This window comes from Phocoena phocoena, chromosome 1, assembly GCF_963924675.1.
Source record: "Phocoena phocoena chromosome 1, mPhoPho1.1, whole genome shotgun sequence".
Classification (NCBI taxonomy): Eukaryota; Metazoa; Chordata; class Mammalia; order Artiodactyla; family Phocoenidae; genus Phocoena; species Phocoena phocoena.
In genome coordinates this window covers 155727893-155799981 of record NC_089219.1, presented here as the reverse complement: position 1 = coordinate 155799981, position 72089 = coordinate 155727893, and the positions used below count along the sequence as shown (strand labels likewise).

General features: G+C 42.3%; 2 protein-coding genes across 2 annotated transcripts; both read left to right on the top strand.

Annotated features, from left to right (window-relative positions):
- The first annotated feature begins 18856 nt into the window (after positions 1–18856).
- LOC136118268 (UDP-N-acetylglucosamine--peptide N-acetylglucosaminyltransferase 110 kDa subunit-like) lies at positions 18857–57459 on the top strand. Its single transcript, XM_065871553.1, is given in 4 exon segments — positions 18857–18961; positions 22056–22687; positions 49585–49670; positions 54458–57459. Coding segments are annotated over 4 exon segments (3825 nt in total).
- Positions 57460–64235: 6776 nt separating this feature from the next.
- Positions 64236–65168, top strand: LOC136118261 (sex comb on midleg-like protein 1). The gene has a single exon (XM_065871540.1). The coding sequence runs from the start codon at positions 64236–64238 to the stop codon at positions 65166–65168; it is 933 nt and encodes a 310-aa protein (XP_065727612.1).
- The last annotated feature ends 6921 nt before the right edge of the window (positions 65169–72089 follow it).

Genomic DNA, 72089 nt, shown 5'->3' with positions numbered 1-72089 from the left:
CCCATTAACTAGTTATACATGTACATATGATACGTGGATTCATTGTACCTACGAGGTGTGTTCTCTTTGGGAAGTACAAAGCTCTTAGAGACATAGGTTGTTCATTTTTTGGTTTTCCCACAAATACTGTGACCCTTTGAGCAGGAAGGTCTATATTTTACTAACATCTAGAACCAGCAGTTAACACGGTGTCTAAGATGTAGTCAATAAATATGAAATAGATAAATGAACACATTTTTATGTAAGGGCCAGGTTATGGACAAATAGAAATTTTTCATTTTCAGTCACAAAGCAACAACAGACATAAAAATGATACAGACAACAACTGCTACGGTCATTCAAAGAAGGCATAGAATAGATAGAAGGATCTCCTCTGTGGCACAGGGAACTATAATCACTATTTTGTAATAACATCTGTATGGGGCACCTGCTCCACACCAGGCCCTATGACAGGTGCTTACATACTTTCTCTCTCCCCCATCCTATTGGGAAAGTACCTCTGCTATAGATTTAACATTTGCCTCCCCCATTAATAACTTTTTAAAACATTATTCACATTGCATCAAAGGGATGCTTTGATGCATTGCTGAGGTCCTCTCAGCAAAGCTCATGGGAATTTGGTATATGAGGATCCACAATAGCGATCCATTTCATCGGTGTCAATCTTTCTGGACAGTTTGGGTGGAAAGGACAATTCCTGAAGGTGCGATACCTTCACCGCATGTACTAGCATTGGGTCTTGCTTGTGTGTGTGTCACCGACTTCAGCCTTGCTGTAGCAATAATAGCTAAGATACTGTAGAGCTGAGAGGCTATTTAAGTATTCATAGATATATACATAAGATAAAAGCACCTAACGATTTTCTACCTATTGCTTACTTTCCACAGCGGTGTACACACCACACTTTAGGAAACAGTAATGTAGTCCAATTTGTCTTCTCATTTGAAGATGAGAAATGAAGGTCTGGAGACCTTTCATTGCTCAAGGTCATTCGAGTGTTTAAGGGCAGGGTGCTGGGCTTCCTGACTTCCAGGGAACCTAAATTTTCTCTGAAATTATACTGCCCCTTAATCTCTTAGCAGTACATAAAACAAATATTGGTGACCTCGTGACATGCCAGCCCTTGGGTGAAATGGAGATCTGTGACTGGTTGTCAAACTTTTGAGAAATGGGAGTCTAGAAAAAACAACCCAAAACAGTCATGCAAAGACTCACTGGGCTGGAAGGTGAGCCCGTGGTCATCTAGCTCAGTGCTGGGCTGAACCCTGGATCGTCCAAGGAGGCTCTTGGAGGCCTCTCTGCAGGCCAAGTAGTCAAGGCATAAGGGGGAATCAGGCATGTTTGCTTCTGTGTCTTCATGTTATTTTCATGTAAGATAGCACTGAAAACTTCAAAAGTAACACTGGAAATGTGCTGTGCTTGTCCGTTTTCATCTTATAGGTAATGACATGAAGGCTCAAAGGGGGATCATGTTTTTCTAGTTGATAACAGACAACATTCCTCATCCAGCATTCCTATAGCTTAAAAAAGCAATAGAGGCAAGTGGGTCCATGAACGTGGGTTTTGTGGTCACGCAGATTTGAACTTGCATCCCAGCAGGGCTTGAATGGAGTTTTTCTCTCCAAATTAGGCAAACTGCTTCTCCAAGGCTCATGGAGTGGTCAGTGTTGTTATAGGGGAGTGAGGTAAAAGCATTTTCTTTACCATATCCTGCACCAGACATGTTATCTGAAAGGAAGGAAGGAAAAATGGGAGGGATATATGGAGAAAGAGGGAGGAAACTAAGATGGCAGAGAACATTCCTAAAAGTCCTCCATGTTACTTCTGCTGTGCTTCCACACGCTCCTTGGGACCTCGCTTGCCAACAGAAATGTTGATTAAGCACTCTGGTTCTTATGTACTTTCTGCATTGGGAACACTCATAGTTAGATTTCAGGGCTCTGAACTCCCCAAACTGGGGAACTTGTCATTAAAAGGTCCTTTTAAAAAGCACAAGTGCCCCAAAGTTTAATGGCATTAGATTTTGGCAATGATTTCTTGAATATGACACCGAAGGCACAGGCAACAAAAGGAAAATAGAGAAATTGGACTTCATGAAAAATTTTAAAACTCTGTGCATCAAGACCCTATCAACAGAGGAAAAGGGCAATCACAGAATGAGAGGGGATGTTTGGAAATCATATATCTGATAAGGGATTAATATCTAGAGTGTACAGAGAACTCCTAAAACTCAACCACAAAGCAAACAACCTGGCTAAAAAATGGGCAAAGGACTTGATTAGACATTTCTGCTAAGAAGATACATAAATGGCCCATAAACACATCAAAAGATGCTCAGCATCAGCGATTATTAGGAGAATACAAGTCAAGACTACAGTGAGACACCACCTTACACACGTTAGGGTGGCTACTATGAAAACAAAAAATAACAAGGGTTGATAAGGATGTAGCAAATTGGAACCCTGTGCACTACTGGTGAGAATGTAAAATGGTACGGCCATTGTGCAAAATATCATGGTGGTTCCTCAAAATTAAAAGTAGGATTACCATATGGTCCAGTTCCACTTCTGGGTATATACCCAACATAACTGAAAGCAGGTTTTCCAAGATACTTTGTATACCTATGTTCATAGCAGCATTGTTCACAATAACTAAACTGTGGAAGCAACCCAACTGCCCACTGACAGATGAATAGATAAGCAAAACGGGGTGTATACACAACAGAATATTATTCAGCCTTAAAGAGGAAGTTCTGACACAGGCTACAACATGGATGAATCTGGAGGACATGATGCTAACCTACCAGTCACAGAAAGACAAATGCTCTCGATTCCACTTGTATGAGGCACCTAGAGTGGTCAAGTTCGTACAGACAGAAAGTGGAATGGTGGGTGCCAGGGGCTGGGGGTAGCGTTTGCTGGAGGGCAGAGAGTTCCAGTTTCTCCAGAAGAAAAGAGTTCTGGAGTTTGGCTGCCGCACAACGTGAATGTCCTGAACGTGTCTAAACTCTACACTCATAAGTGATACGATGATACAATTTTATGTGCATTTCACTACAATTAAAAACCAAACATGGACTTCCCTGGTGGCGCAGTGGTTAAGAATCCGCCTGCCAATGCAGGAGACACGGTTTCGAGCCCTGGTCCGGGAAGATCCCACATGCCGCGGAACAACAAAGCCCGTACGCCACAACTACTGAGCCTGCACTCTAGAGCCTGCGAGTCACAGCTACTGAAGGCCGTGTGCCACAACTACTGAAGTGCATGCACCTAGAGCCCGTGCTCCGCAACAAGAGAAGCCACCACAGTGAGAAGCCCACACACCGCAACGAGGAGTAGCCCCCGTTCGCCGCAACTAGAGAAAGCCCGCGCACAGCAACGAAGACCCAACGCAGCCAAAAATAAATTATTAATTAATAAGAAAATTAATTTTAAAATCTATTAAAAAAATAAAACAAACAGAAGTGGCCCTCAGAGACACAGTAAATATTTTTGTCATTCACAGTTTAGAGCTGCCTCATTGTCAGGGTGTTAGTCTTCAGTCAACTAGCTGAGAACTGATACGGAGGGGATGGGAACTTCCATGAAAGAGCTTCTGAAGCTAAGTAGCCTGGTCCATTTCCTAATTTCTTCAACGAATATCTGAGTGCTTGCTGGAGCCAGTCACTGTACTTGGTCCTCGAGATAGACAGCTGTGAAAACATTATACAGAGAGCCTTGCAACCTGGGAGTGAGAGGTGGGGTAGGGAAGGACCCGCAAATGAAAGCATGGACGTTTTTAGCATGTTACCAGATGATGCAGGTTATGGGAACAATAAAGCATCAAAGGGAAAGAGGGCTACCCTAATTAGAAGGGGCCATGTGGACAGACCGGAGAGAGCAGCCCCTGTAGATACGGAGAGAAAGAACATTCTAGGCAGAGAGAATAGTAAGTGCAGGAGGCTATGGGGAGGGAGCTGCTAGGAACAGCCAGGGACAGCGTGCCAGTGTGTCTGGAAGGGCTTGAGGGAAGGGAAAGGACGGTGTGTGTGTGTGTGTGTGTGTGTGTGTGTGTGTGTGCGTGCACGCATGCGTGCGTGTGTGTGTGTGTGTGAGGGAGAGACAGAGACAGAGACAGAGGGTGGGGATGGGGAGGGGGAGAGAGGGAGAAGACTTGCTTTTATTCGAATCCAGATGGGAGCCTCTGAAGGGTTTTGAGCTCCAAGCAACACGATCTGACTTGGGACTTACCAGGATCGCCGTGACCACTGTACCTAGAACGGATTGAATGGGAGGGGGCAAAGCAGAAAAACGCATTTGAAAGCGGTGCACAGAAGGGGTGAGCAGGGCTGGTGGGACCTGAGGGGAGAGGTTTTCTGTCTCTTGCAGGGTGCCAGCTAGGGTTTAGTCTGGGTGTGGCCGCCCCGCTCCCCGTCTGCAGCACTCTGCCCTCCTCACCTCCTGTAAACGGAGGCTAAGTGCATCCTTGAGGCTCGCCCAGAGAGTTGATGGCCTGCCTGGGACAGTCCTGAGGCACAGCCCCTTGGCTGCCACCAGCTCCAGGGATGCTCCTGTCCTGAGCATTAACCTCCCTCAGGGGGAGTCGTCATTCTCCAGGGAGGAAATGGGTATCTCACTGCTGCGGGATCTTAACTCCGGTAAAGCTGCAGGACAAATGACTTCCCTGAACATGCTTCATGCAGGAAAGAATGGGTAATCTCAGAGAAGGGAATAAAACGTCTCAAAACTCCGAACCAGGGGATTGCAGAGAAGCTCGCTGTCTTCTCTCTTGGGTGCCTGTGTGTGAATCTGGGAAGGAGAGGGCGGGCACCGACTTGGGTCTCGGTTCGCCCCCGCGGACCATTCTTCCAGGGCAAGTTTTTCTTAGCGTCACTCAATTTCCTGAAGTGGGAGAATGAATACCCAGTGTAGAAAAGGGGGAAGAAAAGCGTGTTAGTTAGCATGAAATATGATCATCTGATGACTTGTCCATTATGTATTTGAGGAAGCGGAGATTCTGAAGACCTTCACCTACTCAAGGAGAGGAAATTGCCTCTGTCTACACCAGGACCTCTTACTTTTGCCGCTGGTGACATTTTGTGTCCGATAATTCTTTGATGTGGGCTGTCCTGGGCATTGTGGGATACTCCTACAGTATCCCTGGCCTCTGCCCAGCGGACGCCAGCAGTCCTTCCCCAGCTGTGACAGCAGAAATGGCTCCTGAACTTGTCAACTGTCCGGGGGGCGGGGAGCTAGGGGGAGGGGGGCAGAGTTGCTCTGGGTTGAGAGCCCCTGACCCAGGCTCAGCAGGCACATGGGTGAAGTCAGGACTGTGTATGTCATGTCCTCTCTGGCTAACAATAATCTATGGAGTTAAAACTAATAGTGGCTTCTGCTTGGTCACTGGGACAGCAGAGCATTCGCTGTTCTGCCTTGAGAGAACAAATTTCCTGTGTTTTAACTTACAAGGCCCTTGTGATGGCTGAATTCTGGGCACCCCAACTAATAAGCGTGCCTATAAGGCAAAGAAACCAAAACCAACGTCCTCCCTGATTGCCAGGGAGGGGCCATGTTTTCTTTCCCCTCCCTCTCCTGGATCCATGCAGTAATTAGTCAAAATAAAATGAATATTAGCTTATGCTTAATTGCCTTTACAGCGTACTCGCCAGCACTGATGCAGTAGTGCTAAAGCAATGTTTTTAAATAAAATTTTTTTTAATTTATTTTTATTTTTGGCTACCTTAGGTCTTTGTTGCTGCGCATGGGCTTTCTCTAGTTGTGGTGAGCAGGGGCTACTCTTCGTTGCGGTTCACGGGCTTCTCACTGGGTGACTTCTCTTGTTGCAGAGCATTTGCTTTAGGCGCGTGGGCTTCAGTAGTTGTGGCACGCAGGCTCCGTAATTGTGGCACACGGGCTTAGTTGCTCCACGGCATGTGGGATCTTCCCGGACCAGGGCTTGAACCCGTGTTCCCTGCACTGGCAGGAGGATTCTTAACCACTGCACCATAAGGGAAGTCCCTAAACCAATTATTTTTTTAACTTTATGGCTTTAAATAATCCTTGGCTCTGAAATTCCCTGTACCCCTCAGCTATGTAACCACAGGCCCCTCTGCCCTAAATCCTTTTCTTACACTTTGTAGCTTTTTAAGCAACGCCCCTCTTTAGGAAGACATAATCCCTTCTCTGTAGAAAACATGAAAGACCTGAACAAATCAAGATTTCTCCATGGAGAATTCAGCTAGTCCTGTGCTTAGCTCTGAACAAGGAAATCCATCTCTACACCAAGCACGCCATTGCCCAGACTAATGCCTGACTTGAATAACAAGCAAATTATTGTGCTTTTAATTGTACCCTGCTGGGTCACAAAGCACGTGTGAGAGAGGAATGTGCCCAGCTTCTCCAGGAGAAACAGGTCAGGCCTCTAATCCTCCTTTTCTGTCACCTTCCCCTCCCCCTTTCCAATCCTTTCTCTTCTCAGCAGAGCAGAGGGACAAAAAAGAGACAGCTAAATTATGTTTAAAATGGAAGAGTCTAAAAGAAGAAAAACGGCGGTCAGTACTGACTTGGGAGAGGATGCATTATCTATCCACAGCCTCTGCAGTGTGGGCCATTTGAGGACAATCAGTGTTCTCACTGGATTGCTGGAGGGTGATATCTGCGAGCCTAAACCAGGCTTTCTCAGCCTCAGCACGACTGCTGGGTGGGGTTGGATGCTTCTTTGCTGTGGGCCTGTCCTGCGATGGAAGGACTTTTAGCCTCCCCTAAGCTGTGACCATCCAAAGTGTCCCAAGACACTTTCAAATGTCTCCTGGGTGCAAAATTGCCCCTGGTTGAGAACCACGGCCCCAAGCCCTTCCATATTGGGATGTACTTGCTCTCTCTCCCAATCTCTCCCCCCCCTCCCCAGTACACAAAACCCAAGAAAATCATGGTTCCTGTGTTAAAACTGGGGAGATCAACGTGCTCTTCATGTAGGTAGAATGAGCGGAAAGGAAAAAGACACTGACTTGTGTGTAGACAGCGGACAGAGTAGGAACCCCCTCAACGCCAAGAGTGAAAAGAGTCTTAGGATGTGGGTGTGTTTGTGGCTCCCTCTGGGAAGTGGCAATGCCCCTGGTTGAACAAGCCAACTTTCGGACGCCTCTACCCTGTGCACTTTGGAATCGGGCTTGCTGTGGGCGAGATGAGGAGTGATGGCGAGGCTGCAGAGATGAAGGCGCCTCTGAAGGTGCTGTCTCCTCCCACACATACTTGGGACAGGGGAGAACTACCCAGCTTCACAGAGATACCCATTGCTCAGACAATGACGATCCTGTCTTGGACCTAAACATCGGGATGAAAGAGGGCTACTGACAAGACAGACGTTGTGCAAGCATGGGGTTGCACTTTCATTACAGACATTGAGGCAAACATTTCACTCCTGGTGACATAATGAGACCTCCCCTATTTTTAGGAATTTACAAGAAGCATTATTGCTTGTCCTTACCGGCCAGAAGGAAAGGCGGGAGAACGAGCACAGTGCAGGGAGCCCCCATATCCACTAGATGGCGGTGTACATCTTCCTCAGAAGCCAGGCGGGCAGCGCTCCGGGCAGCTCCTTGGCCTCAGCAAGACAAGGGCCACTCTTCTTTTGGGAGACAGGCGTCTCCTGTCATTGTGGGCACAAACAGCCCCAAACAATTGCACTGACCACACAGCTCTAAGCCACGTTCCAGGGCACTGCCGTCTGTTCAGGAGTGAATGCTGGGAAAATGAACCACGCTGCTAATTTGCTTGATTGGGGGAAAAATAAGATCTCAAGTGACACTGGGTGTAATTTATTTTTCAAACAAGAATAGGGGCAAAGACATTTCATCCCCCCCCACGCCAACTGCTACCATAAATGAAAGGAATCACCTAATTAGTCCTAAATTACTAACTGGCAGGGTAAAGTTCTGCTGGAAGTCAAGCTGAAGTGGGGAGTCTGGAGAAAGGGAAGTGATTTCTGCAGGGGAGGAGGGGAGGGGTAGGGCGGGGTGGGAGGGGCGGGAGGCGAGGGGAAGGCCTGAAGCCCATTGTGAGGTCCTGCGCCCCTGTGGTCTGGGGGCCGTGCTGGCCCTGACCCTGGGGGAAAAAGAGGCTCAGTGATGTCTTCAGGCCGTTTATTTTGTGCAGGAGAATAACTTTATAAACTGAAGTAAAAAGAACCTGTTGGAGAAAACCTATCCGAGAGTTTCTCTGAAAATGCTACAGATGGAGATGAACTGGCTTGGGAAGGAGAGCACAGCCCTGTGGCGCCTGACCACCCCGCTGCTGGTGGACCCCCCAGGAAGGTTCTGTCACGGAAACGACAGGCAGATCTGAAACCAAGTTGGGCCTTACATCATTAAGAAATCCCCCAAAGGAATGGAATAAAGGCCTCCTTTCACACTTTGGGTTTTGCATGTGTCCTGAGGAAGCGCCTCTTCCCCAGCTGAGACAGCGCGCTGTCCCCGCGACCCAGTGAGCGGCCCTCGTCCTGCGGGGAAAGCAAAACAGCAGCGGGGTGGGTGAGCGCCCAGAGCTGCCCCTCTCGCAATTGATTTGTTCAGGGGTGACTCCTTGCGTTCTAGTTAGATGTGACTTTAATCGAAGTGCTTTCCTAAGGCGATATATCACATCTGTGAACGGTCAGTTTGCACAGCTGCTGCTCTTTTAGGGAAACGCACAGGCTCGGGAGGCGGAGGGGCCGGCGCGGGCTCCCCTCTTTCCCACGGACCGGCCCGCGTGGCCCTCGCCCACCAGAAACATGTGCGCCGCGTCCTCAGAGGCCGCCGCTTCGGTGCTCGGGCTCCTCTGCTGTTTCTGCCTGCTGAACAGCCATCTCCTCTCTCCTGGGAGGGGCAGCTGGTTTCCTTTTGGGGCGCTCCCCTTCTCCCCGTCTCAGCTCCTGCAGCGGAAACGAGGCTGCCCCTCTCTCCCTGCACGCTGTGGGCTGGGTGTGCAACCCGGCTCCGGCCACAGTCCCCCACCGTCTCCGCCGACCCCGCTCAGCGCCCACCACAGCCGGCAAAGCCCACGGGGGGGGGGGGGCAGTTAAAGCTGAACCGCAGATGAAAACCACGACTTTTTAGGGTGTCTTCAACATTGCATGCAACATACTTCTACTAAAAAAATTACTGTTTATCTGAAGTTCAGCTTTAACGAGGCGGGCATCCTGTATTTTGTCTGGCAGCCTTCTTGGTTCAAAAGAAAATGTTTGTCCAGAGCAGGTCAAATTGGAATCAGCCTGGGACTTTTAACTGGAGCTTTGGGGAAAAAATACTTAAAAGGTATCTGTTGGGACTGCTAGGCTGGTAGGATTCATGCTTGCAACCGCTGGGAGCCAGCTTTGTTATCATGCGGGGAGAGCTGCTTGAACTAGAAGCCAGCACCACAGAGAGCAGACCTGTTTCATTTGAACAGGTGGATCCAGCTGTTCTTGAAGTTGGCCCGGTGGGTGGTAGAGGTCAGGGTGCTGATGGCCAGGAGGGATAATAATTTCCTACCCCTCAAATCTGGGAAGTGAAAACAGCAGGGCTGAATGTGCCCACGGGGCATGGCTTCTGTTCAACTGGAAGAGTGGTGAATGGCTATTGGGTGACAAAAACAGCCGTTCTACTATATTCTTACTTTGTTTGCTAATTGTTTTGCTGCATGTAAACTCTTTGTTGCATTAGCTCTAGTTCATGACATCATGGCTGGAGACAGGGTCTGATAGACTTACATGTGGAATTGGAGACTTAAATTTCAAATCTGCCTCTGCCTGGTTGAGTGGCTTTAGGGTCCTCGTAACCTCTACAAAGTTGAGTTTCTGGGTCTGAAACCTAAGGACAGAGGTTATCGTAAACCATTGGGGCTGCTATAACAAAATACCAGAGCCTGGGTAGCTTATGAACAACAGAAATTTATTTCTCATAGTTCTGGAGGTTGGAAGTCTAAGGTCTGGGTGCGAGCAGATTCACAGTCCGGTGAGAATCCTCTTCCTGGGTCACAGTTGGCATGTTTTCTCTGTAACCTCCCATGGCAGAAAGGTTGAGGGACCTCTGCGGGGTCTCTTCTATGAGGGCACTAATTTTGTTCATGAGGGCTCTACCCTTATGACCTTATCACCTCCCAAATGCCATACCTCCTGATACCATCACTTTGGGGTTTAGGATTTCAACATATGTATTTTGCGGGAGGCAAATGTTAAATCTATAGCAGAGGTACTTTCCCCATAGGATGGGGGAGAGGGAAAGTATTTAAGCACCTGTCATAGGGCCTGGTGTGGAGCAGGTGCCCCATACAGATGGTTATTACAAAATAGTGAGTATAGTTCCCTGTGCCACAGAGGAGATCCTTCTATCTATTCTATGCCTTCTTTGAATGACCGTAGCAGTTGTTGTCTGTATCATTTTTATGTCTGTTGTTGCTTTGTGACTGAAAATGAAAAATTTCTATTTGTCCATGTTCTGGCCCTTACATAAAAATGTGTTCATTTATCTATTTCATATTTATTGACTACATCTTAGACACCGTGTAAACTGCTGGTTCTAGATGTTAGTATAATATAGACCTTCCTGCTCAAAGGGTCACAGTATTTGTGGGAAAACCAAAAAATGAACAACCTATGTCTCTAAGAGCTTTGTACTTCCCAAAGAGAACACACCTCGTAGGTACAATGAATCCACGTATCATACGTAAATGTATAACTAGTTAATGGGATTATACACCTGAGATAACTGCTTTTCGCTTCTGAGGAAATGATGATTATATTTCACCTGGAGCTCAATACCACTCTGAGAATGAGGGCTTAACCCCCGACTGGACTCACTGCACCGCTTTCCTACATAAAAATACACAAGTCTGTACATATGCTCTAGAAAAAGGCTTATCTGGCATGAATTTCAGATAGCAAGAAGAAAACTTCAAGAGGTTCAGAGAAGCATCCAGAAGCTCAGATGACTGTCTGGCACTAATACAACTTGCTTGACAGGAAAATAGAGCTGTAAATCTCACAAAATTAGATAATCTTTTAAGAATTTCAAAACCTCCTGCTATTAATTGGAAATCCTAGAAGAATAGCTTCTTTTAAAATGTACTGATAATATGCTTTACAGCTTAATATTCAGAAGCCTATGTGTTGCCTAAGTGAGCTTCAGAAATGGAGGAAATTTGCGGTTTACCTCCACTTACTTTGGAACTGCTGGTTCCAAACATCTACTTCTATGCACAGTCATCTTATCATCTGTAAAATGGAGGCAACTCTAAGACAACAGAGTTACAGAGATGTTGCACAGCTCCATGTGTCATTGTCTTCATTTGTTTCAGAATACCAATAACATCTAAGCTACTACTGAAAGAGTGCTATATTATTTGGGGTCATCTAGTGCAGCTCTGTCAAAGTAAAGAAAAGGGACCTAGAATGACTATAATTTTCCCAAGAGGACACAATTATTTTATGGTAAATCTGGGACAAGAACCCTGATCTCTTTGATCCCATTCCATTGTTCTTTCATTGGGTTCAGAACAACCCAGAGAAATAAAGTGAAATAAAACTCCTGTGTGCTTGTGTCACTGGTACAGCACATGGCAAGATTGGAATTGGAGCACTACATATTAAGAGGTATCTGAGAAATTCTTCAAACTAATTGAGATATATACCAGGTACATAGAAAACAGTATGTTTTATGAAGATGATTCTGTGCAATGAAAAGAACTGGTAACACACACTGGAAGGTGAATTCTCGTTTTCTGGCACCTTGAAAACTCCACCTCAACATACACTTTAAAATAAACATTTGAACTGAGTCATATTTAATTCTGCATGCTCTTGTAAGTCAGCAAAATATTCCATATATCATTTAAGTTGTCACTCACTTTTTAACTTGACTTTCAATTTCTAAAAGTCTTTCCAAACATAAAACAGAGGTGGGAAAATGGTATATGGGAAGCTGCAGAGATGAAATAAGCTTATTTCACTAGGCATAAAGATGAATATCCAAACAACTGCTTCATGGCTGAAAGTGTCCAAATCTACTGTCTTCATTTTGTAGTCAAGCCTTCCGGAAAAATATGCTAATGGTTTCCTTATTACCCAAATGCCCCATATCAGTTTCAGTAGGTATCATTATATATTATGGAAATTTTTCTCAGTGACAGTGAAAGACATCCTGGCTGAACATCCCCCTGACCGTGACACAGAGATGATGGTCTCAAGCTATCTTGAAGGTATTGGAGCCCACACTATCCGTTACTAATATTAATGGAGGATAAAACTTCATATTCTGTTTGCTCTATATTTGTTCAATCACTTCTTCCCTTCATTAAACTGGACGGCCCATAATTGAGTCTGTAGTGTGTCTATCATTGGAAACTGAACAAATTTTTGTTGGTTTTATTAATATCATACGTTTCTCGGGAGGGTCTATTCAATAACTAAGTCTAGTTTCACAGTTACAAATAAATTAGGATGTAACTTTGAATAAATTAAGCTCATCATAAGGGAAGGATACTCATAGTTGCTACCACCCCTTCCTTAAGGGGCTTTCGTAAAGCACTAAGTAAAGTAACAGAGGTGTATATGTACACATATATTTTCAATGATATTTGTACAGACTTAAAAAGAACTCTACAGAATGCATTATAAAAACCTTAATGCTGTGTGTCCCTAGTTCCCAGCTCTCTCATTAAAACTACTTAAATGAACACAATCTTATCAGTTAGGATAGCTATCTGAGTACTCCAAATACTGCTTCTTGCAGTACCCTGTCCCAACCATTTGCCATCCTCTTCCCATTAGTCCTCAAGTCAGAAGCCCCGCAGATCTGTTCATTAATTTATGAATACATTTCTTCATCCAGCCAGGAAAATTGATTGACCCCTTACCAAATTTCAGGCACTATTCTTCAGTATGATTTATAGGCATGTTCAAGAAATACAGCAGTGATTAACACAGATGAATATAGTCTCTCTTGAGCTGAGGGGGGAGACAAAAGTAAATAAGCAAATATAAAATCATAAGTATAGGGCTCTCCTGGTGGCGCAGTGGTTGAGAGTCCGCCTGCCGATGCAGGGGACACGGGTTCGTGCCCCAGTCCGGGAAGATGCCACATGCCGCGGAGCAGCTGGGCCCGTGAGCCATGGCCGCTGAGCCTGCGCGTCCGGAGCCTGTGCTCCACGTCGGGAGAGGCCACAACAGTGAGAGGCCCGCATACCGCCAAAAAAAAAAAAAAAAAAACTATGAAAATAAAACCTATGGATGGAGACCTACATGAACGATGGAAGGGTATAATAATGGCCAGAGTACATTACTGTGGCAGAAGCAGCAGCCCTTAAGGAGGACAACTTTATAAATTACAAGTTCGATTTAAATAGACAGGGAATTGGAGGTGGAGACATTATTTTCTGCAGAAGATGATGGACAGGGGAGAACAAAGAAAATAAACCTGAGATTGTTAACAAGATACAATGCTAAGCATATAAGTTAGGACTGAGTCCTTCACTTTCATTTTTATTAATGAGTGGGTGAGTATAGATTACTGACTACACAGAACCAAGCCTGGGAACACATTTTATATTTATGATCTTTGTGCCTAAAACTAGATTCTCCTGCAACTTAATATGACACTAGGACAATGACTGGCCAAGTTTTAGATTAATCACTCTTACACAACGATTTTTCATTCATATAATCTCAAACAAATACTGCGTCACCAATTAAGTTCCAGATCCTATGCACTCTGCCTGAAGATATAAATATCTTGCAAGCCCAGCGTCACTTTCCTCTTTCTCTGGTAACAAATCACACTTTCTATTATGACAGTGGCCCCAGTTATCGGCCCAGGAATAAACACTTGACTCAGGAAGAGCCAATTAAAGCCCTCCTTTAGAGTTGATCGAGAGCTTTAAGGTTAGAGTATTTCAATCTTACGAAATTTTTGTAAAACAAAATTATTTCAAAATCTACTGATTATTCTTTAAGTTCTAGAAACTGCATTCTGTGACTAAGAGGACAATTTATTTGCTGTCGTTTCTGCTCTGCCCACTTTATGTTTCTGTTATTGTGAGATAAAGGCAGTGGGGAATGGCAAACCAATTCTGATTCATTCAACACATGAGTGCTTCTTAGGTACGAAACACCATTCTGAACATTGTCCGAGGTAAAAAGATAAATAATACCTAGCCCCTTATAATACCTAGCCCCTTACCCTCAAGGATCTTCCAGCTTAGCAAGGGAAATAAAACATGCACACAGGTGACTGCAACAAAAAGAAGATAATGATTGCTGCCAGATGTTTGGGGAGAGTGAGTAGAGCAAAGAGAGAACACAGAATAAGGCAACATTCAACAGCCAGCCAAGAACTATTTGTTGAGCAATTGCAAGCTGTGACCTGGAAATGGAAGAGGAGAACATAGATCTTCACATGGGCAGGTGAAAAATCAAGTGTTATTACTTGTAACACAGCTCTTCAAATATAGTTTTTGGCACCAAGTGCCCACTAGATAGCCTTAAATTAAAAACTAAATAAGGATACAGTCTCTATCACATATAGCCTGAGGTACTGATGCCTAAATACTAGGATCACAGTATTTGTGTTCCCAAGGATGCCTTTCTATTGCTTTGCTTCTTTCCCCCTTTCCAAATTAGCTAATGCTGCCTTACCAGGATATCTATTTCACTTGTTCCAGCCTTTTTGATCCAATGTATTGAATAGCAGAATAGGTGAGTTACAAGAGGCTATTTTGACTTCAAACAACAGAAATAAAATACTATATAATTGAAAAAAAAGAGGCAATCTTTCAGGCACATGTGGATCCAGGAGTTCACATGTTTTAACCAGGTCCCTTTCTCTCTTCCCCACCCCTTCTTCTCTCTGCCTTTTCTCCTCTCTGGTATCTCTCATTATGGGATTCAAATATTTCCCTGTTTATGTGGGAGCTTCTGGCACAGCTGCGGGCTTATACGCTCGCAGCTCCAGGGCTGGCTGGAAGGGGCGGGCGCATCACAGCATAATGTTGCACAAGATGTGCACTTATATAGCAGGGCATCACATCTATGAGTGATGGATGATCACATTGTATACAGGGGTAGCTTCGCATAGTTTTTACATCACTTTTCTTGAAGATGGCAGTAAAATGGTATGTTTTTACAAAATCAAATAGTGTAACATTGTCCAAAAGATATACATAAAGCATTTAGAGGAAGGAGGCTCCATTTTCTTTTAACTCTGGCACGGATTGTCTATTGGACAGTGGTAACCCTATGTCATCAACCTCGTTACTCCAGCAGAAGTCCAGGGATTATTCCTGCATAACTCTTGTTAGCCTCTATTCCCTTCCTTGAACACTGTAGCCAGAAGGTTTTTTTCCTCCTCAAACCTTAAGTATTGAAACCTGGAGGAGGGGCATGTCTGAAAAGAAAATGATGGACTGGACTCTCCCTAGAAGGAAGATAAATGGGTGGTCAACAAGAAAAAAAATAAAATCCTCTGTACCAGGAAATGTTTGAAGTGTTGCTTGGGTATCAAAAAACGGGTGCCCTACACATAATGCAACAAAGGATATTGGTCTAAAAAGAACACCGTGGCCAAAGGTGCATGGCCTATTTCAACAGAGGATTTGAAAGTTAAAAGTTAACCTGTAAAACATTCAATTCAATTTCATCATTTTACAGATGGGCAAAGTAAAACTCAGGCACAGGAACAGAAGTGCCAAGGTCATACAGGCGGTTGGTGGAAGAGACAACCAACTTCCCAACTTCTGACTTTTTAGGTGTGTGTGTGGGGGTTGTTTTGTTTATGTGCAAGGATATTTTTCTTTAGTACACTAACATTACAACAGAAAGTATAGTCTTGTTTTGGTTTTCTCTGCGCCCTCAATTCTGTATAAGACAGTTTCGCTGCACTCCAACAGAAAGGCTCAGCAAGAGTAGAGACCACCATAAGCAGTACACGTGGGCACCAAGGGCAGATATATTGCCCTTCCTTGTGTAGGAACTAGGGCCACTTGTTGCTTTAATGGGCCAAGTTTGGGCTGGACCTGCAGGAGGGGACACCTTTGAAAAACAGCTTCCTAACTGCACTACAACCTGCTCTGGCATCCTGATTCCACTCCCCAAACCCCCCAAATCTTCAGCCAGAAAAAAAAAGAAAAAAGAATGGATCACTGGATCGATGGGGAGATTTCTGTCTGCTCCTCCTACTGTCACCTCTTTCTTGCTATTTCCTGCCCGAGGAAACCTGACATCAGCCCCAAAGCATCTCTGGAAATGGGTAGGAGGGAGCCTTACACCTGTCAGCGCCAGAGAAGAAAGTGCGCTCTGCAGAGTTCTCAGTTGTTCCATCTCTTGCGATGAAAGGAAGAAAAGGAGCGAATCCGCCACAGATTTACTGGAGACCAGGGTTGCTTCATCGGGCTCCGGCCACAGTAACCCCTGAAGACCAAAGATGCATTTCCATTCCCAGCATTTCTTGTTGGCGTTTTTCCCCACAGGCTAGCCCAGTGCCTGGCCCCGGAGAAGTCTCTGCGTAAAGGTTCTTTAGGTCATAAATCAGGCTCCTGTGTGTATGTGTGTGTTTCTTAGGAAAAACTGGCACAGACGAATTAGCAGTAGAGACTGGGGTCTCCCTACTACCCTTCATGCTTGGCGGCATCACCTTCGACTACCTCGCATTCTCCCGGCGCTGACAGCCCCGGCTCCGGACCTCAGGGTTGGAAGCAGTCAGCCCCAGCTAGAACCGCCCTGTCCGGGGCTGATGCCACCCTGTGCCTAGAATGTGCGTGTGGGTGCAGGCGGGCGAGCGAGCGGCTTCTACAGTGAGACCGAAACAGGAGCTCAGCCTTCGCCTGCGACCTGCAATCCTCAGATTCCCTGGGGACCTCGAAACTCCCAATCGGAGGTACTCCCCCACACACAGCCGCCCACCCATTCCCCCCCCCCCGTTACCTCAGCACGCAGCCCCTCCCTGCGTGATGATGCAAAACCGTGGGGAGGGTGGGCGCTGGGAAGGGTGGGGAGAGCCTGAGAGCGAGCGAGGGTGGGAGGGAGTGGGCAGAGGAGGAGAGGGAGCCGAACGCGCATTTAAAGCGATAGCCATCCTCGCTCTCTCCCCAGTACTGGGCTGTTGGAGAGCTCGAGCTGCAAGCCACCGAGCGCGAGCTCGAGTGCGGCGCGCTGGCCAGGAAACCCAAGAGCGCACGGCGCCCCAAGCTGGCAGGCGCCACGGGACCCCCCACCCTCGCCGGCTGCCCTTCCCCGGGCGCCCCTACCCTCCTCGCCCGCAGGAGACCCTGGGCTTCCCCGGAGGAGCTCACCCCAAGGGGCCAGGACTCCGGCGAGCCCGCCACCGTCCCCTCGAGTGCCGCCGCCACCACCGCAGCCGCGGGAGCAGCATGGTCCAGCTGGGGAAGCTGCTCCGCGCTCTGACTTTGATGAAGTTTCTCTGCTGCGTGCTGGAGGTGCTTCTGTGCGCGCTGGCGGCGGCGGCGCGCGGCCAGGAGATGTACGCCCCGCACTCCATTCGGATCGAGGGGGACGTCATCCTCGGGGGGCTGTTCCCGGTGCACGCGAAGGGTCCCAGCGGAGTGCCCTGCGGCGACATCAAGAGGGAGAACGGGATCCACAGGCTGGAAGCGATGCTCTACGCCCTGGACCAGATCAACAGCGATCCCAACCTGCTGCCCAACGCGACGCTGGGAGCGCGGATCCTGGACTCTTATTCCAGGGACACTTATGCGCTCGAACAGTCGCTCACTTTCGTCCAGGCGCTCATCCAGACGGACACCTCCGAAGTGCGCTGCACCAACGGCGAGCCTCCGGTTTTCGTCAAGCCCGAGAAAGTAGTTGGAGCGATTGGGGCTTCTGGGAATTCGGTCTCCATCATGGTAGCCTGTACATCCTGAGGCTTTTCCAGGTGGGGGGCGCTCCCTCCGGGGCAGAGCGCGTCGTAGCTCCCCGCGCTCTTTATCCTGAAGGCTGGCTTGGACTCCAGGGGTGCGGGGTCTGGTCAGCCTTCGCTCATTTCCACCCTGGAGATCCTGCCGAATCCCTCCCACCTCACGCGAGGAGGTACTTTCCCTGCTTGATTCATTTCCCTTCCATCTCTCCCCTGTCCGCGCTCCACTCCATCCGGCTTGACATTCTGGATTTATGGCCCCATTGACAAGAAACAGTCTCCGAAAAACAAGGCGATGATTTAAATGGGTTTGCATTAGAGTGAAATATGGTTCCAAAACAGGCTTGTAAAAGTGCCGGGCTCCTGTGAGAGCCACTTAGGCGCAAAGAATATGAAAGATGAGAAGACGCCTAGAAACTAGGCATTTCTCAACTCCTCAGCTTCCCTGCCCCAAGCCGCCCGACAAGCTGCAGCTGCCTTGGAAATTTTCGAGAAGAGCTTAGGGAGGCAGTTCTTAAACCGAAGGCTAGGTCTTCACCTACATTTGGACGTGAATTGCCCATTTCGCTCGGGTTGGATTTCCCGACCTGTAACCTGTCTCTGCGAGGGCATGGGGCGGAAGGCGTGGGGACTGTGCTCAAGCGGGGAGAAGCCACCCGCAGACGTGCCCCCAGGTGATTTGCTCTGGGCAGTTGTTTGCACCGTCTAAACTGCCTTTGCGATCCGGCCACTGGCAGGAGCCGGGCGATCAGCTTTCTACTCCTGCCAGCTCAGAGCCCGGAGGTGAGCTCATGCTAACTGCGAAACACAGTCGCTTTTTCTGCACCCACCCTGTGCCCATCCTTTCCCACGACCTCCCTAACGCAGCCCCCAGCCCCAGTCCTGGGTTTTGAGGACGATTCTCAGAGCCAGACAAGAAGGCGCCTGGAGGGAGGCAGTAGGGTGCGCTGAGCAAGGCCGGGCGGTCCTCTAGCGGCGGGTGCAGGCGGGCAACGGCGGAAGATGCGAGGACGGCGGATCGGGCCCGCTGAGCGGTGGGCGGTGCTGCAGTGCTCTCTCACCGCCTGCTCCCGCAGCCTCGGCCCCAAGGCTCCTGTGCCGCCCTGGGTATAGATGGATGGCTCTGGATGAAGAAATTGAGTTTCAGGGTCTGCGTGACTATGGGTTCTCTTGTTTCTCTGTCTTTCCTTGTGTGTCTCTCTCCCTGTGTCTCTTTCTCCCTGCTTTTTTTTTTTTTTTGTCTCTGTTTTTATGTTCTCCCTTTCAATTTCTGCCTCTCTTTTCCTTCTCTACTCCTATCTCCAAGTTTTTTGTTCATCTCTGTCTTGAAGTGATCCTTTCCTAATGCACAGCTCTCTCCCTGCCTGGTAGGACCCAAGCTCAGTTAGTCCCTTCTCCAGATGTTCTGGCTGACCCTTATGCTCCCCGTAGCTAAAAAGTTGGCTCCCTCTCAAGTGCCTTTCCTGAAGCACGTTGGGTTTCTGGAGGGGACTCCTTGTGAGATTCAAGCTGTCACTACATCAGCACCCAGGGGTATGAAGTTTGTGTTTGTGCTAGAAGGAGGGGTGCCTGTCTAAAGCTGCAGCCTGGTATGGCCCCTCTGAGCCTCTGAGCATCCCTAGCACCTGTTGAGTATGCCACCTCTAGATGTTTGCAAGGCCAAAAGTGCTCCTGGGCAGCCTTCACTTTGAGGTAATGCTTTCAGGAAGAGCCTGGGTTGTTGTAAGCAAAACCCAGAAGCACTTCCTTTACCTCTGAGCTTAAACTAGAGAACCTGAGGAGGCAGCGCTGCAGGGAGGATGAGGCCAGAGGTCACCTGAGAACCACGGGGGCAACTCACAGTATTTTTACTGGAGCTCTGGGGGTTGAAGGCACATTTGCTGTTTGACATTTTTAAAATTATTTTGGTGCCTTCACTTGGAGCTTGGGAGCTTGCAGATGGGCCTGCGTGTCGAAAAAAGAATGAAATCTTAAAGTCAAGAGAGAGCTTGCAGACTAGGCTGAAGGATTGTGTTTGCTGAAAAAGATTCCAGGGGGAGCTGATTCCTTCTCTGGTGTGTGGATCTGAGGCACTTGCACGAAAAGAGAATGCTTGCCTTATGCTTAGTTCCCCCGTTCCCTGGGCTGGGAAGGAAAGGAACTGAATGCCAGCATTAGCAGTGCGCGTTGGGACCAAAACCATTCAGAGAAAACACTGTCATTTTCCTCTAATTTACAAATTGCAGCTATTCGTGTTGGATTGAACAGCTGAGGGAAAAGAGCCCCCAGTTTTCACCTGCATTTATTGAGAAGAGGCTGGTAGTAGGAGGGATGCACCAACTTGTAGCTTGTGCTGCAAGCTGGATATAAGCTTGGTGTGAGCATCCTGGTTAACCACTGCCCATGTTCAAATATACAGAGATAGATTCCAACAATCTCTTCCAGTAGCCTTATTTTTGCGTGTGATCTTAGAAGCTCCTGGCATGTAAGTCCAGTCCCCAGTTTCCCAGCCTCTGTAAACCTGCAAAATGAATAGAGAGAATAGTGGAACACAGACCCATTGTTCAAAGACACAGTCACTTTAGGGATAGAGGAAAAGAACGGGTAGGTGAATCTTCTCTGGGATTGCAGGGTTCAGCTCAATGAAGACTGTCCTGTATAAAAGAAACTCCTCTAAATGGTTGAATTCTTAGCTCTCCAGAGATGTGAGTTTTCTTTTCCCCAGTCCCTGTGGGTTGCTGTGGGGAATGTGCCTAACCTATCATTTGAGATAAAAATTTATGGTAAGGTAAGCTTCTAGGCTGGGGGAAGGAAGACTTAGTGACTGAAATGGGGGATGCTAAGCACTGGGGGGCAGGAAGGAACAAGGAGCTAGTAATGGATGTAACAAATGCTGCAGCTGCCAGCAAAGCCTGGATTGAGGTTCCTTCCTGAAAATGAGGACCTGGGCAAGAATGACCAGTCAGATGTCAACAGTGTCTCTGACTGGGAATTCTCATCTGCCTGCCGGTGGGCCAGAGCTGAGCAAGTCCTTTCGCTCCTCTGTATGCACACTGAATTGGTTAGTAAGTGACATGTCAGAGGACAGGAATCATATTCAGTGGATCTTTCAAATCCAGGAGTTTGAGGCTAATGAAATTAGTGTGTGGCCAGGGCTCTGCCAACTAGAATTAAGTCACTGCAGCCACCCTGCAATGCATTTTCAGCCTGAAGGGAGCATCAGGGAGGAATTTCGGGAGATTTGTTTCTGAGCCTGTACAAAACAATACTCTCCTAATGCTAAGAAAGATTAAATGTAAATTAATATTGACTACGAGTAACATATTTAAAAAATAATCGCCGAGTGGGGGATGGCTTAAAGTGGAGAGATTATATAATATGGTGTCCAAAGAATAAATCTCCTCTGACCACTGTTTCATGGGCTATAAGTAAGATATATTACAATGGAAAGTAATGGGAACGTTTTTATTCAAGGCTCCTCTGCTATTGACTTGAGAGCAAACACTCTGAGAGTATAAATTACTCTTGCTATGTGCTGACTCTGAATGAACAATATTTCATGTACAGTGACATGGTCTAAGCTATAGACTTGGAATTGAATGGCATCTGTTTCAATTGTTTTGTTCTCTCAAGAGCAACTAGATAGAAAAAAGTGGTCAATTTGACCCTTGTGGGAGCGTGTTGCAAATCTAAACCTGTGTCCCTCATACCATAAATGAAATACATTTGTAAATTTGTAAGTGTTTTCCTTCTGTTCATTGATGCTTGAGTATAATCTCAAACCTTGGGAGCAACATTTTATACATAAGTACTTGGTTTTCTTCCTTTCTTCTTTCTCTTTCTCCTCTCTCTCTCTCTCTCTCTCTCTCTTTCTCCATCTTATGTAATAGGATAGAACTGGAACCTAGGATGATGTGGTGTTACTATAGTGGGATTTTTTTTTAAAAAAAAACAACTCTAACTTACCCTTTTAAAAATTTCATAAATACTGGTGTCAGTGCCATTTGGAATAGTCTCTATAACAATTTCTGTCTCCACATTTACTGTTTCCGCAAATTTACCTAACAGATGGTGAGTGGCAATTTTTAAAGGGGCATTTTTTAAAAGAGCGGAGAGGGAAAGAATAGAGACAGGCACATACTATATTTGAAGTTACCTCCACGTGTATTTTATGTATGTATACCCATACAATTAAGAAGTCTTTGGATGTTTTACCTTCAAGAATAATTCAGATAATGGATTACTTGAATATCATAAACATTTAGGGTTTAACAGATTTGTTACATATAGACGTTGTATCACGGATTTAAAAGACCATAGCCAGCGGGCAGCGGCGGGCGGAGCGACCCAGGGGCGGCGCGGGCTGGGCGGCGGGTGCGGGGGCCCGTGCTTCCTCGCGGTAGAGGGCTGGGGTTCGCGGGGGACGCCGGGTTGCTCCGCGTTGCCAGGTTACCGAGCGCGTGCCCCGCGCCCGCTCTTCCGCCCGGGCCGCCCTCGGCGCCGCCTGAGCCGCGGTGCGGGCTGCGTGGGGCGCTGGTTCCGCGGAAGCCTGGGTCGGGCGCTGCGTGCGGGACTGTCGTCGCTCGTGGACGGGGCGCGAGCGCGCGGGGTACGTAGGGCGCCGACCTGGGCCTCCCCGGCGCTCCGGCTCCGCTCAGGGCGCCCGGTCAGGGGCCTCCGGCGCGAGGCCCCCTTGGTGGTCAAGATGGCCGCGCCCAGGCGGGCCGCGCCCAGGGGGGCCGCGCCCAGGCGGGCCGCGCCCAGGCGAGCTGGAGCCGGGCTCGGAGAGAGGCGAGTCAGCCACGCCCAGGACTTGGCCCCCGGGCTGGTCTCCCGTCTCCCGGGGAGCCGCGGGTGAGTGGGGGCGGCCGCGCGTAGGTCCCTCTCGTGGGGTGGTCAGCTCTTCGTGCGTCCGCAGACTTCTGTCGCCTGATAGTCAGATCTGGGGTGGCCCAGGTTGGAGGCGAGGGTGCTTGATTGGGGAAACCTGAGGGGTTTAAGGACTCTATTGGGATCCTTTCAGACCCCAGCAAGAAGCTTAGCAAGTTTCCTCCTGACTCTCTTCCCTGCTAAGTTTTCTCCCTTCTCTGAGGGCGCCAGCTTTTCTGAATCACCTTGTTACTTGGGGGGATACAGTTGGTGGTTCTGACCGTGGAACGTAGGACCCGGCGCGGGGAAGCCTGAGCTGGTTCTAGTTACTTTGTTTGCAAAGAACTTGTCTTGTCTTTGGAATCTTTGTGTATGTAACCAACGTTGGGAAGAGCCAGCGTTTTCTCCTCCAAAACACTGCGAGGGATAACTTTATACGTAAGAAACAAGTGGGCGTTCACATCGATCTCTTTTCCAAGCACTGAGTTTTGGTTGTGTTTCCTTTCTTTAAGTTTGTCTCGTTCTGAAGTGATAACAAAAAAAACAAACAAAAAAAAGACCATAGCCAATTACACAAAGTATACTCTAGTCTCAGTCCTGCCATTAATTAGCTTAAGTCATTTAATTTTTCGAGGCCTCATTTTTCTCATGTGATGTTTTTTCTTTGAAAAAGCATAGTTTCTAGAAGTCTCTAATCTCTGTGTCATAGTTCAGCTTGGAGAAAACCTGTTCTTATCCAAACTCCATGACATTGTATTTCCAGCTCCAACTTTGGACTTTGAGTGAGTTGGGGGCAACTTTTTAAGGATATTTTCACACAGCTTTTTTAGTTAATATCAGTCTAGCTGACTTGTCATACTCAGACTTTCTCCCATATTCTTTTACCAGTGTGTTCCTTAGTCATATATATAAAGACTGTTGTGGGAAAAATGACCTCCTGGGTCAGCTTACTGCATGGTCATCGACACAGGGCAGGGAGTAAGATTCTGTGGATTTTACAGAAGCAGATACAGGTTTCATTATCCATGTCCTCTCCCCTTTCATCTTACAAAAACAGCAGGCTTTTCTTGGAGAACTGCCAGATAATGCCATCCTGCCTCCTCAGGGGCCCAGGGGATGAGTCGCCCAGGGACTGAACTCCACTAAAGCAGGTGATTGGCTCATGGGTAAGCATCTGACCTCGGCTAAGTCTATCAGACTCCTCCCCAGGATGTTTCTCTCAGAGCAAAATGGAAGAATTGTCTTTTCTCTCTGGAATTTCTAAGCTGGGGAGATATGACTCTGGGACTCACAGTGACCATCCAGCACAAGAAGAGACTTTCTGTAAAATAAAGTCTTGCAGAGGTAAGCAGGGCTGAGCGATGGAGAGAGAGCTGGAACCCTGCTGACACTCTGGAACTTCCAGATCCAGCTGTATCTGAATATGGCTGCATCCCTGAATTTCTAGTACTTGTTTGTTGAGGTGGTTGTTGTTGTTTGGTTTTTGTTTTTAAATTTCCTTTGACTATTTTGAATTTGTTTTCAGCCATGTGCATTTGAAAGCATCATAGCTAAAAGAGCTAATTTCCTACATTAGTGTCAGGTTTGCTGACTGGCATTCCTTAAGTGAAAAATCATATCCGCTCTTTTCTTTAAATAAAGTCCTTATAGCTCAGGTTTGAGATATTCAAAACTCTGCCTCCTACCCCCCTCTTTTCCAACATTTACTATATCACCTTGAAGCATTTGTGACCACATCTTTCCCCTCTAGACGCAGTTGAGAGAGAGAGCAAAGACTTCTGATATAAACTGCAACCTATACGCCTCCTACCTGGAAGCTTTAGAACATACTTGATTCTTGTCATTACAGCAAATCTTTTGTTGTTGTCTCCAGGGCACAGAAGCATTTTCATGGCATAACGGAGTGCAAAGTACATTAAGCCTAACTCTACCTCTCACCCTCTTTTACTTTAAATAGGCGGAAAAGAACAATCTCAAACACATTTTCCCAACAAATAAAATACATATGCAATTATGTTTAGAAGACGTTTATGCAACATATAGTTAGACTGATTAATTAATGGACCTTTCGCCAATTGGCACAGTAAATATATATGTTCAATGTGCTCAATTAAAAAGAAGGCAATAACATATTTTTACAGGTTAATTATCTGAGAAGAGTATTGTGCCAGCACACTTGATACTACAGTATTTCATGTTTGACAGGTAATCTTCTTTCAGTTATATTTACTGCTAAATGTTTCTTGGATCAAGCTATTAAATTATAAGGTCAAAAGTAAAATGATATGAAATTACAATGATAAAGGGACACATATCCCACTTTATGAGAATAGAAGTTCTAATTTCTTTTCAATACTACTAGTAGTGACCACAGTACTAATTTGAGCCCTTACTATGAGCCACTGTGCCCATATACATTTAGTTCTTACAGTAGTTCTGCAAAGGGCATATAATAATCCACACTGTAAAGCTGAAGAAAGTGATTCTCATAGCTGAAAGTCACACAGCTGGTGAGTGGCAAAGTCTAGATTCAAACTTAGAGTCGTCTGACAATGCCCAGGTTGTCGACCACTATGTACACTGCTCAATTGTTGCACCAATAAAGAAGTGCTTGAAATAATTATAGATTTGCCTACCCTGAAACTGCAGTGATTTAAAGACACCAAAGTTGCCAGTTGCTTAACCACATCTACTTACAGTAAGAAATTAACATTTTATTTCATTTCTAAAACAAGATTAATTCTGCAGGCCCATCGAAACTTGAGCACACAAATCCTACCTCCAAATGAAAGGTGCTTGTTTTCCATTATTCAACAGATGGCCCTGTACAGAGACAATAAATATATAGTAGAATTTTCATTCAAATAAATGAGAAGAGAGGTTTCTTCTTGTCCTGATTCAGTGCCCATCATTATGGATTATGATGGCTCTTCCCAAACTTTACTTCATTCACTCCACTCTTTCTACAAAACTCCAGTAATGGAATCCATCATTCAGATATATGTGCAAAGCGAAAGGACTGTATTAATACAGTTGCTGAAAGTCAAGTTGCTAGAGCACAGGAAATACATCCTAATAAATGCAACATTAATGTTTGTGTGGGCCTTGGAGTGAGGGGTAGAAGAATTTTCAGTTTAATGGAATATTTTGCCTCTTGCTATGAAAGTGTGGCTTAATAGTCTTGTAATTGGTCATTTACAGAATCCTCCATCTCTGGGTTTCATGCTTTCTTTACTCTGCAGCTGTTGATTCCTTCTCATGTTCTGGATGGAAGATAGCAACGAAGCCACTTCGGGCTCAGCCTGCCTTTTTGTGTTATTGTTTAGATGAAGATATTTCCATTTATTAAAGCACACTATTTAAACATTTTTATCATGTTTCAAACTTGACTGTGTTCTGAAGGTATGAACACAGGCAGACATAATGGGGGATGTTTTCCAGGAGAGAACATACCCTTATCAAAGGAATTATCAGAATTTTCATGTATGGATTGAGAATCAAATTCTGGAGTTAGACCTGAATTTAAATTCATACTCACAACTTATTACCAGTCTCATCTTGATCAAACGGTTACCACACTTCTCATCAATTTCCTTGTCTTTGAAAGCGGAATAAGAGAAGTATGCCTGGTGGAGTTACACATAAAGCTCATCTGATAGAATATTCATAAGGATTTTGCACAAAATATACATGGAAATATTTTAGCACCGAGTTTAGCATGCGATTCGTCTTCAATACATTTAAGAGCTATTATTTTATTATTATTATGCTATCATTAAATATCGCTATTACTTAAATGTCATTATTGCTAAAATTGCTGTAAAACTACCGCAATAACCCATGATGAATTCCCCTCTTCTGTTTCCTTTGTTTAAATGGAAAAAATATATATAAATCTAGACAGAGAACACTTTAGTGATCCTATTCAGTGGAGTGAGAATTTCCATGGCACTGATTAAAACAAATCCTGAATTGCATGGACTTAAGATAGCAGAGAGGGGCTTCCCTGGTGGCGCAGTGGTTGAGAGTTCGTGACCCGATCCGGGAAGATCCCACATGCTGCGGAGCAGCTGGGCCTGTGAGCCATGGCTGCTGAGCCTGCGCGTCCGGAGCCTGTGCTCCGCAACGGGAGAGGCTGCAACAGTGAGAGGCCCGCATACCGCAAAGAAGAAAACAAGGATAGCAGAGAGGCTAAGAGATTTGAAGTTAGACATCCCCAAGTGTGAATTCTACTGTGACCCTCTTCTAGCTCTATAACCTTGAAGTTTCTTAAATTTTCTGAGCTTTACTACTAGTTTCCTCATCTGTATCTTATTCAGGACTATTTATCAAGCATCTTCCTGTTCTCTATGCTTGGACGTATCAATGAATAAATTAGACAAGAGCGTTTGCCTGCGTGCTCCTTCTTGCATGCTTTCTCCCTCCTTACACTCTCGTGTGGAAACGGATGTTATAAATAAATTCTATGCTTTGTCACAGGTTGATGGGCGCTACGGGATAAGGAAAAGGATGTGAAGCTCACTGAAGAGGCTTGGGTTGGGAGTGCTGGAGGAGTGTACAGGTAGGTTCTGATTTTAGATAGGGTAGTCAGGGTGGATTTTATAAGTTGACATTTGAGCAAAGACTTGAAGTGAGGGAGTTGTCAGAATGTATGATGGGGAGACCACTCCCTGGGAGCAAGAATAACCAGTCCCAAAACTCTAAGGCAGAAATAGGGCGGGCAGCTTGGAGGAATATCAAGGAGGCCACCCTGGCTGACTTAGTCAGTGGGGAGGAAGAGACAGCAGGAGGGCTGGAGGTCGGATATGTGATGGGATGGATTGGGTAAGTCCTGGGAGGCCATCACATGCATTGTGTCTTTTACTCTAAATGTAGGCAGCCAGGGGCAGGATTTTAGCCGAGGTGTGGCATGAACTGTCTCTTGTTTGAAAAGCATAACTCTATCTGTGGTCTTGAGGATGTGGCAGAGAGTGGAGTCAGGGAGAATCTCGGGAGGCGACTGCAGGATCCTCGAGGTCTATGTTGGTGGCCTGCACCAGGCTGCTAGCGGCTGGTAATTCTCAGTAGTGGCACATTGGGAAGGTTGTGACAGTATTTTGTGGTAGATTGAATGCAAGAATGGAAAGGAAGGGTGAATTCGAGATTTAGGGCCTGGGGAACTGGAAAGGTGTGGTTACTGTCACCTAAGATGGGAAAAGTTTGGGGTAGAGCATGTTTGGTGGATTAAAGACCAGTTTTGGAGGTATAAGATTTGAGATGTTTTCGTGACGTCCAAGTAGAGATGCTGAGTACACAGTTGGATACACAAGTCTGCAGTTCTGAAGAAAGGACTAAACTAGAGATACACTTTAATGCAATGGAGATATTAAGAATAATTACATGGAAGCGCTATTTTAAAGATAAAATGAAGTAATGCAATTAGCATTCTCAAAACATTTAATAACTGTTATCTAAAATAATTACCTGAAATGAAAAAATACCTATAGTTTGTTTTGTTGTTTGCAGTAAAAGTGAATAAAATGTCACAATTATTTTAATAGTATTTGTGACACAGTAGTTTTAGTTAAGACACCATGACTACAAATATTTACAATAAACCTTTCAGTCTCCTACTTTTCACTCTGATAGGGTACTTGGAACCATATTTTGTAAGGTTTAAGTTATTTGTCATAGGGTACCTCTTTAATTAGAAGTAATTCTGAACTGTCTAGTTCCATGCAGTTTTATATATATATATATATATGTATAATTATTATTTTATGATTTATCAAACTCAGTTGAAAATGTGCATCACTGATATACATTAGAATTTAAGCATTTACCCAGGTATTCAAGGAAAAAAATGTACTTGTAATTTCCATAGGGGTACGTACTTTCACATCTTCCCTTCACTTTGCAATTGAAAACATGGCAGGGGAAATACTATCTTACTGGTCTTTGAGTTCCCCTTAGCTATCTGCAAGTCCTTAAACAGCCTTTGTGGCTTAACCAAAATTCTCTTCCATCTTCATTCCGCTAACAGATATTGGTCTAAGCATGTACTTATACGAAAAAATGCATGACCACGTTGTCTCTACACATCTATAATTTTATGTTAACACTATCATTATGTAAGCTATACTTTAATTGTAATTATAACAGATTTTATGTCAACACACATCCATTTCTAGTGTTCATCTGGTGTTCAAGGGGAGAGCAGCATGCCGTAAATTTTATCAAAATATAACATCTGAAGAATAGAACAGAGGGTAATTGTGTAATTCTGTATTCACTCTAATTAAGTTCAGTGGAGTTGGCATAATAGAATTAAGATGAAAAAAGAAAAAGACATTGAGGTACCATGGCTCTCTCTCCTTAACACACCCTTTCGTATCCGAGAGCAGAGACTCAGCACCTTTCTGTACAGAAATGGAGACAGGAAGAGGCCAGCGGATGAATGACAGGCACGAATGAGGTGGAACTTTGAAGAGCAACATGGAAATGAAATACTTCTTTTGTATTTGGTAGGTGGGGAAAATGTACCAGCGTGTATGCCTACTGGGACCACGTTTTCCAGAACAGTTAGGCCCAGTGTCAACTATGCTGTCCCACCTTCCTCGTAAGTAGGAACATACTGTTACTTGAATCTTTGCTTCCTGTTTCTTGATACCTGGTTGAGAAGATTATCACAGGAACTGCATCTTGTTAGCAAACACACTGTTTTGAAATGATTGACACTCACTGAAGAGTGGCAACTCCAAGCTGCCTCTCTCTTGATCTTGGACTATTTAAGTCTGGAGTGCAGGAGTGGGTTATGGGGAAAGACCATTGGAATTCTTATGTCTTCAGCATAATGGTTATAGCATAATGGTTAGGAGTGTAGGTGCTGGTTCAAATCTCTGCTTTCCACTTGCTAACCATATGAGCTTGGGCAATTTACCTGATTACCTGAACCTCAATACTCCTGCCTATAAAATGATGTTAATAATATTTCATCCTCATAGACTTGTTTTCAATGTTAAAATGAAGTCACTTACACCAAGCACTTAATACAATGCCTAGAGCATAGTAAAGCCTATTATTATTACTATTACTACTACTACTACTGTTATTATTATTACTGTCACGATGCCAGGTGCTATTTTTCCTATGCCTTATTCCATTATCTTCTGCCCTGTCCCCCCATTTCTGTCTTGTTTCCGTACAAGGGTAGGTTTGTCACAGAGCATTTTCTTTCCCTAGTGTCTGACTCTTAGTCATCAAGGTGACTGGTCCACGACCCGGCATTCATTGCTGCTCGTTGAAGCAACCCATTTTGAGAAGGGGAGTTGGATATTGATGCCAAGTTGGGTCAAGGAGAGAGAATTTTCTCTCTTCTGCACTCAGAGAGCTAAGTGAAATATTCAGGCCTCAGAAGGAGAATCAGGCAAAGGGCAACATGCTTAATTTCATACCTTAGTGATTAAGAACAAGTCAGACAGGCTGGATTTGAACTCATTTCCGTCATGTACTGACAACGGGATCTTAGGTGCTTTTGTAACCCGTCTGAGGCTCAGTCAACATCTGAAAGGACGAATAACATTATCAGGACCTAGCGTATAGCCTCGTTGTAATAAGTGAGTAAATCCTTTTAAAACGTTCAGCACGTTGTTTGGCATATAAACACGTAATAAAATTTAGCTTCTTTGACTACTACCGCTGCTAATATTATTAAGTAGCTGAGCAGATCCGAGGCCCATTTTTTTCTTAGATTGCACATAATCATTTGGACAACCAGCTCACATTGATCAACCGTTGCTTATATATAAACCCCCATGAACCCAAAGGTGCTTTAACTCTCTCCCAGTCAGAGCCTGTTCTGGGGGCAGAAGCAACACCAGCACTACCCCCGTCATCTTTGCCTTTATTGTCACTACACTCGCCTGCCGTACTGAGCACTTTCTGTTTGCCAGGCACCAAATTTAGCCCTGCGTATGCACTATATCATGTAGTTCTCACACTCAGGTGGGAGACATTATCATCATCCCCACTTTTCAGATAAAGACGCTGAGGTGTTGGAAAGGTGAGAAACTTGACCCACAGCAAGAGATGGAGCCGGAGTATTCAAACCCTTCTCTCTGACCTCAAGAACCCTTAAATATTAGCATACTACTACATCCTGGTAAGAAAATCTGCTTCCAGCCACTCTGGTGAGAGTAGAAATGATTCTCAGTCCCCACATTCCTCTATTGTCCATGCCACCCTAGCCTCAGGACTAGGGGGGAAAGGAAGTGATCTCTTCAAAGAGCAGCCAAAGGGAACCTACTCCCTTCTGCCTTTTCGTAATCAACTAACCCATATTTTATTTCCTTCTTAAGAGTCCCCACATGTTCCTTTTGGTACTTAGCTTGGCCTTTTAGAATTCTGACATTCTGTACATGACTCATCCACTGTATTTCAAGTTAATTTATTGAGGTCAAGTATAGGGTCTTACTCATCCTGAAGTTCAGTTATCCCCTGTCACATCTAACTCTGTTCTTTTCTTCTTGTAGGACATCTGCAGATATTTATTTGAATTTTGTTGAATTGTTCTCATCAATAGTACATTAAAAGTTATACAGAAAGTGCTTTCTTATAAGGAAAACCATCTAAATAGATTTCTAGCTCTTTACTTTTTATAGCACTGTTGTAGAGATTATAGATCTCCAGGTAATATTTTTTAGATTGAGTTCTTCATATCATCTTATTTTTACATATAATGATAAATCTGAATTTTCTCTATCAAAGCTCCGAGACTTCACTGGCTTGTAACTTAGCTTGTTGATTATGTGTTGTTGACTTTTCCATTTACAATGATATTTGATCCTGGTAAGGATGGGGCTGGGTGGGAAGGTACATCTTAGGGCCATGAATTGGTTTTGCAGAGAACTAACATAAAGATCTAAAGTCTCATCATATTTCTGCAGAACTCGTGAATCATTTTATTATAATTCCATTCATTCAGGGAGTATAAAACCATTTTCAAATTGTTATTCCTAATTTGTTCATCTTCTCTTCCTTAGTCGTAGTGAGAAGAGAGCAGGCTGAATGGAATAAAGTCATTATGACCACTGGGGCCACTAGGGTAGGCATCAGTCCCAGAGTTTTGTTATCATCTCTCCGCTATTAATATTGGCTAATGTCTTGAGTGCTACTTGGTGCCAATAACTTAGCCGACCATGGCAAATGGATTGTGTCATTTCATCCGCTGATAGTCATACAATTAATGTATGTATTCTTATGATATCCCATAATGCGTACATGGAACAGAGCCTCAGAAGTGGTTATTTGCTCACAAAAATATGGTAGATGTGGAATTTGGACTCAGGTCTGATAGACTCCTAAATCACTCCTAGTGATTTTTACTACTAAATTAAAAGTTGTATACCTCTGGAGAGTAGATAGTTTCTAAAATTTCCTCAGCTCTAACGTTTTATAATTAACTTTTTGTCTGATGGCAAGCTTAACAGTTAAGATGGGTAGGAAGGAATGCCAGCCTGTTGAATGGAATTTCCCTGAAATAAGCCTGTTTTATGACACCAGTTCACTCATTCATTCACTCAGCATGTATTGAATGTTTGCTCTGTGCAGAGGCATTTTAGGCATCACAGTGGAGTGAGCGCCCCTTCCATAGACTCTCCTGCAGCACTCAGAGAAGTCTTGGACTAGTTTGCCTGTTATGGAATGGGGCTTGGTGATAGAAGCCTGGTTTGTCCTCCACTGATAAAACTAAGACACACTCATATGAGTTTATAGGTATCTTGAAGCCGTGGGATAGTAACACACATGAATCTTACCATTTTTGCCTGGGATTAATGATATAAAGGCTTTGGATTTGGGTATGGAAAATGGGTGCAATTATGGGCGTGTTGGTTCTACATATATATGGACATCACGTGTCATCAGCCTGCAGCTACCTGCCATTCCTCACTACTCCTTCTTTTCACAAACCAAACAAGTACCTTCTTATCTGTCCTGTGGATAAGCTCTTGACAGTGGCACTAGGGCCTCCCTGAATAAGTACATCATTGGCTAAACCAGTGGTTTCTCAGATATGCTCATTGAACAACCCTTAAGGTGGATTGACATTCCACTGCCTAGAATAGAATATGGTGTTCTTTAGAAATCGGGGGGAAAAAATAGGCCACCAGATGTACTTTCTTTAATTTAAATTGTTCATATATACATATATATATATATATATGGACAATTGTTATATATGTGTATGTATACTTGTTCATATATATAAATGATTTAAAATTGAAGAGAGATATATATACACACACACACATATATATATATATATATATATGTATATTTAAATTTTGGCTTCTGTTAGCAAGTAGTAAATTATTAGCAGATCCATACTGCAGGGAAATAACCAATCAGATTTCATTCAATAGCTTGCTTTTTTGTAGATTTATGGTTGTGATTTTATATCTGCAGGTATGTTTGCTGAAGAAAATATTTCTACCACTTTACACAAAATTAAATTCATTTAATACCAATGCGGCATGTCTCAAATGTCTTAATACAGTTTTAATCTTGAATCGCATCAGAAGTATGAAATTAGAAACATACCCCAAAATCATTTGAAGATAAATTACTTTCATTTCCCTTATACTTTTGAGACTTTTGAAAAATAAATATTTAGTTGTACTTATCTGTTTCTGTCTCTCTAAGGATAGCAAACACTGAAACACAATTCTTTTTAAAAGTCAATATTAAAAATATATTGTCCAAGATGATCAAAACTAAGGAAGTGGCAAAGAAATTCAAAAATTTAAACTTTCAAAGGGTGCTTTTTTTGTGAATGTGTAGTACTTGTTCTTGTGAAGGAATTAATCTTTTTAAAAATTTAATTAACTTATTTTTTATTGAAGTATACTTGGTTTACAGCGTTGTGTTAATTACTGCTATACAGCAAAGTGACTCTGTTATACATATGTATATACATTCTTTTTCATATTCTTTTCCATTATGGTTTATCACAGGATATTGAATATAGTTCCCTGTGCTATATAGTAGGACCTTGTTGTTTAGCCAATCTATATATACCAGTTTGCATCTGCTAATCCCAAACTCCCAGTTCATCCCTCTCCCACCTGCTTCCCCCTTGACAGCCACCAGTCTATTCTCTATGTCTCTGATTCTGTTTCTGTTTCATAGATAGGTTCATTTGTGTCATATTTTAGATTCCACATATAAGTGGTATCATGGTATTTGTCTTTCTCTTTCTGACTTACTTTGCTTAGTATGATAATCTCTAGTTGCATCCATGTTGCTGCTGCAAATGGCATTATTTCATTCTTTTTTTTATGGCTGAGTAGTATTTCATTGTATATATGTACCACATCGTCTTTATCCATTCATATGTTGATGGACATTTAGGTTGTTTCCATGTCTTGGCTATTGTGAATATCGCTGCTGTGAAGATCAGGGTGAATGTGTCTTTTTGAATTATAGTTTGGTCTGGATATATGCCCAGGAGTGGGATTGCTGGATCATATGGTAGGTCTATTTTTAGTTTTCTGAGGAACCTCCATACTGTTTTCCACAGTGGCTGCACCAACTTACATTCCCACCAACAGTGTTGTAGGAGGGTTCCCTTTTCTCCACACCCTCTCCAGCATATGTTATTTGTAGACTTTTTATTGATGGCCATTCTGACTGGTGTGAGGTGGTACCTCATGGTAGTTTTGATTTGCATTTCTTTAATAATTGGCAGTGTTGAGCATCTTTTCATGTGCCTATTGGCCATCTGTATTTCTTCTTTGGAGAAATGTCTCTTTAAGTCTTCTGCCTATTTTTTTGATTGGGTTGTTTGCTTTTATTGTCATCAAGTTGTATGAGCTGTTTGTATATTTTGGAAATTAAGCCCTTGCTGGCCGCATCATTTGCAAATATTTTCTCCCATTCTGTAGGTTGTCTTTTCATTTTGTTTATGGTTTCCTTTGCTGTGCAAAAGCTTGTAAGTTTGATTCGGTCCCCTTTGTTTATTTTCATTTTTATTTCTATTGTCTTGGGAGACTGACCTAAGAAAACATTGGTATGATTTATGTCAGAGAATATTTTGCCTGTGTTCTCTTCTAGAAGTTTTATGGTGTCAGGTCTTATGTTTAAGTCTTTAAGACATTTTGAGTTTATTTTCGTGTATGGTGAAAGGATGTGTTCTAACTTCACTGGTTTATATAAGGCTGTCCAACTTGTGGAAACGACTGTCTCTTTCCCATTATATATTCTTGCCTCCTTTGTCAAAGATTAATTTAACTGAGGTGTGTGGGTTTATTTCTGGGCTGTGTATTCTGTTCCATTGATCCATATGTCTGTTTTTGTGCCAATACCACACTGTTTTGATTACTGTGACTTTGGAGTACTGTCTGAGTCTGGGGTGGCTATGCCTCCAACGTTGTTCTTTTTCTTCAGGATTGCTTTGGCAATTCTGGGTCTTTTATGGTTCTGTATGAATTTTAGGATTATTTGTTCTAATTGCGTGAAAAATGTCATGGGTAATTTGATAGGGATCGCATTAAATCTGTAGATTGCTTTGGGTAGTATGAGCATTTTAACAATATTAATTCCTCCAACCCAAGAACATGAGATATCTTTCCATTTCTTTGAATCATCTTCACTTTCCTTTATTAATGTCTTACAGTTCTCAACGTATAAGTCTTTTGCCTTCTTGGTGAGGTTTATTCCTAAGTATTTTATTTTTGGGGTTGTGATTTTAAAAGGCATTGTTTTTTTACATTCCCTTTCCGATATTTCATTGTTGGTATAAAGAAATGCAACCAATTTCTGTATGTTAATCTTGTATTCTGCTACCTTGCTGAATTCGTTTATCAGTTGTAGTAGTTTTCATGTAGAGTCTTTAGGGTTTTCTATATATAGTATCATATCATCCGCATCTAATGACAATTTTACCTCTTCCTCAAGGAATTAATCTTGAAGTTCTACTAAGACTTTTGGGATACCTGTTTTAATGAGGCACTACTTCCTGCCTGAGATTGCACTATGCACAGAGGCACCAGAGATTCTAGAATTAGCATAATAAAACTAATAATGCAAACAACAACAACAGATCTTCACAAACCTTCCTTGCAAGGAAGTAAAGTCCACTGGAAAAACAGACAGGTGAAACACACATTCCAAATGGCAGTGATTCTCAAACATTTATGTGCTGAAAAATCATGACAAGCATGATAACCAGGGCAATCACTAGACCCCTTCTCCAGCTGGTCAGGTGTAAGGTCCTGTATCTCTATTTTTGGTGAATGCCTCCAGGAGAGTCTGAGACAGATGTTCTCAGTTGCCGTCAACCTTTAGTGTGCATCAGATTTGCCTGAGAATATTGTTAAAACACAGATTGCAGGGCTCCAGTGCCAGAGTTCTAACCAGTTCCCAGGTGTGGCTGATATTGCTGGCCCAGGGACCACATTTTGAGAACCACCTTTCAAAACTCTGCAGTATGCAGTTGTGTGTGTTGTGAATGCAGTATGCGGTTGTGTGTGTTGTGAATGAGCCGGGCCCAGAGAACCAAAGGAGGGCAAAGGGACTGCCCTAAATTAGTCAAAGGTAACAATAGCAGCTAGAATTGATTGACCCAAGAAAAAATTATAAGAACTTTACCTGCATTTGCTCATTTAATCCTTTCAGTAAGGTACATAGGTGCTACTTAGTGTTCCTCTTTTACAGGGGTGTCCAGAGAAGGCAACTACTTTGCCCACGTCCTAAACTGGTAAGTAACAGATTAAGAATTCAAGTCTAGGAAGTCTGATTCCAGAGCCTACACCTCTACCCTTTCTGCATGTAGAGAGGAGTAAAGGGTTGTCAGTGAAGCCTTCCTGGGGGCCCTGGCCTCTGAGTGTAGATAGAAGGATGAGTGGACATAAAGCTCATTATTTGTGTGTGGTGGGGGTAGGGGAGGAAGTATGAGGGCTTCCAGAAGAGCCCGCCCTCCCCATACATCTGCTATAAGCAAGTCTGATGATCAGGAGTCCGGAACATGAGTATGACTATGGGAGACTGAGAAGGGTTCTAGAACCCTGAGGTTAGAGTTCTGGATCAGTTAGTAGGTAACAGAAAGTGAATGAGTGATCTACCTTACTTTCCACGGGTAGCAGGAAGTTTGGAGATAGTCCCTCTAGCGTTAGTCCAGCTGCTGAAGGGCATCACCAGGGGACTGGGTTGCTTCGCTCTTCCAGCTTCCACATCTCTAGCACGTCCACATAGCTTCAAAGTGACCCCAGAATCTCCAATAGTGTTCCAACAATTTGGGCAGGAAGAAAGAAAAGGAAAAAAAAAAAGAAATTAAGTAAGAAAAAAAAGGCAGTGTCTAACTCAGAGAGCAAATTTTTTACCACAGATGGTCAGCAGACTTGCACTTAGATCTCATCAGCTCGGATTTTAAACTGGCCACCTTACCCTTAAGGATAATGGGGTCTCCTAAACCAGGGCTCTGATAGTAAGGAATAAGGAGAGAATGGTACTGATTAGCAGTGCCTGCTGTCCCAAACAAATATTATCCCCAAACTATTTTTTTGTATCCTATATTTTACTTTAAAGAATGGAGGGGAAACATTATGTATCTGTAAATAGCCTTTTAGAAAGGGTACAATTATATAGTTATACAACCCCCTGGAGGGCTCCTTTCTTCTAAAATCTCTTTAAAAACTGTTCAAGGTTAAGGACATTTTAATCTTAATTTAGTAACTTGCAGTCGGTTATCTTGGAATGACATCCTCTCTCTGCAGATGTTCTGTCAAGCTTTAGAAAATTCTAGAAGTGGGCAGAGAAGTGTTATGGTGCATGTATTTGCAATATGCACGTCTTTGAAATGAAATCCATTTAGGGACCAAAAGGCATTTCACGTCTTTGCTATACATTTTCACATATTTGCCTTTCCAGAATTCCTTTGAGCAAATCTGTTAGATGTAACCCATCCGTTTCTCCCATCTGAATTCTTTATTACTAAACATTCCTCAGTATGCTCTCACTCCCCTCTGTCAAAGGCGTTTCTCTGGGTCCTCACCCTTCTCATCTCATATGTGAATGCGTATCTTAAACTGAAGCAACAGTCTGCTATGACTTCCCCATAACTTGAAGAACCCGTCTTTGTGGGAAAAAAAGTAGACTTACTAACTTAAAAGGTAAAATGTGCGCAGTGTTTCTGAGAATTAAAAGCTAAGATAAAAACATAAGCAATGGAAACAACTTACAGTGGATCCTTTTCAAAGACTTTATTTTACAGAGAAGGCAACTGAGGTTTAAAGAAAAAATGCGTTAGTTAAACACTAAATAATAAACCTTAAACCTCAGTGGAGCAACACATGGACAGTTCATTTCTCACTCACTCAGGAGTGTAGTATGGACTTTGGTGGTCTGAGGGTCAGTTTTCTGCTCAGTTATTCAGGGACCCACCACCTTCACCAAGTGGCTCTACGTTTGTCCTAAAAAGGAAAGGAGAGAGGAAGCTGCAAGCTACAATTATCAACTCGTTATCCTTCAGACATAAACTCTTCAGGTCACCTCTGGTCACATTCTTTGGGATAGAACCATACCCAGATGCAAGCGGAGATGGAGAATGTTGTTCCTATCTTGGTCCTAGTGATGCCTCTACAGGCTGGAGGAGCTAATTAAAGTGTAGTCAACAGCTCGTTGTTTCTGCCACAATGAGTGATTAGCCTAAGACTGTGGATTAATTATGTGTGTGTGTCACATATACATATAATACACACAAACATATATATGTGTGTGTATATATACATTTTTTAGCATGAGTTGACACAGGGGGCTTCTGCCGTATCAAAAGAGTACAAACTGCCTCTTGTTGCTTTTTCTTAATTGAAGTTGACTACTACTATCTATTTCCGTTCGTTTTGCTACCCTCCCCCACCTTTCAGTATTATATGAAAATTCTGAAAGAAATAATTTCAAAGTTTCCAGTGCTTTTAAAGGTAATAGAATACTCAGACCTTAACAATTTTCCTGTGTGAAACTTTTGCCAGACTAAAATAGTTAACTTATGAAAAGTAAATTTAGATTGATACAAAAGAGAGAATAAGCTGATTTTTTTTTTTTTTTACACAAATGCCCTGAGCCAGGGTGGAATATAAATGGAAAACTGGAGGAATTTAGATCCTTTTATTGTAATTTTAAATATTTTTAATTGTAAAAATAATACAGGCTCATTGCAGAAACTCCAAAATTGAAAGGATTTAAAGAAAAAAGGAAAAATAACTCAAAATCCCATTTCTGATAAATCATCTCTGTAACATTTTTGAGGGTATCTTTTGAAACTTTTTTGTGACGGGGTGCATATAAATACAATGCAAGTATAAAATACCTTTAATTATTATATCCAACTACAAAACAGTTCTATAACAATTTTATTTAGTAATATAAGTATGATTACTCATCACCTAATAAAAATCTGCAGCATCATTTTTAATGGTTGAACAGCATTCTATTATTTATTTAACCAGTCCCTACTGTTCAACATTTAGATTATTCCTGTTTTGCTTTGCTAAACAATGAGACAAGCATCCTTGTTCATATGTCTTTGAGCATTTGTTTATTTCCTTGGAATGGACTTCCAGAACTTGAATGGCTGGTTGTCAGTTCTGGTACATACTGACATCTTGTCTTCCAGAAAGGTTACCGTGCTTTTTATTTCTACCAAGAATTTAACATCCAGTGTGGTTTCTTACACACACTCATCAGTACCAGTATTATCAATATCAATACCAGTATTATCAAGTTTTTTAAAACTTTGTCATTCTAGTCAGTAAAATATGACACCTGAATTATTTTATTTGTATTTCTTTGATTAATAATAGCAAGGTTGAACATATTTTCCTATCTCTATTGGCTGTTAATACTTTTTAGTTTGTGACTTTATGACATCCATTTTTCATCGACGTATAACAACCTTTTATATATCAATGTGTTTATTTTGTTGTTGTAAATGCAATTTTTTTCTCTTCATTTATTAATTTTTATTTTGTGTGTGTTGAACTTCTTTAATACTGTCAAGTCTATTCAAAAACCCTTTAATGAACACGACAAATGTGGAAAATCAGTCATTCTCCTGCATTTTGTAATCAAAGTATTTCCTTTTGGGCAGTATGGAAATGTAAGTTCTTACTTCATCTTATGGTTGGAAAGAATCTATTCCCTCGGAAAGGGATTATAGTCTCTATGATGCAGTAATGGGAGATTTTATAGGGTAGGCAGGGTCTACAGAAGAAAAAACCCTAAATCACACTCCATTGGTGGTTGCCTTATTTATAAAAATGGCATTTGAGGTTGTGTGACTGCCATCAGGTAAGCAAAATTAATTTTTAGCATGAAGTACTCCTATCAGCAAGAACAGCCTAGGATAGGCTAGCGGTAAGAAGTGAGGGGTTATGGGATTGGGGCATAGCCTCTGTTTCCTCCAATGCAGCTGGAAATTTAAACTCTGGGGCTCCTGCTTGATCCAATCAGCCCAGCTAGTATGTGTTGCCAGGTAGGGTGAATAGACTCAGAAGTACAAGAGCTCATCCTTGGTCCCCTCTGGAAATGAGCAGAGAATACTGTGTCAAGCAGAGGTGATCAGTCCATGGTCTGGAGACTTGGATCTCCTCACATAGTCCTTAAAGTCAGGGTGAGACAAAATGCCAATACAAATTATATTGATGACAGTATCAATGAGGTGACATTGAGTCCTTTGACCCAACGTGTGTCTGCAGTGTGCCATCCATTAGTAAATGGGCAAAGCCATTTGACAGATCTATCTGATACAATGAATGAATCTGACACTCATATTTTGAAAAACTGAAACTGTATCCGTTTGTCAAGAACAGTGGCTACTTGTTCTGCTTTATTCCCCCTGGTAGAACTAGGTAACATTGCAGGCAGTAAGACGTTCCGGCATTTCACCCTGGAGTAGCCCCAAAACTGAAGAAGCTGTCTTATCAGTAGTTAGCTCCTTGTCACCAAGAATATTAAAGTAGATTTGTATGTTTAACAAATTAAAGAGACTGTAGTGCCTACCACTACTGTATTCACTAAGGCACCCAAGTTATTCTAAAGAAATCCTAATAATACATTAGGACCGTTTTGAATATTTTTATTTGATTAGCCATAATCTTCTAGTTATAACATCCATCACCATTTTGACCACTGAAACTTGGCCTTCTTTTCTTACAGCCTAGCCCTGTGGTCTTGGGCTAATCACTAACCTGCTTAGATACAATTTTCTTCTCTATGAAATAGAAACAATATTATATGCTTTGAAGGGCTGCAGGAAGATGAGCTGTAATGTTTATCAAGTGCCTAGTAAGTAGCCTGGCCCATAATAAATACTTGGCTCATTGTAGATGTTAGTTTCATTTTTAGTTTTATTTCCAAACATTGCTCTTTACTTTTGGAACTCTAAAATTTGTTTTGAGAGTGGAGGACTTGTTGTTTGGATTCCTCCAACACTCTCTGTATATTGTGTACTTCTCTCCCTACATCATTTATCTTAATGGAGTAAATGATCTTTGGTCTGGTGATTCCAAGGTGACGAGGAGCTAAGTGGAGGTTCAGTATACACCTGGAAGTATGGATTTTCATGCCCAGTGCAAATGTGAGAAAGGCATTATTCCCACATTATAAAGGGGGTAAAGACCTCCAACTTGAGGAGACTCTGGGTTGAGAGATGAGAGCTTTACAGGTACTGTGTTTATCCTACAGGGTACCACAGGGGCTTTTATGTTCTGTAGCAAGAATTTGCACCTTATACCCTTGTAGTTAGAAGTAAAGCATACCACATAACTAATACCTAGTAAGCATTAGAGTTAGAATAAATACCATTTATTGAACGTTTCCTTTGTGTTAAGCATTTTACAGTTACAACATATGGATGGATACTATATTGTAAAGGTTAAGAGTGTAGTTTTTTGAGCTGGATAATCCTGGATTGGAGTCTCATCTTTATTACCCCTTTTTTTTCCATTTTATTGAGGTATAATTGACAAAATTGTAAGATAGTCAAAGAGTATATCATGATGATTTGATATACATACGCGTTGTAAAAGGATCCTTCCCATCACGTTAATTAATACATCTAACAGCTCATGACACCTTTTTGCTTTTTTTCTTTTTTTGGTGAGAACACTTAAGTTCTATTCTCTCTGAAAATGTTAGTTATACAATACAGTATTATTGACTGTAGTAACTATGTTATACAGTAGATCCTCAGACCTTATTCATCCTGCAGCTGAAAGTTTGTACCCTTTTACCAGTCTTCCCCTCTTTTCCCCACCCACACCCCAGCCCCTGGCAACCAGTTTTCTACTCTGTTTCTATGAGTGTGGCTTTTTTTCTTTTTAGATTCCATATATAGATGATATCATTCGTATTTATCCTGTCTGGCTTATTTCATCAGCATAATGCACTTCTGTTTCATCTATATTGTCACAAATGAAAGGATCTCCTTCATTTTTTTAAGGCTGAATAATATTTCATTACCTCTTAAATGGGTGACTTTTGGTACATTGTTTACACTTTTTTTTTGTTTGTTTACACTTTCTAAGCCTCAGGGTTTCTTTTCTTCTGTAAAAAAAAAATATATATATATATATAAATATATATATATACACTAACAGGTTATTTTCTGATACGTGGAATGTTTGTTGAATCAACAAATAATTAGTTGAGATCATAAATGTGACACTTAGCACTGTATTAACATTTATTAATACTCTCCCTGTTAATTTCTACAATAAATTGTATAATAAGTAACAATAATAATAGTACTGCTAGTAGTTTTAGAAAATGCATAGGATGTGCCAGGCATCATATACTGTACTGTCCTCCTTCATGTGCACCACAAGTTACATGTGGATATCATCTTCCACGTTGTTTCCTTTAAAGAAAATTGAAGCTCAGCAAGATTGAGTAGCTTGCTCCGGATGTGAACTCAGGTCTGAATCACTCCACATATAGGTTCTTAATGACTCCATGTCTTTAATTCCACATCTGCATTTGTTTGTTGTTGTTGTTTTTAACTTTCCAAGCATGTGATGTGAAATTCCTTTCTCTTTGGGGAATTTTCCACTTTGTGGGTCTTGGTGAGAAACAGAGCCTTCCTCTCCTTATACAAGCTGAACATGTCAGATACACTGTTTACTCACATGCTCAGTCTCCCTTACAGATGGAAAACAGTCGGGCGCCCTCGGGTTGGCCAACTGCACCCCTCTCTTGGATTTTGAATTACAAGTAAATGATGTAAAGAAGCAAGGCCAGCAGTGCTGGGTCAACCTCCTGTTTCCTGATCCTGCTTGGTAGCAAGGCCAGCTAGGACTTATAACATTCCTTTGGCCTGATCCTATAATTGAAATAGCATAGCGTTGGCTTTCGGTTGTTTAGTCTGCTTCTAGTTACTGAGACCTAACCATAAACTTCCAGAAGTTTCCTTTTCTACTCAAATTAGCTGGATCTGGTTCCTGATGATTACAAATAAGACCTTTCCTGATATACAATGGTGACCTACTTATCCAGGCAGATGTAACATCGTCCTGGCGGGGACAGAGGTCAGGCAAGTTCCTTGAACAGCTGAACAAGAAGAAAAAGACCTAAGAAGGAAGAATTGAAGCCAGTTCTGCTTGTGTTATAATTCTGCCCGCAGCTGCCTCTGTTTCACAGACCACATGCTAAGGACCACGTCCCTTCCCCTGTAACAGACGAGCAAAGTAGACCCAGGCCTTCCAACCCAGAGACCAGCTGAGTTGTGCCGTGGACAATCTAGGATGTGAAAGACTTCACTCAATGTCTTTGTCACTTGACACATTGTTCCTCTCTTTGGGAAGTAGCTTCTTTGTGTGACAAGAATATGCTAAACCAACACTTAAGTGGACAGAGGTGAAAGATGCCAAAATTAGCTACAGAAAAAAAGGCGTAAAGACTTGTATTTTCTGTTATTTGAAGGTGTTAAGACCCCACATAGAATATGAGTCCTTTAAAGGAAAGTTGTGAATGGCCCAGGGAATGTTGAATTTCCATGTGGCAATATGTTCTTGATCGGTCATGATGATGATGATGGTAGCATCAGTAGCATTTATCAGTGTTTCCTGGGTGAGAGGCACTTTATCCTAATGACCTTTTATCCCCATGACGACCCTGTGAAGTAGGAAATACTGTTTCAGCATCTTCAGCGTTTTTCTTTTCTTTTTTTTTTTTTTTAATCAGGAATTTACCCTAGATCACAGTTGGGTGGTAGAACGACGAGAACTGGACACTAGCCTTTCCTGAATTCCCAGAGTGTGATCTTAGCAGTTGTATTGCCTGATGCAGAGCCATGTAAATGTTGCCAAAGCAATGAAGCGTGTACCTATTTCTAACAGATTCTAACTCAGAAGCTCTGGGGTTTAAGTGCAGAGCAGTTGAGTGTGATTGTCTTTACAGACAGTAGATAACTTAAGAGAAGTTGTTTAAAAGTATATTTGCATATTGCACTACACTGTCATATCTGTGATTGGTTAGCTATTGAGTAACTAACACAAATCTCAATCCCATCTCTAATCTCATTCATCTCTTGTATGATATTTGACCTAATTGAGGCAGTATTTTTTTGTTCTTTCCCACAAATACACATCGAACATCCAAAACATGCTTACCATTTGTGAGCATATTCTCTTAGTTATTTAGGAGTTGAGTAAAAGTGAGAGAAAAGGGCTTCCCTGGTGGCGCAGTCGTTGAGTGTTCTGCCTGCCGATGCAGGGGACGCGGGTTCGTGCCCCGGTCCGGGAAGATCCCACATGCCGCGGAGCGGCTGGGCCCGTGAGCCATGGCCGCTGAGCTTGCGCGTCCGGAGCCTGTGCTCCGCAACGGGAGAGGCCACAACAGTGAGAGGCCCGCGTACCGCAAAAAAAAAAAAAAAAAGTGAGAGAGAAAAAGACACATAAATATGAAATACGGTCATCATTTTTTTAATATCCTTTATGTTGTTAATCCCTCTTAGCATTTACTGCCATTCACTCATTTGTATTATTTGGGGTATAGCAGTTTATTCACACAGCATTCTTACATATGGCTTATCATTTGTATTCTATTTTAATAACACTAATAATTATAGACTATTGACAAACTCATCAGATCCTACATATTCATTTCAAAATCATGAAAATAAGGTGGAAAATGAGGTGTAAAGTGGAAAATCTATGTGTACGTTTTCATTGGTGGAATGAGGAGCTACCTGAATATCACTCCTTTAGCTTTTCCTTCAAATGGTGCACTTTTTCCTCCATGCATAGGAGTCACTTCCATTAGGTAAACAGTAGTCTTGAGGGCAAACCTCAGAAGTAGAAACAGGAGAACTTTTCAGTTATGGTAAAATCAAACATATTTTTCTTCAGTAGGGGAAAAAAAATTCTTCATGAGAAGTTCAACCGCCATGAGTTCCATGGTGAAAAACTTTCCACTTATAGATGCAACTTCCCCCAGAATTCTGAGAAATGTCGGTAGTAGAGAGGGGTGTTGCATACACCTGTTTCATTTCCCTCTGACTTTTCCTTCTCCTTTCTCTATTGACATTAAAATCTATAGTGAAAGCACATAGTAAGCAGTCTAGGACAAAATCTAGAATTATTCTTATGTGATCAAATGTACTAAAATAACAAAAGCAAATCTTATTTCTAGCTAATAAAATAGCATTCCTTATATGATGTCATATTATGGCAGAAAAGAAATATATGCGTCTATTTTCTTCTATATTAAGAGTGCTAAGGAGTGGGGACCCATGAACTAAATCAATTGTTTTGGGTTCAAGTTGTAGTTTCTGGTAGCCATCCTTCTTAGCAAGTTTTCAGAAGCAAATGTAGTTCGTTTACTATCACCAGTAAATGTGCAATTGTGTAGATTTTTGGAAAAAAGTATTATCAAATATATATTCTTTAAAATGATTTGTGTAAATTTATCTATTCATATTATTATTCTCCCCAAGTAAATCAAAATCTATATACTGTGTTTTTCTTCTATATCTTAAAAGGGGAATGTATGTTGAAACTTATTCAAATATTTATTAGGTATCTACTAAGTGCCAGGCACTCTACTAGGCAGTAGAGCTGTTGTATTAGAGGTGGAAAATGTCCTTGACCTCCAGAACTGATACTCTTGTAAGAGAAATACTGGGTCAAACGAAGTCAACAGTTTCTTTGCTACAGAGCTTTTTACCAGTCTTGTGAATTATGAGTCTCTGATAAGGAGATGTAGTGGATAACAGATCCCAAATTTATTTGAAATCTTTTCCTTCATGGACTGTCTCATAGGATTTATGATCCACTGAACACACTTGAGAGACACTAGTATTCTGCAGTGGTTAGTTAATTGTTTTCTATTAAACAACTATATACTGAATCCATGATATTATTATCTGGACTTTTTGGAGGATACAATGATGTACACGGCCACTGTGATGATAAGGGGGTCCAGTTTAGTTAAGAAGAGAAACCACAGGAGTTATAACTTAATGTAGCAAAGAAATACACACACGTACATATATTTATATGTAAATTACTATTTATATAGTATACAATGTCTTCTGAAGAAGATAAGAGTTGTTTGTAACTTGGGATCTCACAGGAGGTTTCACAGAGAAGGTAGACCCTGAGCTGGGCAGAATTTCAGTAAGTTAATTTGGTTCTGACTGTACGATAAAATCAGGTATTTGCAACTGGTCAGTCTGACCTTGATGGAACAGCATTCCATTTGCAGGGAATAGTGTGATCAAACATGCAGTGGTGGAGATTGCCAGATTGTAATATTCCAGTACCTGGAAAGTGTTGGAACATCTGCTTTCTCCACGGTCTAGAAAAGTGAATCTCAAGTGAAATGCACGTATAATGGAGGCCAGTGCTCTTTGCTTTGTACACTGCTTTGATTCTACAACATGCAACAATGTAGTGATCTGTTTCAGATTGTCATTATTCGAGAGGGTTCTTAGTAACAGGAGTGGAAAAGGAAGACCTCTCTTCTGTGTTTCTGCCCTATGCTCTTAAGCCAGAAAAGGTACCAACATCACTGACCTGACCTTGTCTCAGGTATCTATCAGGATCTACTAGAATCATTCTAGTGAAAGGTAACTAGACGTCCAAAGGACTTAAAAGATACACTATAAGCTTTGTATACTTTATATACCTGGTGAAACAAAAATGTCACCTGAGTGGTCCCCTTCCCTAGAAATACCAGTATGTTTTTCCAGTGCATGGCAGAACTTTGCAGGTAAAACTGGGGTAAAGGTGAAGAACAGTCTTAAAATTCTAGTCCTTGAACAGCACCTAACACGCAACAGGTTTTCAAAAATCTTAGCAACAGTATTCACAAATAATGACCATCAGCGTAACTGCTCTTTTGTGCCAAAATACATTACCATATTCCTTTTTTTCCTTCAGCTTTCCAACTTGGGTTCTATTATTGTTTCCATTTTACAGATTAGGCAAGTGAGTCTCAGAGATGCTAAGTCACTTGGGCAAGGTCACAGAGCTTGTAGGAGATAAACCTGCACCCTTACTGTTGGATCCTACAAACCAGACCATAATTTAAGTCCTTCAAAATATACCTCAGAACATTTGAGTAAATTACTGAATAAATCCTCCTAGTCAGACTGACCAGATCATTATATTAGGTTCAGCTATAAGTGGAGGAAAGTCATAATCATAGTTGGACAGTTAATACAGTAATTTACTTGCTTTGAATTTTCTAAATGATGTTTAGCTGGTAGTTTCATGATGATAACCATCGAATAAAAACAGGCATATTTTGGTGTTTGGAATAAGATCTCATATTGAGTAAAATACATATTGATTCCTAGACCTATATGATGTGAGTAACAGATGACGTTGAGATGTCATCCAGAAGTACTCCTGTGCAGTTCATCGTGTCAACCCAGCTAATAATTTTAGAATGTTCAGAGTGAATAATATATGCAGCCATAAAGCATATTTCTAATCAATGCAAATAATATTTTTCCTATGCTAAACCCAGAGTTAAGTTATAACACGCATCATAAGATTAATGGGCCATTTTTTCTTCATCACTTTGCTAAATTTCTTAGTCTGGAAACCATTCAGAAGGTTGCGAATTGGAGCTGAGCAGTAGTAGTGAGACTGTGCCTCTGATGATGAAACTATTTCCACCCCGACCCCTACTGCTCCCTTCTTGGGAAAGAAGGCAACATGTCTCCTAGAAAAAGTCACAGGTTCATAAGCTGGCTTGTATAATACGTTTGGAGGAATAGTGTGTCTTTTAAGCAGAGCCTATCTCGGCATCTAATTTTTACCTACCATTTAATGAAATTAACACTCACTTTGAGGCTCGGTCTTTTGCCATTTGACTCCTGGATCACGTCTATGGATATATTTTTTTCTTGAGACGAAGTGTGAACCCAATATAGTATCCATCATTCATTCTATCTAGCTGATGTACGTCCTCTGAAGCACAAGCTTCCTGAGGCCAGGCACTTTATCTGCTCTATCAGTGTAGCCCTGATGCCTAGTGTCTAGCTTTTGGAGATTCTTAATAAACATTTGTACTGAATAAGGTATGTATATGGTGAGCAAAAGTTGGCTTCCCATTTTACAGTCAAGAGTATCCCACTCATGTTTTGTGAACACTGGATAGCAGAATCTTACTGTTATTTTTCTGTTCCCTTTGCAAGATTCCTGAAAGGGCATTCCTGTCCTTAGAATGTCCATCTCCTCCCATCTTCCTGGAGAATAACTCTTCTTTCTTAAATATTTAGCCCCATTATTGACTCTTTATGATTGAATGTATTACCTTCTTACAAACAGGAAAATGCAGTGCTTTTTTTTTTCAACATTTATCACCAGAAAACTATTCTAACACCTGAAATTCTGGACCTAAAATGCCTGGACTAGTGGTTCTCAAAGTCTGGTACCCAGACCAGCACATCAGCTGCACGTAGGAATTTTTAGAAGTGAAAGTCTTGGGCCCTGCTCTAGACCTGCAGACTTGGACACTCTGGGGATGGGGCCCACTACCTGTTTCAGCAAGCTCTCTGGGTGATGCTGATGCATACTCAAGTTTGAGAGCCACTGCTTAGACCTAGAGCTTAAGGTTTAGGCTTTGGACAGATCTGAGTCCTAAACACTACTGAGACACTGGAGTGACCATGAGCAAGTTACTTCTGGGAACCTCTTAGCATCTGTGTGCCTTGCTTAGCTAATAGTGATTTTAATTAATTAGAATAATGCACACGGTGTACTCAAGAGAGTAACCAAAGCATACTTTATGTTCCATAAATTCTAGCTGTTTACCATTATCATCAATCAGAGCTTACTGACACATCCTGAAGACATTCTTCTAATAAGTGTAATAATGTGGTTTGTAAAATTAACAGCTTAGAAGAGCATATTACGAAGTTCATCAGACAGGGTCTCAGCAGGAAATCAGGGGTACATCAATAGGGATAAATTGAGCCCAATGTAGAGAATCAAGAGATAGTGTAGTGCCCTGGGTTCAGTAAAAGTGTGGCTACTTTATAGGAGATGAAAGAGAAAGGAAGCCTTGCTGGAGAGAGAGTCCTCCCCAAAGATGCTGTGATGCCCCACAGAGAAGCACTATACATTAGTTGGGGGATGCAGCCAACTCCCAGCAATTTGGCAAGAATTAATAACCCTAACTTCACTCCCCTCCTTCATTCCCTACAATCTTCTCTTGGTACTCATCATTGGTGAGCCAAACAGAAGCCAGAGTAAGGACACTTACTAAGATAGGCCATGCAAGCCATCCATATAGAGTTGGGTGGAAAAAGGATGTGGAAGGGCAAATAGGACATATTTCCCGCAGGTGGTGAGCGAGCTGTAAAATCACTTGCCCTTCTAACATCATTGCCATTGCAGGAGCACGGAGGAGCAAGTGGTTGGTTCTGACTTGGCAGATCCAGGAGACTGCAGGACGGAACTGGTATATGAGTTGGGCTTTAAAGGTAGATTTGAATTTTAATGGAGAGTATGGAGTAAGAACTGGGGAAGAACCAAGGGAAAGGGAGATTCATTGCAAATGGGGAAAAGAAAAGTGGCATAAAGACAAGAAAAGTCAAGACTTATGGAAGAGATAGCAAATACTCTGCGTGTGACTTGAGCAGAGAAAGGGTAGACAAAGGCTGAAAGTTAAGATGAAGTCATCCTTGAATAACATTAAAGTTTCCTCCTTTAACCTCAATTTCCACCTTCTACTCCCTTCACTAACATTGGAAAATTAAAAGTGAATTTGACTGGGTTGGTGGCAATGGCAGTATGAAGCAAAGAGAGGAGAATAAGAGTAAAAAATTTAGTAGTACCTTGGTGAAGCTGGGTAAATGATGGGTGGTGGTGTCACGTCAAAGCATGGGCAAGTGATTGTGACAAATATAGGCTTATTTCTTGACTATATGACTTCAGTTAAGGTACTTAAGCCCTCTAGGCTGCAGTCTCCCAACCTTGTAAAATGGGGATAAAACCTCGCTTCCTCCAAGGTTTCTGTGAGGATCTAATGAGCAATGGAAGTAAGAGTTGAGTCCAGTAATCAGTTTTTAATACATATAAACTAATGTGAGGATAAGGGTAAGAATACTTGCTATCATTTATTGAATACTTATTATGTGTCCAATATTGTACTAGTCTATTTACATCTTTTCTCACTTAGCTTTCTTTTCTCTTATCTGCCTTTCTATAGGCAAGAGATAACTGATGGCTCAGTTATGAGGAAACGCAGTTGTGAGGAAAATGTCAGAGGGAAAATGTACCAGAAAGTTAATTCCTAATGGATCTGTCAGCCTTAAACAGAGCATGTCTGTGCTAAAATGTGTAAAATATCTGTGCTACAACTACTCAATTGGACAAGTTTTGATAAAGTATTAACTTAATGAATAGGCATAAACAGCTTGGAGCTTTTCGGAGGGTATGTGGTAATATTAGTATTGGTGTGATGACTTTTGAAAGTTCTATGGCGTATAGAAGTCAAAAAGAAGACCTGGAAAGGGGGAAAACTCTCTCTGAAAGTTATTGGGGAAGTCTGGCTAGTAAGACTCCAAAAGGGAGAATCAGTAAGAGGCCAGGTTATTCATAGGCCTTCTAAGAATGTGTCCATGAGAAATATTTACAATGATTGGATGCCGGAATAAAGGAGAACACTGGCTCCATAAATGGTAACTTATTTTACACAAACAGGCTGATGATAAAAATAATGAAAATCTGATGGATTTTTGAGAGTTTCATTGACCAAACTGAGACAAAAGTGCATACCAGCTAGATGCTCATAGTTTTAATCAGTTCCCTTTGGAGTCAAGCAAAGATAGCACCTGAAATGGTAAGGGATGTTTATGCAAGGTCACAAAGATTTTTGGTGGTGCATTTGGGATATAAACCCATTTCCATAAGAATTCTTTCAGAAGTCAAATGTTTGCTTGTCAAAAATAGCATGAACTTACTTCCAGGAAATGTTCTTAAGAAAAAATAATTTGAGTAATGAAGAACACTGATGTAACAGTTAATTTAAGAACCCAGAAATAGAGGTAAAGAGTAAAGCAATTATGGGTTAAGAGTCTGCATAAATTCCCCTGGAAGGGGGATATGGTCAGAGATGGCAATTTGAAAACAGTGAGTCACCAAAAGTAAAAGTTTAAATTACAAGCTGTTTTGGGGGTCTTCAAGAGAGGTTTTATAGATTGAACAACAACAGCAGCAAGGATAAGATATAACGCTGTCATGTAGACTGCAGCCTGAAAAGAAAGCATTGCAGAAAAGCCACATCATCCTGAATTTATATTTCCGTGCATTTGAACAGATTGGAGAGCAGTAAAGTTGTTTTAAGAGCGAGTGATTTAAGTCAGCCAGCTTGTGAATAATATGAGATATTTTTGCATTTACATTAACTTATGTCCATAAATAACGAACTTTAACAATGAACAAAATCCATAATCCTGATAATTAATGCTAAGAAAACTGGAAAGATACCTTTACCTTGAAAAGACAGGATAAAGAAGACAGCATAGAAATTTAGGGAGATTGCAGTTTTGGAAAAATCATATTAACATTTATTAGCTGCTACAGCTTTGAAATGTGATGATTTAAAGAAAGAAGTAGACTGTTGATTTCTAAAAGGTAATGTGTTGGCTGAAAGAGAAGAGAATCTTGTTGAGACCTAAAGTGTTCTTTTAAGGATATATTTCAATGTCATTTCAAAAACTAAACGCATTTCCCATAACAAAACAGTGAGGTTAATGGAATAATGCAGGTGAAAGCTTTTTGGCCCGAAGGAGTTCCGTCCTTTGGAGCAAAGTTTTATTGTTGAACACACCATGACCCAGGCCTGTGAGTGCCAGCACAGTGGCTGTTTTTACAAGCTCTGGTACAATATTCACAGTAGTTCTGGCCTTAGCACTAGGCAAGGATCATTCTTTTTGTATCTTCCAGATTGCTTCCTCTACAGAAATGGGATAATCCCTCCTCTTCTAAACTGGAAAGTAGTTTCTTCCCTCCATAAAACTAGTTTCTTCTCCAGGTTGAGCTTTTCCAACTCTTAGAGGTCTAAAGTGAATGATAGGAAACATACTATATTTGCATCTATTTTTATTTAAGAGTTATCTAAGGAGATTTATCTAATTAAATAGGAATTTCCTAACAGATGCCAAAATAAACAATCAACAAGTTTTCTTTAAAGATCATATATATTATATAACAAGATCCACCTAAGAGTTAAAATATAAGTAGGTATACAATTTAACTATTTGAAGATAATTTTTCTTCTTACCACTGAAGCAATAAGCAGGTAGTAGTACAATTTGGGGAAAACGATATTTCTGGCTTTTGTTTGTTTTATTTTAATTTGTGATATTCATGAGATCTTTTGTGAAGCCTTTGGGTATATAGTAAAATTCATGGGTTTTTAACTTTGTATTGACTTGTATTTTTGTAGGTTTTAAATTTTTCTTCTGGCTTTAATTTATACTATCTCCTTTTACTTCTTCATTTAGAAATAATGTATTTTTCTCAGGATTGCAATCTCAGTGCAGTCCTCTACTTTTCTATTTGTTGGACGTTCTCTTAGACATCTACATTTCTATCTAGTTAGTACATTTCTAGTTTTTTATACAATTGATAAGAACTCTTTAATCTTATGAATTCTTTATATTTTCTCTTTGGAGACAAGATTTATAGGGATTTCCTTGGGCTTAAACTAGAAAGAAAAACGAATTTGCATATGAAATGTTGAAGGCTTTGTTACAAAGTGGACTAACATTATATGTATGTTTGAAATAAACTGCTTCAACCAGAGCACCTAGCTGTTAACCTCCAGATTAATATCTATCATAAAATATGTGCATGCTTCCAACACATGGCATTGCCTCCTATTACTGTATGTCCAGAAGAAATTGTTTTGTCTTCTAGCAAAAGACATTAGCTCTTTGCACATTTTTTTTTTTTTTTAATGACAGCTATCCAAAAATCAAGCGTTCCCTTGTATGTGAGGACAGAAAAGGACAATTTTTAGACAGGTCTAATATCCAGTTGTACCTTTCAGTCACTTAGAGAGAAGGCTTAGACCCCTGAAGCCCAAAGTCACAGGTTTTTTAGGATTATGGTGGTATATACCTCCAGTTTATAGAAAAAAAATGCGTTGTAGAAAATCCAAGTTAAATTAGGACTAAAATCCAAGTTAAATCTAGAACTAAAGTTTTACTGCCCCCAATACTTGTAAACTCTAGGTTACTGCTCTGTTGTCCATTTCATCAGTTGCAGAATATTCAAGTTAGTCTTTCAGTGCTAACAAGAACATAAAAATGCATTATGTCTAAAAGCAGAACATGATTGCCAAGCCAGATCTGCGCATTACCTGAGAGTTTGGGGGGCCACCCAAGCGGCATCTACTTGTTTGCTACTGACCTTCAGTTAGACTTGCTCAAGAATTGTTACAATGTAATAACATAAACCCTTACGTACTCTTGAGTTTATTGAAAACACACAGCAAATGTGCACACACACACACACATACACAACAGCACACCAGCACACACCTACTCTAGAGCCTAGAATTTTAAGAGTCAGAACTTTTTACTTGCTTCTGGATTAAGATGGACCCTGTATTTCCTCAGCATGCTAATTAGAAACTCTATAAACAATTCAAAACCAGCTTCTTAAAATTCTGTTTTACAAAAAAAAATTGATGTTAAATATTATCCTCAGAGAGTTCTCCTCTGACTTTTCAAATTGTTTTTTTCTCCCTTCATGGGATAAACAGTTAGGGTTTCTTTTTCTTTGTTTTTTTATCTCTCATTGTAAAAAATTCTATCTTGAAAGCTGATTTATTATTTATTCCTTAGCACGGATGACATGGGCACAAAGATGATATTTCATCAGTCTTGTTTTTATTTAAGTTGAAAGGTTATATATTTCTACTATCTACTGCAATACTGCTAAATATTTTTATAGTGCTTGTAAATCTTATGACATTATTTTTTTAGTTTGTATTTAAGGCATTTACTCAAAAGAGACCATATGCCTCAGTTCATGTCACTCTATCATCAGTGTGTATGGTCACTCTATTTTCTAATACTTTTAAGATTGGTTTTGGCCCCGACGTTCCTCTGCCAGATTTATTTCCTTTATTTTCCCCTATATAGCACCATTTGGGCCATTTAATATGTAATCTCCCAACTCACCTTTATAGTTATTTGAAACATATGTATGTATTTGAAATACCGAATTGTTTTGTATTTTCTAATTTTTGCAAAAGTAGTAACGACTAAAAATCACATCCTATTCTTTTATTTTCTACTTTCATCTCTACACTTCCAGTGTCGAAGGCTGGACAGATCTGCCCACTTTAGTACTCTGGCAATTAAACAGAACCCTCTTCTGGCAGAAGCCTATTCGAATTTGGGGAATGTATACAAGGAATGAGGGCAGTTGCAGGAAGCAATTGAGCATTACCGGCATGCATTACGTCTCAAACCAGATTTCATCGATGGTCACATTAACCTGGCAGCCGCTTTGGTAGCAGCAGGCGACATGGAAGGGGCAGTACAAGCTTACGTCTCTGCTCTTCAGTACAATCCTGATTTGTACTGTGTTCGCAGTGACCTGGGGAACCTGCTCAAAGCCCTGGGTCGCTTGGAAGGAGCCAAGGCATGTTATTTGAAAGCAATGGAGACGCAACCGAACTTTGCAGTAGCTTGGAGTGATCTTGGCTGTGTTTTCAATGGACAAGGGGAGGTTTGGCTTGCAATTCATCACTTTGAAAAGGCTGTCACCCTTGACCCCAATTTTCTGGATGCTTATATCAATTTAGGAAATGTCTTGAAAGAGGCACGGATATTTGACAGAGCTGTGACAGCTTGCCTTTGTGCCCTAAGCTTGAGCCCAAATCATGCAGTGGTACGTGCCAACCTGGCTGGTGTATACTATGAGCAAGGCCTGATGGATCTGGCAATAGACACCTACAGGCGAGCTATTGAATTGCAACCACATTTCCCTGATGCTTACAGCAACCTAGCCAACGCTCTGGAAGAGAAGGGCCGTGTTGCCGAAGCAGAAGATTGTTATAACACAGCTCTGCGGCTGTGCCCCACCCATGCAGACTCTCTGAATAACCTAGCCAATATCAAAGGAGACCAGGGAAACATTGAAGAGGCAGTTCGCTTGTATCGTAAAGCATTAGAAGTCTTCCCAGAGTTTGCTGTTGCCCATTCAAATTTAGCAAGTGTATGGCAGCAGCATGGGATACTGCAGGAAGCTCTGATGCATTATAAGGAAGCTGTTCGAATCAGTCCTACCTCTGCTGACGCCTACTGTAATATGGGAAACACTCTAAAGGAGATGCAGGATGTTCAGGGAGCCTTGCCGTGTTATACTCGTGCCATTCAGATTAACCCTGCGCTTGCGGATGCCCACAGCAATCTGGCTTCCATTCACAAGTATTCAGGGAATATTCCAGAAGCAATTGCTTCTTATCACGCTGCTCTGAAGCTTGAACCTGATTTTCCTGACGCTTATTGTGATTTGGCTCATTGCCTGCAGATTGTCTGTGATTGGACAGACTATGATGAGCGAATGAAGAAGTTGGTCAGCATTGTGGCTGACCAGCTGGAGAAGAATAGGTTGCCTTCTGTGCAGCTTCATCATAGTATGCTCTATCCTCTTTCTCATGGCTTCAGGAAGGCTATTGCTGAGAGCCATGGGAACCTCTGCTTGGATGAGATCAGTGTCCTTCGTAAACCACCGTACGAACATCCAAAAGACTTGAAGCTCAGTGATGGTCGACTGCGTGTAGGGTACGTGAGTTCTGACTTTGGGAATCATCCTACTTCTCATCTTATGCAGTCTATTCCAGGCACGCACAGTCCTGATAACTTTGAGGTATTCTGTTATGCCCTGAGCCCAGATGATGGCACAAACTTCCGAGCAAAGCTGATGGCAGAAGCCCATCATTTCACTGATTTTTCTCAGATTCCATGCAATGGGAAAGCAGCTGATCGCATCCATCAAGATGGTATACACTTCCTTGTAAATCTGAATGGTTGTACCAGGGGTGCTCGAAATGAACTCTTTGCTCTCAGGCCAGCTCCTATTCAGGCAATGTGGCTGGGCTACCCTGGGACCAGTGGCGTGCTTTTCATGGATTATATCATCACTGATCAGGAAACTTCACCTGCTGAAGTTGCTGAGCAGTATTCTGAGAAACTGGCTTATATGCCGCATACTTTCTTTATTGGTGATCATGCTAATATGTTCCCTCACCTGAAGAAGAAAGCAGTCATCGATTTTAAGTTCAATGGGCACATTTATGACAGTCGGATTGTACTGAATGGCATCGACCTCAAAGCATTTCTTGATAGTCTCCCAGATGTGCAAATTGTCCAGATGAAATGTCCTGGTGGAAGAGACAATGCAGACAGCAGCAATACAGCTCTTAATATGCCTGTCATTCCTATGAATACTACTGCAGAGGCAGTTATTGAAATGATTAACAGAGGACAAATTCAGATAACAATTAATGGATTCAGTCTTAGCAATGGACTGGCAACTACCCAGATCAACGTTAAGGCTGCCACTGGAGAGGAGGTTCCCCGTACCATTATTGTAACCACACGTTCTCAGTACGGGTTACCGGAAGATGCCATCGTGTACTGTAACTTCAATCAGTTATATAAATTTGACCCATCTCCTTTGCAGATGTGGGCAAATATTCTGAAGCGTGTTCCCAATAGTGTACTGTGGCTGTTGCGTTTTCCAGCAGTAGGAGAACCTAATATTCAACAGTACGCACAAACTATGGGCCTTCCCCAGAACCGTATCATTTTTTCACCTGTTGCTCCTAAAGAGGAACATGTTCGGAGAGGCCAGCTGGCTGATGTCTGCTTGGACACTCCACTCTGTTATGGACACACCACAGGGATGGATGTCCTTTGGTCAGGGACACCCATGGTGACTATGCCAGGAGAGACTCTTGCTTCCCGAGTTGCAGCTTCCCAGCTCACTTGTTTAGGCTGTCTTGAGCTTATTGCTAAAAATAGACAAGAATATGAAGACATAGCTGTGAAACTGGGAACTGATCTAGAATACCTGAAGAAAATTCGTGGCAAAGTCTGGAAGCAGAGAACATCTAGCCCTCTGTTCAACACCAAACAATACACGATGGACCTAGAGTGGCTCTATCTACAGATGTGGGAGCGTTACACAGCTGGCAACAAACCTGATCACATGATTAAGCCTGTTGAAGTCACTGAGTCGGCCTAAATAATGACTGTGTGCACAGGAGAATTACCCCTGTACCTGAGCCTCAACCTTCTGGGGGAAAGGCAACTACTTTTTCCTTATCTGTACAATACCATGTTGCAGATGGGTGACAGACAATGATAAGAAATAGCAGAGCCAGACTTGCTTCCTGCATGATCATGATCATGATCGGGAGAGACACAAGAGATGGGAAACTGCTGTTCCACAAGGAGTCTCCGTAGAATTTTGCAGCAGCCAGGTGTCTGGAAGGTCTGGAAGGTAAGTCTGGAAGGTCTGATCTCCCTTGGTCTTCCATGGGATGGATGGTTAGTGTGGAAGGGAGATAGAGATTGCCCAGCCGTTTTGTGATTATCATGGATTGGTTGAGTGTTCTGGATTAATATTTTTCTTTATATTTTGGGTATTGGAGCTTTTAAAAATGTTTGGTTTCAGGTATTTTTATTCATGTGAAGTGTATATGATTCTCTTGAGATAAGGTTTTAACCTAAAATATTCCTTGTTTTAGTTTCTGAACTCTACAGGTAAAAGGGGACTTTGCTGGTGTAGTCTTTTTATAGGTTTGATAAACCACTTGAGCCTATATCAGTCATTTTAGTTTCTGACATAATGTTTGGAACTATCAGTGCTTTGTTGGTTTATAGATGATGACTTAAATTCTTTTTCTGGTCCGCTTCCTTCTTCCCTTCCCCCCACTTGAAAAATTCTCCTGTAACTTAGCTAACAAAAAACCAAGTCTGATTCAAAACCTCCCAGAGTGTTTCTCTTAAACACATCTTCTGATGCCAGTGTTTTACCGTTGACTGCCCCTCTGTGCTGCTTCCAAAAGTGATAGTATGTGATAAGATTTTTACTTTCATTTATAAATTTTTTTTTTTTTTAGTGAGTTCTGTTCTTCCTTTTTCTTTCAGCAGAAATGAAATCCCAGGTAAGTATAAGTATTCAAATATTTGATCAGTAAGTCCCAGTTATCTCCAGTACATTAAATAACTTTCATCAAAAAACATGTTATAGGTAAAAAGCTCTGAAGGACCAGCTATGTATATGATAATTATGTTTCAGACCTTCTAGGGTATTAAGTATAATAACTTGTCTTCTGGGCGTGGTCTTGAAGTCTTTATGGATTCAGCCTCAGTAGTAGCGAAGTGCACTGCTACTTGGTTTGGAATACAAATTAGACTTTAGCCCTCCTGGAGGTTGAGTTTTTGGTATTGAAAACTATAGAAATGAAATTATTGTATTTCAACAAAGGATCGAGGGCTTGAGGCTTAAACAAGGCAACATATGTGTGGGAAGCAGTCAGCCTTGAGAGCAGGCTATGGACATGCCAGGCATGCTGCTCGAAGGGACTGTCCCTACTTGTTCCCCTCCTTGTTCCATTCCATGGGAGATAAATCACCAGGGCCCAGAAATCAGAAATAATGTAAAATAAGACAAGCAAAGGTGTCTCCCTCCTGCACATGCAGGTTATTTTTGACACTTCTGGGTTTATGGGTTTTCTCCCAGGGAAGTTAACCTTGAGCCGAGAAAGTCTGTAGATAATGTAAACCACCATCTGGCAACCTTCCTTTTTCCAGTCTATATACTCTGCAACTGTAGCAGGAAGGTGTGAGTCTTCCTTTGGTTCCAGAGTGAAATGCGAGTTGGAGTTGGAGTTGGAAAAGAGGCCCACAACCAAGTGTTAGAGAAAGAAATGTGAAGTCATTAGTGAAAAACCATGTTAAAGTTAAGGTGAAGAGGCATGAGGAAATGGGCAACTGTTACAGTATTACAAAGATCATCAAGAAGCATATCCATGAATGTGGTTTGTATTGCAATCTGCTGAAAAAGAGACAAGTATCCTGGCCTGGCCTTCATGGAGATTATGTTTTATTGATTCTGATAATAGATTATTGTTGAAAAGGGCCTCCTATAAATTATAACCATGCAAAGGCAGCAAGATAATCTTTTTTCTTTATGTATGTGTTTCTCATTCCTACTCACTTCTCTCTTAGGGGAAGAGAAAATCACACACAAAAAAATGTCAACTCTCAGCTATTCATTTTCAAAATAATTTTTTTCCAAATTGCAGTGGAGGCAATAGGTTAACTGTTAAGATTTGTAAGGCTCAAAAAGCTAGATTTTTACAAAGTGTAGCCAAATTTTATTCTATAAATAATAGCTTTGGAAAGAATGTGTCACTATGCAAAGTTGGAAAAAGCTGGTTTTTCTTCCGTGAATGACTTCAGTGTGTTGGGAGAAGAGGCAGAGAAGAAATCAAAGTAATTAAACATGGGGTGAGTTTTCCTGATAGGGGACTCTAGTGCTCTAAAATAGACTAGATAACCCTAGGGATAAGCTGAGGGTAGAACAGACCAATGCCTCATTTCCAATCTGGTACCCTGGAAGAAAACAGTGTATTTCCTTTGAGGTCTGGAGAGGTTTCTCTTCTGCTTTGTTTTGTTTTTGGTTCATTTTGTAATCAACATTATCAAGGTATCATTTACATACAATAAAATGCAGACATTTTTAGTCAACGGTTCAGTGACTTTTAATTATTGTATACATTTGTATAGCTACCACCCCCATAAAGATAGATAACAATTCTAAAATCCTAGAAAGTTTCCTCCTAGGCTTTTGCAAAAGTATCCCCATCTCCCACCCCAAGGCAACCACCGATCTGTATTTTATCTTTAGAGATGACTTGCCTAGTTTAGAATTTCATGTAAGTTGAATAATACAGTAGGTGCCCTTTTGATCTGGCTTCACTTGCTCAGCGTATAGTTTTTGAGATTCGTTCATGTTGGGATGTTTTAAACCAGGACTTTAGCCTGGGTGGCTGATGTTGTCTGAAGGCACCTATAGGTACATCTGAGTCTCTGGCATTGTCACTGTCTGTTCTTGGCTCTGTACTTTCAACTTTACTAAGAAGCACAAGGTTGAAGGAAGGAAGATCATTGGTCAGTATAATGGAGGTGAAGTGGGTTCTGTTATATAATATTGTCAGCATAAATTGACCTGCTTGGAATCATTGTGTTGATAATTGACAAGGATACTCTTCCTCCAAAAACCTTGATACTATAAAACTTCTAAAGGACGCTGTCCTAGGACTCTTTTAGTTTTCATTTTTTGGGAAACATTTCTGGAAAATTCAAATGCTCACAACCTGAAAGAAGCAATTATTCACCTGAAGGCTGACTCTGCTAAAGTTGAGTTGTCCGACCTTTCCATGCTGATAGAAACCTAAAAGCCTTGCAAAACAATGCTCTCTTATTGGATATAAGCATATAGATTGTTTAAGATGGACGTGTATATGCAGTAAAGTGAAAAAACAGAGAATCTTTGAGATTCCCTTGCTGGGTTTTTTTTACTTTTTCATTTAAGTTTCTATAGCGTATGCTAATAATTCAGGGTAACCTCAGGTTAGTTTTAGTTCCACTCTTTACATAAATGTTGAAGTACTCCATACCCACCTTTTTTCTACCTTCCTTCTTTTGTTCCATCTTTCCTTTCTAACTTCTTATAATCCATTATACTTCATCCTGCATTTGCTGAGGTGGCAATTAGTGTAGGAAAATACCGTGAAATTTTGCTGTTCAGAATGCATGTTGACCAAATTCTATATTGAGAAAAGGTCTGAATTTACCCAGAGTAACCCTTTCTCAGCGTCTTTGAATAAAGGCCATAGAAAGTGGGCTATATATAGTATCCTGACAGGTATGTAGAATTCATAGCAATTGCCCTCAAAGAGCTTACCTATCGTAGATGCATATCAATGCATTTAATGATTGCTTTGTTGGCAGCAGTGCCATCATACACGGTCTGTTTGGTTTTATATCATTCTCATTACCTGCTGATTACCACTGTATACATTGCAAATGGAGTGGTTTCTATGGCTTGTGAATTTCACGGCCAAATAATATGTAATTTATTGCACACTTTAGTGTAGAAGATGGAGACTCCATAACTTTTCATGTGTTCTTTGCCCCTTTGGAATGTATTACCCTGAGATCAGGCAAAGTAATAAATTTATTTCAAATGTGCGTGATAGCTAAACATCAATTAGGAATGGTGGGCAATATTTCTTCTTCCAGCAACATAACAGTGTTTAAAGACTAAGCCATTGAACGTGGAGTCACTGAACATGGGACTCAGTTCACTGGGATCCTTCTTAGAAAAATAAAGGACAACTTGAATTGGATTTGTGTGGCTTATTCAAGTAGTAACTTATCAGCTACATCTTGGTGAACTTAATTTGTCACAAACGTTTGGTATTTTATTAACTCTCTTCCCCTTCTTCCCCCGACTCTCACAAGAATGGATCATGAGTATCTTAAAACATACTAAGTCGTCTTCCATCCCTGTTAATCTAACTACAAAAGCACACTTTCCTTATCCAATGCAACTTACTGTCTTTTAGAGTAGCTGTGCTTTTAATTCTGTACAAAATTACAACCAGCAAAGAGAAACATTTTCAAGGAGCCACCACATTGTAGAGCTTTAGAAAGAAGACTTTAGAATTAAGGGCAAATATATCAATTTATAGCTAAAGCACCTGAGGCCTAAAGTAGGCAGGTTACCATTGAGGTCAGGGAAAGGGGTGGAAGATCAGGTTTCAAGCTGAGGAAGAGTCTACAGGGACTCAATCTGAGCAGGTCAAACACTGAAAGGAGGCCACGAATGTTCTGGGAAGGCTGGCATGTGGCCTCTAGTGTGGGATTGAGACACGGAGTGGGCCCGGGGGGAACTGAGCTTCTGCAGTAGGCAGAGAAGTCCACCTCCTCTCCAGAAAGTGCCGATGACATCAGGGAGTTGAGGGGAAAGAGCAATGAGTTCCAGTCCACCTGAGAAAGCAGGCCAGTCTGATTAACTCTGAATTTAGGCTTATTTCAGATACTTCTTGAGAAAGAACTTGGACAAGAGCAAGTCCCACGCAGCCTCTTTTAAATCCATGCCCAGTATTTTCTGGTGGAGTTGCTTAAACCCTCCAAGTGACTACAGCATTTTAATTTCACTCTGTAAATAATTCCGACAGTTCTATGATTGATTATTTAATGGGAAAATAAGTAGGGTCACAAAAGAGTGTGAATGTATTTTACAGAATGAGGCTGGGCGGAGTGGAGCAGTCTGGAATAGCACACCAATAAAAAGGGATCTTGGTAAAGAAGAATGTCTATTAGAAATGGAGAGGAATTCGCGAGGAAATTAGTGCCTGACTCCACGCCCTTCTCTCTGCATGTTTAAAAGCTAGTTTCTAATTTTATTTTCAAAGGGATGTCTCTGTGATGAATTGTCTTTTACCTCCACACTGTTTATCACATGGACATATTGTGAAGTTTGTGTGAGAGAAAGCAAGTATTAGAATTTGTCTTGCAAGCAGCTATAAGCACTGCCTGGAACAATGTAGAAGGAAAAGGGAAGGAAGGTGGAAACAAAGGAGAAAGACAGCTGATGATGCTGGAGTCTCTCGCTGGGATTTGTGGTGTCTCTTTTTGAAAGTAAGTACAGAAAGTCAGAATTTTACTGATTGTTTCTTGATCACGGTTTGTTTTCATTTTTGCTTTTTCCGTGCTCTCTCATCAGTTATTTCAGCCAGTGCCATGTCATTTTCAGTTTCAGTAAGCATGCCTGTCTTGTTTCCATTTGCATTATTCATGCAAACGTTGATTGAACTGATGACCCGGAGTTATCACGGAAACATTAAATACACCAGTGGATGCATTTCTTAATTGTAGAAAAAAATTACCGAGTGAAGGTTAAAATAACTCCTCTTCATTTTGTCATTTTAAAAAAACTTCTCCTAACATACCTCATTGCCTAACAATGCCAGATAAATGAAGAATTCCTATGTATTCATGATTGCAGGCTAGTCTGTATATTTTTTGGCAGGTATGACCGTTACCGAGGGTAATGGCCTGGTTTGCTGGCCATGTCCTGTCTCCTAGAAAGTTGTACTTTCTGTTGTCTTTCAGTTGGTCCATTACATATCAGAGGTGAATTTATAAAACTATACTTCCCTTTACACTTACTTTGTTTTGTTTTGTTTCCCTTGAAGTATAGTTGATTGACAATGTTGTGTTTCAGGTGTACAGCCAAGTGATTCAGATATATATATATTTCTTTTTCAGATCCTTTTCCTTTATAGGTTATTACAAGGTATTGAATATAGTTGCCTGTGCTATACAGCAGGACCTCGTAGTTTATTTACTTTATATATAGTATACACTTACTTTCTGTGATCCACGCTGGTCAGACCACATAATTATTTTCACTTCTGATATAATTTTTTCCGGTCCAACCTCAAATCTTTGATAAGAAGATATTTTAAAATAAGTTTCGCATGTGTGTGCTCTAAATCCAACAGTAGTTATTAGAGATATGATTTTGCACTAGGTATTCCTCCCTTTTTTGTTCTTGGCCGACCAATTGAAAATTAGTTTTTATTTTCTGGTTGATTTGCTAGATGTTTATGACTATAATAAAAGTCTTAAATTTTGTCTCATATCTTAAAACACAATCTGAATTAGCAATGGATATTGTGCTATACATAGGGGCTGTGATATAAATATAGTTTCTAACTTCAAAAACATATAACCTAGAGAGGCGCCGCCCGTTGCTACCTGCGTCCGGCGCCCTCCGGAGGCCGATTTGGCGGGCTCTGCGCCAGCAAAGGCCTGTCAGGAATTGAAGATTTACCAGTCCTACATGGCCAAGGAGTTTCGCAAATAACCCGCCAGCAAGTTTAAAAATAATTAGGCCCAACTCAGAGAAAGCAGAGTTGCTCTGGTTGCACAAAAAAGATGTCTAGCTGCTCCAGTGAAGTCGATGTGGTCATCTATTATGCTATTCAAAAACTGGATAAGAAGTTTGATGTTATGCATGCAAAGGTTACAAAAATCAACCGTCTTCGTGTGAAGTCATGGTTGCAAAATTGTAAGCCACTTGGATATACATTTAAAGATTATAATTACCTGCTTTCTAAAAAGATCAGATACCAGAAAATGAGGAAGAAGCGGTGTCTCTCTGCATCGCCTTGCCCTAAAAGTTATAGCCCCACTATTCCAGTACAAAGGCCGGAAAATGATTCCCAGAGCAACCCTCTAGAAGCACCTTTTGAGTCCCGGATGCCTCTGGATCTGGAGCAAGGCCTTAGCCTGAGCCCGACGGTCCCCTCCACCTACCGCAGGCATTCCTACCAGGAGTACTACTCGCCCGAGGACCCCACGCAGGGCTCCTCCAGTCCAGAGGCCCACAACACCTGCAGTCTTTTCTTAGACACCCAGTCCACTGCAGTCGAGCCTGCAACCGTGCTGACCCAGAGTGAACGCAGTCCAGCACATAGCCCTGACATGATGACCTACCCAGCTTTACTGGAAAACAATAGATTCAGCCAGGCTGGCTCACCTCTCTACGTCCCGACCAGCTTCGCTCCAAGTTCACCAGTTGGAAGTGACCCGGGTGTCCTCAAACAGAGCCTCCCTGATGACCCTTCAACCTGGTCTGTGGATGAAGTGATCCTGTTTCTGAAATACCTAGATCCTCAGTTATCAAGCGCCCTCGCCGACCTCTTCATGCAACATGACATTGATGGGAAAGCTCTGCTACTGCTCAAGAACGACATGATGATGAAGTACATGGGGCTTAAGCTGGGGACAGCTCTGAAGCTGTGCCACTACATTGAAATGCTTAAAGACAGACAGATACCTCAACAATTTAAAAAGTGTGTAGATTAGATTGGACTTAATTCTAGGGAGACCAATGCCACCTTTTCTCTCTGCCCTTAGAAGTTTTTGTTGTGTAGAAGGTTCCTCTAAAATACGGTGTATCCAAAATCACAGAACCCTGGGACAGTCCAGTCTACTCCTTTAGAAGCCATTTAACATGTTAGCACTAGCATAGTCAAACTGGTGGTTTGTTCTTTTCATTATTTTCCTTGCATAGTTTACAGATAGTTAGTTACACTTCATGCAGGAAAACAGAGAAACACCTTTGATTTTGGTTAATGTTTATATGTAAAACCAAAACAGCCAAATCCCAAAGGGGAAAGTAGTCAGGGAGGGATTGACGGGTTCTCTAATGAAAAAAATCATAAGGTAGATAGTCATTTTATGCAAGAGATATTACACTACAAGGGTGGGTTGGATGGAGTCTGACTATATTCTTTTCAATTAATATGTTTTATTTTTAAACTTCCTTATTTTGTCTAAGCTTCAACATTTAACTAGGCATTCATTGTTCACATCTCCATGAAGATGCCTGTGTCCAAGTTTTTTAAACATGTGTTTTATTATCTGTTTATTCCTCATATGGGTACTGTTTCATATTTATATTTTGTTCTGTATCTGAAGTAGCCACACAAGTAAATCTTTTTTTTAATTTAAAATGGCACTTTACACTTCCACAGAGGTAAAGATCAACTCTACATATAGTGAGTTTTTTTATTCTGTAAAACATATGCACATCGTTTGACATCACTGGTACCTCTCAGCTCACACTTCAGGGTTTCCATACAGGGAAGTTCTGTCTTGTGCAATGTTTCTAGTTAATTTCCTTTCTGAGCCATTTATCCTACTAAACTTTGGAAGGTACATCAGTTCTGATTTGTCATTTTAAACTTTATTTTAAAAATCAGAACTTTCACATGGAACATGTTCATTGTTGTTTTATTTATTACATCATTATATTGTATAATATTTAGTGTAATGTTATAAGCTATGAGAAATGGTGCTAATTGTATTAGCCATTTGTTATAAATGCCAGTAAGATGTTCACCATGGGTAAGATTGTACGTTTTCTTTTTAGAAAACCAAGTGTACTTCATAAGCAAATGCAACTATTTACTGGGCGTATATGATTTAAAGGGCTTTTTCATCCATGTTATTTCTTTTGTCTTATAAGACAAGATTCTAATTTAAACTTGTCCTTCTTTCAAACTGTCAGTGTGAAGATGCTGTGCCACTTGAACAGTCCTCAGGTGTTTGTATAAACACTATGTTTTACAGTTTTTAGATTTTAAAATATAATAAAGTTTAATAACCGCAAAAAAAAAAAAAAACATATAACCTAGAAGGGAACACAGACACATATGCAGCAATTATGGTAACTGCATTTGTTTACTAAGTGAAATGGATAAAGTGCTAGCGAGCCTTGAACAGGCAAATCAGCTGCAAAAATAGATGCGCAGTTCTTTAAAAATATTTTTAACATTTTTCCAGGTACATGTAGAATATAACTTAGCATAAAAACGGTATGGGTTTGAGGATATGGGGAGGGGGAAGGTTAAGCTGTGACAAAGAGAGTGGCATGGACATATATACACTACCAAACGTAAAATAGATAGCTAGTGGGAAGCAGCCGCTTAGCACAGGGAGATCAGCTCGGTGCTTGGTGACCACCTGGATGGGTGGGATAGGGAGGGTGGGTGGGAGACAAAAGAGGGAGGGGTTATGGGGATGTATGTATATGTATAGGTGATTCACTTTGTTATAAAGCAGAAACTAACACACCATTGTAAAGCAATTATACTCCAATAAAGACGTTAAAAATAAATAAGTAAAAGAAAAAAAAATTAAAGAATTAATTAAATTAAAAAATTAAAAAAATAAAGAAATTCTCTCATCCTGGATTCAAGAGAAGGGATGAAGTAAAAGGATGAGGAAGAACAAGAGGAGGAAATGTGAGCGTGGAGAGGGTAGGAGGAAGAGCAGAAGGCAAATAAGTGTATGTGCTTCCCTTGCCATCCCTGACTTTTTTTTTTTTTTTTTGGCGCTTCAGGAAAACCCAAAAGCCAGAGAAGAGCAGAGAGGTGCTCACCACTGCATGTGAACAAAAAGGTGAAGAGAAGAGAATGGTGGTAATCTGCGCAGGCAACTGGAGGATGACCTGAGTGCATCTCGCCAGGGAACGGTCCCCGTTCCATAGAATCCCTGAATATGCCAGGCTTTTATGTTTAGATGGGGGGCCGAAGGTGTCTGTGGGGTCCCCACATACATCACTCCTGGAGGTGTTGTTCCCATTGTGTTCTTTGTAAAGAGTGTCCCTGGTGAGGTTCAACATCTCCCTCTGCAGGACCCAGCCTTGCCCTCCCAACCCGCCAAGGTCAGCAGGCAACATCCCCAGTTAATCACCAGGTGTAGTGAGATATCTGGAGTGGCCCTGGTACCCCCCAGTTCAGGCCTCCTGGGGTAAGGGTGAGGAGGACAGAGGCACCGGGGCTTCTTCTCAAGCAAGCAGACAGCTCACCTGGCCCAGCGCTGCTGCATCCCTGTGGGCACGCAGTAGCCCTGGCATCCGGTAGGGGACACTGCAGGATCCACACCTGCCTGGGATTTGCCCAACCCCTGGGGACCCCTCAGCCTCTGTGGAGCCCCCCTGAAGGGCCTGGGTCACCTCATGGCACCATTTCTCAACCTGAGGTTCTATAGCTTTTTCATAGATGTGTAAAAATTGAATACAACACACACACAAAATGAAGGCAATTCAAAGCAATGCTAATTTAGGGTGAGTTAAAGGGCCAGGATTCCAAATTAATTATGACCTTAAAATTAGATAACAAATACATCTGGTTTTATTACACGCTGAAAAGCAGTGTCTTCTACAAACTTTTCATGTTGGGATGCAGCAAAGCTATAGAATTTATGATTCTATGACCACAGCATCAGGATATTTTTAAATTAAAAAGCACAGGCAAGTTTGGCTGGGGTGTTAAAGAAAGAAAAACGATTATTAGGGGGAAAGGGAACATTGCGGTTCTCTGCCCACTTCCACTGTGCTGGTCTCATGATGGGCCGTGTTGCGTGTAGGCTGGAGGGACAGGGTCACTACTGCCACCTGTGTCATCAGACCTCCCACTCCTCACAGCGCCCAGGTGGGAGGGACCCACACTTTTCACCCTGGAGCCCCAGAGCCTCCCCTTTCCTCTGCATCACTTTCACTGTCCAGGGGACCAGTCGCTTGAACGCCGCCCGGCCAAATGCCCAGGTTAAATCGCCCCTGTAGGACAGGTCTCTCTGCTACCAGAACACACTTGGCAAAGAGCAGCAAACAGGCCCCAGTGCCCTGGGGATGTGAGCCCTGGGGATGTCAGGGCCCAAAGTCACTTGCAGGGTCTGAGTAGCCCCCTGGGTCCCACACACCGACCCCAGGGAGCCCACCTCCCCACTGACTCCAGTCCCTGCCTTTGTGTGGCAGGTTTTGGTCTGACACCTGTGAAGACTGTGACCTGGAGGCCTCAGCCTGAGACTCAGAGGGGATGGAGCTTGTGCAGCGTCTGGCAGCTTAAATGAGACACGAGGCCAAGGAAGCAGGGCCGCCTCTCTGCTCCCCCTCCGCTCCTGAGTCAGCTAGTGAGTGCTGCCCTTCCTGTCGGAGCTGTACAGATTTAGCATAAATTTTAGATATATGTCTTATTTTTAACAATGAAAGGCTGTTACATCAAGCAAAATTGATCTCCTCTTTTTTTTTTTTAAACATTTCTATGTAAAATAACACACAAGTATAGAAAAGCACCCTCCGCAAAGGGAGGGCTCAGTGAATTACAATGGGCGCTCCACTCTGGGGAGCAGTAGTTTTTCCCTCTGTGGAAGCCCAGATGCTTCAGAGAAGCTCCTCTCAGCTTCCTTCCTCTGGCCCGACCTCCACAGTGGAAATCCCAAAGGGACTGGGTTCTCCCAGCCCTCCAGCACCCTCCACTACTTTCTGGTTGTGCTGCCACACTCATTTTGAGTTGTTTGTTTGTAAATCACTGCACTTGGAATATACATGGAGTAACTGATTTCGTTCTTATAACCGAATAAGTTAGCACTTATTCTTCTCCCCTTCTACAGGGGGCAGCCAGGGTGCTGGGGACGTCCTGTATATTGAACTGGGTGTTGGTAACAGATGTGTTTATATTTACAAGAAACCCTAAAGCTCTATGCTTAAGACCTGTGCCCTGTACAATACACCAAGTAAACTTCAATTAGAAAGAGATGCCAAAAAAATTTCCCCACAAAACAAACTTCAGGGCCAGGTGGCTTCCTCTGATTTCTACCAAACATTGAAGACAGAAACGATGCCCGTCTCCTACACACTCTTCCAGAGAACAGATACAGAGGGAACACACCCGCACTGCTTTCATCGGACCAGAATACTGATGTCATACCAGCAGCAGATATTACAGGACAGGAGAAATGACAGGCTAAACACTTCTGAATGTCGATGTCAAAATCTAAAAGCAAATATTAGCAGTCTAAATCTAGAGGTTTTCAGAAAGGAAGGAAAGTGGGATTTCGTGGCGGTATTTGCAGTGGTTGATGTGGACAGGATCACTGGGTGTTTGGGCGCTGCCTGGGAACGTGGAGAGAAGGGACAATGCCATCGGGTTAGTGGAATGAACATTTGGTGACAGAGATTAGGAGGGCCTGGGTCATCCTCAGAGACAGTCCTGGGATGGGGTCTCTAGGCTGTGGCTATGGAGGGGTCCCTCTAGAAGGGCATGGGCCTCTCTCCTGTGCCACTGCAGGGTCTAGGGATGGCTGAGGAGTTTGTAGGGGCTGGATTTTGATGAGGAAGGATGAGCAGGGAAGGTGCGCCCTCAGAGCCAGTGCAGCCACGGCCCCTCCCCAGCCAGGCCGTAGCCCAGGCTACTCAGACAGTTGCTCACATCAATAGTCAGGTGACAGCGGGGCACGCCAGCTTCACCCACTAAACCACCAAGCACAGCCCAGCAGGCCACTGTCCTCATTAATCAGCACTAACTGTGCATCCAGGGCTGGTTGTTGAAGACCAAGCTAATTTGTTAGAGACGTGGCGTGTGGGCAACTGGCTTGGAGAGACCAGGGCTCTGAGCCACGTGGAGACAAGCCGACCACTGGTCAGACCACCAGGAGGCTCACCCAGTGTGTGAAGACGCTGAGGGAGGAGGGACGTAGATGGGACCCCCTGATCCTTCAAGGGACCTTCTTTCAGGGATGTTTAAGAGCTGTGGGGTCAGGGATCAACATGTAAGGGAGGCAGCAGGTCAGGCATGGGCCCTCCTGTTGGCTCAGACCCCTCCTGTCCTTGGAGCAACCATGGGGCAGGCAGGAGGATTGGGGGGATGGAGGGAGGGGAGCCCTGGGCTCAGGAGTCCAGAGCACCATCTAGAGGATTCAGGGGTTCAGGGATTTCGGTCCCAGGGAACCAACTACATTCCTGTCCCACATGCATCTGTCATCAGCTTTGCGACTCCGGGAAAGTCACTTAAAATCTCAACATTTTAGTGCCATGTACCATAAAATATGGCTCACAGCACCTGCCATGAGTTCCCCACGGGGCTGATGTGGGGATCACAGGAGATGATGACAGATATTCTTCACAAGCTCTAAAGCATCACACCCATAACCTTCCCCACTCCCCTGCCCTGTGGCATCCAGGTCCCCTCTCTGGAGGCAGCACTACCACATTTCTTGCTTATTCTTCCAGACATTTAATGTTTGAACACTTAGGTAGCACTTATGAAGTAGCCATCATTTTTCATCAGGGTCTACCTGATTTGCTGGATTAAGCTTCATCATGTAATACTAATAAGTGGACCCTATTAACATTTCCACTATCACAGAACAAGGAACTGAGGACAGAGGGTCTGCATAACTTTCCCAGGTTCATGTGGCTTCTGGTATGATTTGAATCCAGACCATCAGGCCCCAGCCCCCACTCTGTCGGTCACTGTGCTGTGCTCCCTTTCTATATTATCTCACTAAATAAAGTCATGTCCCCGTGCAGTCAGCCTGCTGGCTATTTTAAGGGCACACCACATTGCAACACCCTCTTCTCAGCCCAGCTTCGATTCACTTGACTCCCCTAGACTCCCCTAGGAGGCTGGTGAACAAAGAGAACAGACGTGTGACCTGGGAATGAATTGACACCTCTGCATGGTCTTCTCCCAGCAACATATCAATAGTTCTCTCAGTTTTTGTTGTGTTTTCCAGGATCATGACTCGGGTACCAAGAAGAAAAGGAAGATTATAAAGGAATCGAACACAGGATGTACAAGAATGTCATCTGTGATCAAGATAATCTGCTGGCCATCCGCAGCGGTGGTTCAGGCACATCAGAATCAGCATCTGGCCAAACAACAGGGTAGGGACACAAATAGCACCCCCACTAACCACTCCATTGAAGGTACTGTGGAACTAATACCAGCAAGTAGATTCAGGAGCAGTGGCTGTAGTTTGTACAGCAGAGCCTGGATCTGGCTGAGGGAGGATTGGGCAGGGAAGGTGCCCACTCAGAGCCCGTGCAGCCACTGCCCGCTCTTTGCCAGGCCTTAGTCCAAGCTGCTCAGACGATTGGTCAGTCTCAAGTCAGTGAGACCCTGGGGGCCTGTAACCTTCATCTGTTAAGCCACCAAAACACCAGCCCAGTAGACCCTGTTCCCAGCTAATGAATATTAACTGCTCATCATCCGGGTTTGATCAGTTGAAGATGATGCTAATTCTCTGTGCAACTGTCATGTGGGCAGTTGGTTTGGAATGTTCTGGGTTTTGAGTCAGTTAGGGGGTCAAGTAGACTACTGGTCATTCAGGGTGGTCACCTGACCACCAGGAAGCCTCACTGCAAATCAGCTGCTAGAATCAAGTGCTGAGGGGGAAGGGAGGGGAGATGCACACATATTTGGATACCCCGGTCCATCA

Bases quoted from the DNA above. Each gene is read 5' to 3' on its own strand.
- LOC136118261 (XM_065871540.1), top strand. From the start codon at position 64,236: ATGTCTAGCTGCTCCAGTGAAGTCGATGTGGTCATCTATTATGCTATT.